Genomic DNA, 71,542 nt, shown 5'->3' on the forward strand with positions numbered 1-71,542 from the left:
AAAAGCTGTTGAGTATCAGCCGGGCTGCCCCTGTTGCCAGGATACTCCCAGTCAATGTCCAGCCCATCAAAGCCGTACTTTCGCAGGAAGGAGATAGCAGACTGAATAAAGGTCTGGCGATTTTGAGCAGAAGAAACCATGTTAGAAAACCTGCAAAATAAAGCAAAGTGAGATGATCCGTTTAATTTCACATGTACGTTTGGGGCCATATCCATAACAAGACTAATGGTGCCCACTTTTGATATCAATATATATGATACAAATCTTTTAGCATACATGCTACAAATCTATCTTTGAGACTAATTAGCATTGAAATGCATAGAAAAGAGAATGCAACTCTTCCAAGTATTGTTATTTATTATATTGGAGGAGAGGAAGCAGAGGCAAGTGATCAGTTTCCAGATGCTGAATAAAAAACACATCTTCACATGACAATTTACACTCCTCTTCAAATGTGTGTGGAAACTTGCATATATGAAAGCAACCTTTAGTTTCTCAAATCTTGATGTATGTTGGACCCATTTAGGATATGGTTGAAAGAAAAACTGTTTCGCTGATGAACATGGCTAAGGGCCAAGGGAATATCACTGTGAATGTTCCATGCGGTTGCCAATTACGAAAGCAGCTGTTCAGAATGCACACGGAGGAACTTACTTTTGGGTTCCAAAGTTCCAGCCTCCAACTGACAGCAAGGTTTTCAGGTCAGGATTGCTGTGAACAAATTATCTGGATGTCACTAAAATGTTTAACCCGCTGCAAACAATTACAAGTTGGTCATTTCTTTCAATGAAATGTCTACAAATGCCATAAAGATGGGTTGCCAGAATAATCCTATAACCTTTCAGAACTGTATAGAAATGGACAGTCTTGCTAGAAGATTTTTAATATTCAAATGCAACACTGAGGAACATCCCCACCTGTAGACATTTTCTCTTCTGTGCAACCCTTATGTCTACCTGAGCCTTCTAAGTTGGACCCAAAACTGCACATTTTACAACATGCTGTTAATGTACGATAGAAAGTAGAAAACAAATATATTAAAACTGAGCTTGGTGCTTTAATAGGGTATGTGTATATGTAAACATTGCATCATCTTACTAGCTTTTGAGTCCATTAATGCCACCGTAGAGAGCCACATCATTCCACTCAATGGTCTGGATCTGGTTGTTAGCCATGCCAGCAAAAGCATAGATAACATGAGTACATAGGCAAGGGTCAAGATCTTCAGGCATATAACGCGCAATTCCAGGTCTGTATTGGGACCAGTTGGTGAAATAACAGACAATATTGGTGGATGCGCCTACATTTTAGAAAATAAAGATCAATCAACACATGCTAGGTATTAACATTCAGAAACGACAACTTTCCCACATTAATTTTAGGGAAATATAATAAAAAGGTAATGGGCTGAAACTCACCCAGCTGCAGCTGCAGCAAAAAAGCCAGACCTGTTAAAGGAAAGGTTTGGTTGTGAGTGGAGCACAGCAGTGAGGCCTGTGTTTTTCTTCTAAACGTTTCTTCTAAAGTTTCTAAAATTGCTCTCTAATTCTATATTTAGAAAATCTTTAAAAAGTATGTGGTCAAGTAGAATATATGTGTACATATGAAATTAAGTAAGGTCAGAGCAGAACAGAAAATCTGTGGAGGCAGACAGAGATCAAAACAGAGAGACTGGAAATCCAAGACTGTTGTTCTTTTGCTGACTTCATAATTCATTCCCCCATACTCACCAGTCAGAAGGAGTAGTTTGCCCATTTTGATACCTGTGTACTAGCTTGTTGGACCATTTACTTTCCTTTTATAACATACATACCGCTCCCCCATACACACATGTGACTTCAGATATCTTCATCCGCCAAATAAATTAGAAGGTTAATATGTAACAGGTGGTTGACAAAATGAAAATAGGCAACTGGCAGCCATCTTCACCTTGAAATAGTTATCCTGAATCTTCTGGAGTTTGGGATAACAGCATTGAAAGAGGAGGGTGGTGTTTACACCCCAGTCCCTAAACCAATGTTACAGCCATTCACTGGAAAGGTACCAAAAGTACTGGCTATTAGATAAAGAAGACAAATATATGCATATCAGTAAGGAGTTTGCTTATGTTATTATATGTGTGAAAATGTATCATAATATTATTGTTACAAGAGAAATGACATTGGTAGCAAACAGTCTACTCATCGGGTCAGGTCAAATTGATTTTTCTTTCTCCTTTCTGACTTGCGTTTTAATGTGAGATGTATTTCTTGCAGTCAATTTGAAGAGTTAAAGGAATACTTTGGAGCAAATTATGGACACCTAGTTCCCAATGTGAGTTTATAAATATCTAACATCTTTGCTCTTCGAGGGTATGCACAAGGGTATAGCTTCTAGCCTTTATTCATTCATCCATAACCAGCCACTCTCTACTGTAAAACACTGGTTCATAACTAGATTTAAATTAAAAGAAGACCTGTGTCTCATTATTTGGTGACACTACTCTCCAAATCTCTGGGTGATCTCTGCCAGCAGTTATTAAGGTTATTAAGGTTAAAGAGATGGGGGGGGGGCTAAGAGGTTACCTTGAATATCCCATTCATCATATATGTAGAAAGTAAGTATAGATTTTTCTATAATGAAAAACAAAGTCTAAATGATAAGATTTCAGTTGGAACATATGTTCAAAGCACACATGCCAACATTTTATTTTAACTTTCCTTATGCTAGTTTGGCCTAATCATGTTTTCTTTCCCCTCCTGAAATCTAAATAGGAGTTAGATCCCAGTGTTATAAGCACCAGTTATTTCTTCCAGCATACAGAGGTAATTTTCACCTGTTCATCCTTGCGTGCTATTCCAGAGAGTCCCCTGTTCTCAGGAGGAACATTTCAAGAAGCTCTCGGTGTGCTACATCAAGTGAGAAAACTGACCAGCGTGGTATAGTGGTTAAGAGCGGTGGTTTGGAGCGATGGATTCTGATCTGGAGTTTGATTCCCCACTCCTCCACATGAGCAGCGGAGGCTAATCTGGTGAACTGTATTTGTTTCCTCACTCCTACACATGAAGACAGCTGGGTGACCTTGGGCTAGTCACAGCTCTCTTAGAGCTCTCTCAGCCTCACCTACCTCACAGGGTGTCTATTGTGGGGAAGGGAAGGTGATTGTAATTCAGTTTGATTCTTCCTTAAGTGGTAGAGAAAGTTGGCATATATAAAAACCAACTTTTCTTCTTCTTTTTCAAATATCATCTTGCCTTGGCTGATAGAAGCAACTCACACCTGTGGAAACCAATCTTTAGATCAGAGCTAGCATCAGCAGTGGGTGAGGTGGGGCAGATGCCAAGGCCCAAAGTATTCCCAGAGACCTACTCATAGGCAATCATAAGCCACTTTGGGAATCCTAAATTGGGTGCAAAGGTGGCATTTCATATTTTAAAAAATAAACAACAATGCTCCTACTGTGAAATAAGTTTTTCATTTATAGAATAGTGGCAAAAAGGTTTTTTTTTTTTGCAGTAATGAGTGTAGTGAATTCATGTTTGAAGATTTTCTCTTTGACTTAAATATATTTGTTAATTTTAGATAATTTGTGTGTCTTTATGGGTTGTATCTAGACTCAGTTGCCATATCTACTGATTTCCCTTTCCCATAGTAGATCCCCCTGAGGTAGGGTTGCCAGGTCCCTCTTCGCCACCGGCGGGAGGTTTTGGGGGTGGAGCCTGTGAAGGGCGGGGTTTAGAGAGGCAGGGACTTCCATGCCATAGAGTCCAATTGCCAAAGTGGCAATTTTCTCCAGGGGAACTGATCTCTGTCACCTGGAGATCAGTTGTAGTAGTGGGAGATCTCCAGCCACCACCGGGAGATTGGCAACCCTACCCTGCAGTCATTGCTGTCTGCCCCACCAGTACAAAATTCAATATGCTGTTTTGGTTGGCTGGAGCTGCTGGAGCACTTACTGGCTGTTACCACACTAGGTATTCCCAGCGATGTATTAAGAGTTTGAAACTGTTATAAAAAATACTGTTGGCACTTTGTTTGGCTCCTTTAGCTGTGAAGACGTCTTCCAACCATTTTTTAGCCGTGACATCCAACAACCCTGTTAAAGCGATGTTTTTTATAACATTTCCAAACTCTTGATACATTGCTGGGAATACCTAGTGCAGTAACAGCCACTGTGTGCCAGCTATGGGGAGGAGAACAGAATGTAGGCATTTCCTTGCAGCAGGGCAGAGAACCATGCTGTCTCTATAGGGATGTAATGCTCTGCGGTACAACTGGGAATAATAGTATAAAGAATAATGAACTAGAATGGCAGAAGTATTTGCAATCTTTCCTGTAGTTAAACAAATTTGGCTGTGTGATAATCCCACTCATGGCAAACAAATGTAGCTGCAGAGTATGGGCAATCCTTCCTGCATTGTCTTGACCTGCCTCTGAATGTACAATCACTTTCAAATACTTTCCATCATGAAAAGCACCTCTTACTAATTGAGTCTCTTGAATTATTTTTACCCATTATTTTCAAATTCACATTTCCTACTCAGAGGAAATTCAGCAAGTTCAAATTCAATTTTTTTCTGCCAACCACCCTTTCCACAATCTGAGAAGTATATTTTGGGAATGCTCTAAGGCCAAAGATAGGCCCAAAGTGAACTGAAATTACAATACCTTCCAAAAAGAGTGCTGGACTGGGTCAATAAAATAGATGATTTAGCAAGGGAGATGTATCAAAAGAAAGGTGTAGCACTGGAGGGGGAAAAATCTAGATAAATCTTGTGCATGGTGCCTGTGGAATTATCTGATCTTTGGTCTTAAAAGAAGAGAGTAAAATGAATTGACCAGGTCCTCTAATGGAACCAAACAGTAGAAAACAAACCTCCTTGATATCTTTGTCCTTGGAAATCTCCCATCAAGCATTTTATTGCAAAGTAAGATAAGATATAATATCAAAGGCCTTGTGGTTACAGGAGCAGTGCTAAAGAAACCCCCATTTACAGAGAGAACATGAAGCTTATCTAGAGATAATAATAATGGCATTGGACAAATTATAGTGAAAATTGCTTTGGCCATTTAATGACCTGCTGAATACAAAGCTGGACATTCATAACTCATTTGTATTTGATTACCAAGGAAAGCAATGGGTCTTCTTTCCAGTGTTACTTGTTAAAGTGAAAAGCTTTTTGAATATTTTCCACAAGGCAGAGCACATCCTGTGGTATAACAGGTGAAGTGTGGGGTTGAAGGGCTTTCAGGTTCTGGACAAGGATAAATCAAGGGAAAATTCCAAAAAAGCTTACTATCTAATGCTAGACAAGAAGGGGAAACTGAGAAGAGGCAAGCATACAATAGAGCTGAGATCAAACTTTAAATTGCCCCTACTCTTTGCCTAGTTACTTTATGGAGTAAGGGAAGGAGATAAATGAATTTTGAGGAGGGATTTGTACATTGAGGGAAATGAAAAAGCAGATGTCCCTGGAAAGAAGGGAAGTTCCAAGCCTTGGGGAGGGGGCAGCATAAGATAATAGATTATTTTAAGTGAGCAACAGAAGATATGGAGGGTAGCTCCTATTCAGTGATGTGTCACTGAAGATGTTACTGCCATTGAGGCATATGGGTGCAAACTCCCATGAATAGTAGCACACCTTATCCACATATTTTAAGAAGAAAAAGATATGAAAAGCAACACTGCTAGTTTCCTGCAGCAAAGCATCCCACATAACTTGGCTTGGGACAGAATGGCCATTTATGCATGGGAGGTTTTACCTTGGAATTGCCTCTCTCTAGATGCACATTTTCCCCATCCAAAATTCTCAAAACTCAACAATAATCCCCCCATGCAGAGTTTTGAGAATTCTGATGGGGAAAATGTGCATTTAGAGAGTGGCAAATCCAAGGCAAAACCTCCCATGCATAAATGGCCAGAATTATACTACACTATTGGTACTGAACTGGGGCAGTACATTTGAGACTGGTGTTGCATGATTGTGTGGAAATGCTTCGGCCGCATTTTGGAGATCATAATGCTGGCATGCAGATACTGCATATGTATGGACCAGTGTAAGCAGTGTAAGCAAAACTTGCAAGGAAGACTGCAACCAAAAATTTAAGAGAAAAGGAAATGGAGTGGTTTGTACAGTACTTTTAAGCTAACCAGAGGAGGAGAGCAGATGTATCATATTGCCTTTAATTATATCTTGATATATTCATTCTGTGCTTCAGCTCTTTTATTCAGCTCTTCTTTCACAGCTCCAGTGAGGGGATAATTTCCTTGGTGACAGGCAGAACCTGAAAAATCATCTAAGTCAATTGCCCAAATCACGATACCCCCCAAATTGTTTTCCTTCATATATTGAACCTGAAGGAGAGAGAGAGAAAGGGGAACAAAATTAAACAGTCATAACAAATATGAAACTACCCCCCCCCCCACCGCCCGGATGTTTATCAGTCTGCACTGTGGTTGGATCCAGTGCAAAACGTCTTCTGAGTTCTTGTGCAAGGAGAAAGACAAGAAAAAGCCCACATTATCCATTTGCCCTAAATCAAGCTTATTTTACCCCTACTTGCATTTCCGGTTGTACAAAATCTTGTACAATGAATTCCTGGGCACTAAAACTTATAGAGAGGAAAGTGCTCAGAATTGCATAAGGTCTTGCACAAGTGGAACTACACTAAGTCTGTTCATGTTTCCACTTGCACATCGCAGGATCCAAGCACCAGACGTCCAAAGTGCGTTACCATTTCTGCTATTTTTTTCTCAGATATTCACTCTTCTGTTATAGTGTCAGGAGGACCAACATAGGCATGCACAGTCCTAATAATACACCCCAAAGATGGGGTCAGACATCTCCATGTATCCTTATATTAATGGGTAGCTCTTCATATGGTGGAAAAATGCCCATCTTCTCACTTTATAGTGCTCATCATTGATATTACAGATACTACATTAAAGTACAATACAACTGCCTCTATATAATGCTTTAGTTTACAATAAATATTTAGCCTATCTCATTTTCCTGCTTCTCATAGGCTGTTCTCCTGAGCTGCTTTTAATGTTTTCCCTTTAGCAGAGCTAACTGGTAGATTTAGGTTATGTCCCTGTGGAGCTCAGGTTGTTGAATCTATTATAGATGTTCTCTTTTCTTATAAGGTGTATCCTGAGAAAAGAACAAATATCTTAGCTCTGCTTATGGCTACCTTCCCACCCCTCTGTTGATTGCCATCTGTTACATCTTTTGGGGGATTCTAACAAGAGGACTATGGAAACAGTGGCAAAATTTATCTCATGGGCATGAAAACACCATGACCAAGTCCTTGACTGATTGGGTTCTGAGGCCTTTGATCTAATTCTTATTCTGATATTTTAGCAAACTTTTAAAATGTATTAGATCCATCCTTTTATTATGTGAACGTTTAGATTCTGAATTGCGTTTATATGTGGATTGCATGTTACTGAACACTTATACTGAGCCTAGCCTGAGTAAGTCCAACAAGCCATTGTGCTTTATGAACTATTTAACCGAGAATAAACTGGGAATAAAACTATTAATTTTTTTGGGAAAGTTTACAATAGGGGTCCCCAATCTTGTTGACCTTGTGGGCAAATTTGGAATTTCAAAGATGGGGAGTGGGCATCTCCACAAAATGACTGCCACCACATGAAATCACAGAATGGCCATGATATGGTGCTACAGCCAATCACAAAATATTGGGAGTTTGCAAGACTAGCATGTTCCTGTGATGAAAGCAGCGGTTTCTGAATAGGTCCTCCCTGTAGAGAGACAGGTAATGCCTTCTGGTTTCTTTTTAACCATCTTTTACTCTGAAGAGGTAAAGGATAAGTATGACCATCTACTTGCTCTGGGGATAAGGTTGCCAACCTCCAGGCAATAGCTGGAGATCTCCTGCTATTACAACTGATCTCCAGCCAGTTTAGATCAGTTCACCCGGAGAAAATGGCCGCTTTGGCAATTGGACTCTATGGCATTGAAGTCCCTCCCCTCCCCAAACCCTGCCCTTCTCAGGCTCTGCCCCAAAAACCTCTCGCCAGTGGTGAGGAGGGACCTGGCAACCCTATCTGGGGAGGAAATACTTTGTCAGACAAACAAACGGGCATAAGGAAGTTAATTGTTAGGTGCCATCATGCCCAGAGGTTCCATGTTGGGGATCATTGGTATATAGTATGTATACCATGACAACTTTTGCACATGTGCTCACAGCAAAAATGGCTCTGCTGGGATGGCTTGTTGCATTCTCTGATGCTAGAAATCTGCTAAGAGAACAGAATTCTAACCAGGCCTGTGTAATTCTGGGCTGTTTCCAATCCTTGATAGAAATTCATACCTCTGCAAACAGCAGTTTATAGCTTTGGTGAATAGCCCATATCATATTTGCAAGTATCATGGCAATATGGAAAGTTATACAGGATTTAGGTTAACAAGCAAATCTTTATTAAAACATGGATTGCATTTGCTAACTAAATTTTAGATGATGTTGCTTGCTTGCCTTTAACTCTTATCCTACTACACATCTTTGATGAAGAACAAATTTAATGCTCCAAATAAAATATTGAGCACCATGGTATTTTTTTACCCAATTTATGACTTGCCTTTAAAAATGTAAGGAGTAGTTCTACTGACATGCAACACTTTCAAGCATTCTACAAGTCATATCACTTAAGGAAAAAACTCTTTGTCAATACTTGCCTTGGCCTGAACACTTGTTACATCTTCATATCCTACCCATTGGGTCCCTTTGTACGAGTAGGGGACTGCCTGCTCCTCAATTCTTTCCTTCTTGGCACCATTATTAAATTGACAGATCTGGCAGGAATATTAAAAAGTATACATGTAATACTGTAATTCGTGTTTTACTCATTTTGTGTGTTGTACAATTCTTACTGCATTGATTTTAGTTGCAATTTGCCTTGAGCATCTCAATGAGAATGGTTGTAAAGATAGTCCCCTGTGCAAACACCATGCTGGGCCATGCTGGGACCCATAGTGGAGACCAGAAGTAGGGTTACAAGGTCCTACCTGGCCTCCAGTGGGAGCTTCATGTCCTTGTCGAAGAGGGGCAGTGATCCATGCGTGCATGTAAGCAGAATTCCCTCACTTCCGGGTTTACCCTGGAAGTTCCGTGTGTGACGCTCTAGCAATCCCCCTCTGAAAACTCTATGGAAATCATAGAGTTCGGGGAAAGATTGCTAGAGTTTCACCAACAATTCTGGGGTTACTCAGAAGTGCTGATATGGCTCACACGGATCGCTATCCTCCCCAGCTGGCCTACTTCCACCCACTGGCCACTTGAGGGGCAGCGGGTAGCCCAGTGAGTTGCCTGGCAATTGCCCACCCTCACCAGGCACTTGGGAACCCTAACCGGGAAGCCAGGATCCATGCTGCAGTAAATTGGCTGGGCCCCTGGGCGAGCAGGCAGGGAACTACCGAAGAGGCTGGGTGAGCAGCAGGCAGAGCAGCCAAGGTGGCCAAACTGGGGTAGGGGGAGGCACTGAAAAGGCCAAGGGAGAAGCTGGCAGAGCTGCTGAGGTGGCAAAGGTGGTGGTGGGGGGCAGACGAACTGCCACTGTGGAAGAGAGTGTGATGGTGAGGCAGAAAGAGAGAGAAAGAGTGACAGGGTGGCTAGGTACACAGAGAGAGTGCTGCACTGCCCATTTGATAATGACATCTGACATCTATAGCTCCAGTTTTGTCAACTGAACCAGGAAGACCTGAACAATTTTATGCCGCCTTTCTTCTTGCTGACTCTTCCCAGGAGATAACTTATAAAGTTGCTAAATTTTGCCCATGTGCAAGCGGGGTGTAAAAGCAGTTGATTAAGTCTCAGTAACTGCCTGTTTAAAGGAGGAGGGCTTTATTTTTCTTTGTCTCCATTTGTATGTTACATTATATGTGTATAAATGTGAGCTCTTGACCCAAAGAACCAGAAATCACCACAGAGACATTTAGAATCCAAGCAGATGGCTTTTACTGGTCAAATAGGCAATACAGTGCACAGAAGATAAAATGACAGCTATGAGTGTCTTGCTAGCTAGTTGGCAATATAAGGCTTGAAAACAGCGGGAGATTACAAAGCATCACCAAAGCCTAAACAGAGCACACTTTCCCAGGCTTTGGTATGTGGAGCTGTCCTTGAGGTCTGGACGGTTCAGCAAAGGAACAGAGGCAACATAGAAACTGAGATAACAGCCTGACATCCTGCTCCCCTTAAGGCCCCCTCCCATTCTGCAAGGGGGCTGGTCTGTCTGGGTAGGCAATGTGAAAGGCGTTGACGAGTTTGGGGGCGGAGACATCCCGTGCGCGAACCCATTCGTCATAGGCAGGGGGGAAGTGTTTCCAGCGGACCAAGTATTGCAAGACTCCATGGTGTATGCGGGAATCCAGGATTTTAGAGACTTCGAAATGTTCTCCCCCCCCCACCATTATGGGCTGTTTAGGAGGCGGCTCCGGGTGCCATTGCGGGGAAGCAACATGGGGCTTTAGAAGGCTGATATGGAAAACGGGGTGCACACGCCTCAGGGTTTTGGGGAGAGACAGTTCCACCGTGACAGGATTTATGATGCGAACGATGGGAAATGGGCCAATGTACTTAGCATTGAGCTTATGGCACGGACGGGTGGAACGCAGGTTCTTGGTGGAAAGGTATACCAGGTTACCCACTTGCGGGTCCCCCCCGGGGGAACGATGCTTGTCGGCCTGCGCCTTGTATTTGCGTTTGGCTCGGTCAAGGTTGCTAACCAGCCAGGGCCATGTGGTACGGAGGGTGTGTGCCCAAGAGGCAATGTCGGCATCCCCCTCCCCCTCCAAACCTTCTATCGGGGTGATAGGACCGAAGTCCTGTCCATACACCGCATAAAACGGGCTGAAGCCTGTGGACTGATGTACAGCATTATTGTAAGCATATTCTGCAAAAGGCAACAGTTCTAACCAGTCATCTTGGTGGTAGTTGGCATAACAGCGCAAATAACATTCAAGTACAGCATTGACACGTTCGGTTTGACCATCCGTTTGGGGATGGTATGCACTAGACAACCCCTGTTCCACCCCCACCAATTTGAGAAAAGCTTTCCAAAACTTAGCAACGAAACTACTTCCGCGGTCGCAGATTATTTTGCGCGGAAACGAATGTAGTCTAAAGACATGTGACACGAAGAGGCGGGCCAACTTCTGAGCGGAGGGGATCCCCGCACATGGAACCAAATGTATTTGCTTAGAAAATAAGTCAGTGATAACCCATAATACAGTTTTTCCCCCGCTGAGAGGGAGATCCGTCATAAAATCCATAGCAATCACTTCCCAGGGTCTGTTGGGTATTTCAAGTGGTTGCAGTAGGCCTGGGGGCTTGCCTTGAGAACGTTTCACTGTGGCGCAAACAGGACAGCTGCGAATAAAAGAGTCAATGTCAGAACGCATTCCCCCCCACCAGAATTGTCTGCGCAACAGGTGAAGGGTTTTCAGGAACCCAAAGTGTCCAGCTGTCTTTACTCCATGAGCCAAGTGTAAAACGTCTTTTCAGAGCGCTTTGGGCACATACAATTTTGAGTCTTTGTACCAAGAGCCTCCTTGTTCGATTACACCAGGAGGCAGGGTTTGATCTGAGCGTTCCATAAGGCATTGTTCCCGAAGGGACTTTAAGAAGGATTCGGAGATGGGGGCCCCCCCCCCCTTGGTCATAGTGGCATCAGGAGCAGTCATGGGGGTTGACGAGGGGGAAGCGCTTACTTGCGGTGGTGTGCAGACTGCAGGCGGCAGGGCGGCCGGTAGAGCTGGAGGAGCGGGAGCGCCGGCCATCATGAGTTTCGGTTGCGGAGGCGGCTGGGCAGCCGGTAGGGCTGGAGGAGCTTGCGCTCCGGTTATTGCGTGCTTCCGTTGCGGCAGCGTCTGGGATCGAGTTTGTACAGCTAGTACAGGCAGGGCTTCTCTTTGTGCGGGTGTAAATAAAGAGTTTGTTGGCCGATCGAGTTTCGCCGGGTATTGAGGTAACCGGGAGAGAGCATCTGCGAGAAGTTTTGTTTCCCAGGGACATGCTTCAGGACGAAACGAAACTGAGCAAAGAATTCTGCCCAACGCTGCTGTTTTGCGGACAATTTATGGGACCCCGTGAGGGCAGCTAGATTTTTGTGATCGGTCCAAACTTCAAAGGGGACTTTAGACCCCTCCAGGAATTGTCGCCATAGAGTAAGTGCATGGTGAACGGCCGATGCCTCTTTCTCCCAAATGGGCCAGTTCAATTGGGAGTGCGCAAACTTCTTCGAGAAGTAAGCGCAAGGGTGAAGGAGACCATCCGGTCCTTTTTGAAGAAGAGCCCCTCCCATAGCCACGTCGGAGGCATCGACTTGCACAATGAACATTCGATTCGGGTCTGGGTGCCGTAGCACGGGTTCCGAAGTGAAGAGGCGTTTGAGGGCTACAAAAGCGGTTTGGCATTTATCAGTCCACAGTATTTTAGCGGAGGGTAAAGTAGCCGAGTTTTCTTTACCCTTGGTTTTCAGCAGGTCGGTAATGGGTAGCGCCACTTGGGCGAAGTTAGGGATGAACCCGCGATAGAAATTAGCAAAACCTAGAAACTGTTGCACTTGTTTGCGGTTGGTAGGAGGGGTCCAATCGAGAACGGATTGGACCTTGGTAGGGTCCATGCTAAGGCCATGGTGGGAGATTATGTATCCTAAGAACGTTATTTTGCTCTGATGAAATTCGCATTTAGCCAACTTTGCAAAGAGTTGGTGATTGCGCAGGCGCTGCAGAACTTCTCGGACCAGAACTACATGCTCATCCATGGTTTTTGAATAAATAAGAATGTCATCCAAATAAACCACCACCCCGCGATACAGCAAATCGTGGAGGATTTCGTTGATGAGTTGCATGAAGACCCCCGGGGCCCCTTTCAACCCGAAAGGCATCACGAGGAATTCAAACATTCCAAAACAGCTAGAGAAGGCAGTGAGGGGCTCGTCTCCTTCGCGGATGCGGACCCGGTAGTAGGCTTCTACTAAGTCCAACTTGGAGAATATACGACCCTCCTGCAACTGCCCCAAAATATCTGATATTAGTGGTATAGGATAGGCGTTGGCTTGAGTAACTGCATTGAGTTTTCTGAAGTCAATGAATAGGCGAAGGTCGCCCTCCTTTTTTCGGACGAAAAATGCAGGGGCTGAGTTTGGGGCATTCGATGGGCGAATGAACCCTCTGGCAAGGTTTTTGTCCAAAAAGTCTCGTAGTACAGTGTGCTCGGAAGCGCTCATAGGGTAAATTTTACTCTTGGTTAGTGTGCAGTCCTTTACCACTTCAATTGCACAGTCAGTGGCCCGGTGGGGGGGTAAGGCATCACATTCTTTAATGTTGAAGACATCAGCAAAGTCCTGGTATACATCAGGGAGGGATGGCGGTGATGGGACTTCGGAGATTAATGCCGAAGCGGGTGGAGACAGCACCGCAACTTGCTGTCGGTGCTGGTCGCATTTGGGGTTGGCAAAGGAGATCGTGTTCGTGTCCCAGTCTATACTGGGACTATGACCTTTAATCCAGTTAATTCCCAGGACCACTTCAAATCGGATAGGGGCTATGGTAAAGTCTATTTGCTCCCAGTGGGAGCCAATTCCCATCGCCACCCCTATAGTGCGATGATCAACTGGGCCCCCTTTGAAATGGCTCCCATCCATTTGGGCAAAATGGACGGGGGCTGGTAAAGCCTCGGACTTGACTTTGAGTGCTGCAAATGTGGCTTCATTGATGAGAGTGCGAGCGCAACCGGAGTCAATAAGTGCTTTGACAGGCAGTTGGGGACCCTTTTTATAGTGTTGTAACACTGCGTCCACATACACCGTACTTTCTACTTCTTTCACCTTCGTCGGTTTCGTAGGTTTTACAGGAGAAACTGCGGGGGTCTGCGGGGACGTTCCATTCACCGCAGACTGTGACCGGTTACTAGACAGGTCAAGAGGCGAGTCCAGGTTTAGCACTGGGGTATCCTGGAGATGATCCCTGTCCGAAGATGGAGAATTGTCCCCCACTGGGGCACTTATAATCCGAGACCCGGAGGGGTCTGTAGAAACAGGAAGATCGGGAGAGTCTCTGAACAGAAGTGCAGAGGGTGTGAACCGACCTGGCGTTGTACTGCGGGCGGTCGCAGCGCCTCCGCGTTGAGACCTTCCCCGGTTTTGTGAAAGGTCAGGAAGCGAGTCCAGGGTTAACGCTGGGGTATCCCAGGAAAGATCCCTGTCCGAAGACGAAGAATTGTCCCCCACTGGGGCACTTGTAATCCAGGACCCGGAGGGGTCTGCGGAAGTAGAAAGTGCAGAGGGTGTGGGCCAACCCGGTGCTGTACTGCGGGTGGCCGCAGTGCCTCTGCGTTGAGGTCGTCCCCGACCTGGCGTTATACTGCGGACGGCCGCGGCGCCTCCGCGTTGAGACCTTCCCCGGTTTTGTGAAAGGTCAGGAAGCGAGTCCAGGGTTAACGCTGGGGTATCCCAGGAAAGATCCCTGTCCGAAGACGGAGAATTGTCCCCCAATGGGGCACTTGTAATCCAGGACCCGGAGGGGTCTGCAGAAGTAGGAAGTGCAGAGGGTGTGGGCCGTCCCGGTGCTGTACTGCGGGTGGCCGCGGTGCCTCTGCGTTGAGGTCGTCCCCGAGCTCGGGGCAATGCATTCGGTCGAGGGAGTTCCAGGCGTTGAGGACATGCTGAAACAAAGTGGTTCATCGCGCCGCAAACGAGGCAAGCTCCCCTTTGGAATCGGGATTCGCGATCTCGAGGGGGCCGTGCTGATCTCTGCGGGCAGGGAACGGAGACTTCGGGGGGAGGCTTTTGGTCTCCCCTCACCTTGGGTCGCTGACAAGGTAGTATCTCTGCCGAGTCGGCAAAAGAGATCTTCAGTTTGGGTGGTCTCCATGGAACTGGAGGTAGTACGGGTGCTGGTGTAGATCCAAGCAACGGGACCCCTGGACTTCCTGGGGGTGGCAGGACGGGAGCTCTGGGGTCCCCTGGCGCCACAGGCACTGCTAGAGTTACTGGCAACATGGGCGTTCCGCCCAGAGGTGCCGCAGGTTGCTGCGGTTGAGCCTGATCCGGAGACCCTGGTTGTGGAGCTGGGGCCGAGCCATCCGGGTCGGCTTGTATCTGCTGCAAGCAGTCGTTGTCGTGAAGCAAAACGTGCATTTGACCCTGCAAGTGGGCCACCCGGTCTATGTGTTCCCGATTGTGCTGTCGGAGCAAAAACATATCCTTGCCCGCATCACCTAAGCGACGGGGCTGGCTGATTCGGAAGTTTGCAGTCCCGAGAGTTTCCTCATAGTGCAAGTCCTCTTTGGTTCCCTTACGATCCGCTAAAACTTGATCCGTTTCAAGTTTGGTGGTCAGGGTCGTGGTCACTAGTGGCAGAACTTCCTGCTCCCATGCCGACATAGAGCCGGCTTGATCCGGAAGATCCAGTTGCGGCAGGACCTGAACCGCTAAGGTCGCTGCGTTGACGCCAAAGACGGGGGTTGACAGCTTAGCAATCCCGGCCATTGAAGCGGTGGTCTAGGTCACTCCGTGGAGGAGCGCAACCATCCGTTTTGCCAGTACTTTTAACCCGGCTCCGCAGAACCGGGCCAGTTGAGCATCCTCCACTAGACAATCTGACACTAGGAGGTCGTGGCGGGCGCTGGCCTCCACGCTACGCCCTTACAAGTCCAGTCAGGCGGCTACGTTCCACTTCTGCCCGATGAACGTAGTCTAGGGCTTCCCCAAAGGAAGGTATCAAGGAGGAGACCCTTCCAGAGCTCCTGCTCCGGGGAACAGATCCACCGGGAACGGGCTCACTCGGAGAGCTCTGTAGTAGCTCCCATCCGAGCGGCAGGCGAGCCACACGGGGCTCCAGGCACGGTAAACTCACTCGGAGAGCTTTGTCTTAGCTCCCTTCCGAGTGGCAGGCGAACCCTCCTGGGCTCCAGCCTGACTGATGAAAAGGGTGATGAAGGAGATAGCTGTCATAATGTGAGCTCTTGACCCAAAGAACCAGAAATCACCACAGAGACATTTAGAATCCAAGCAGATGGCTTTTACTGGTCAAATAGGCAATACAGTGCACAGAAGATAAAATGACAGCTATGAGTGTCTTGCTAGCTAGTTGGCAATATAAGGCTTGAAAACAGCGGGAGATTACAAAGCATCACCAAAGCCTAAACAGAGCACACTTTCCCAGGCTTTGGTATGTGGAGCTGTCCTTGAGGTCTGGACGGTTCAGCAAAGGAACAGAGGCAACATAGAAACTGAGATAACAGCCTGACAATAATAAGAAAATAAGAGAGTGGGGAGGAGGAGTGAAAGAGAGAGACACCGAGAAAAGTGGTGGGAGAATGGAACAATCAATGGGTGGGGGAATGGGATGGCTGCTCCCACAAGTTTCTTGCAGGTTCCCACTTGTTGCTAACTAAATTTAAAGCCTTTGTTAAAACATCTTCTTAAGTTGACATTTCTTCAGGACTGAGTGCACATGATCTGTGTTTGTGTGCTTATAAGGAGAGGAGTAGATTAAACTTAAAGGGTTGTATGCAAGATATAGATCATGTGACATTCAATAAGATACAGGTTGCGTATCCCTTATCTAAACATCCGATATCCAGACTGATCTGAAAACTGGACGTTAATGAAGGCATTACTCACAGGCCCTCAGCAGCGCCATTGATGGTTCAATATAGTAGAAGAAGAAGAGTTGGTTTTTATATGCCGACTTTCTCTACCACTTAAGGAAGAATCAAACTGGCTTACAATCACCTTTTCCCTTCCCCTCCCCACAACAGACAACCTGTGAGGTAGGTGGGGCTGAGAGAGCTCTAAGACAGCTGTGACTAGCCCAAGGACACCCAGTTGGCTTCATGTGGAGGAGTGGGGAAACCAACCTGGTTCACCAGATTAGCCTCCGCTGCTCACGTGGAGGAGTGGGGAATCGAACCTGGTTTTCCAGATCAGAGCCTACCATTTCAAACCACCGCTCTTAACCACTACACCACGCTGGCTCTCAAAATTACACAAAATGTACACAAAATTATTTAAAATATTGTTTAAAATTACATCCAGGCTATCTGTATAAAGTATATATAAAACATAAATAAATTTCATGTTTAGACGGGCCCCATCACCAAGATATTTCATTAAGTATTTGCAAAAATTCCAAAATATTCCAAAATATGGAAAGATCTGAAATACAGACCACTTCTGGTCCCAGGTAGTTGGGATAAGGGATACTCAACCTGTATAGTGGAAACAAAGAACTTTAAACTGCCAGCTTCTATGTTCTCATTTATTTATGTAAGGAGCCCTCTTATTTGGTTCTTTCAATCCTTATTTTGGTATGACTCCATCTCTGTGAGATTTATGAGGAGGGGAGGTAGTTTGGGAAAGATTAAAAAGGAATGCAAATGTAACCATTTGTACCTCATAATAGGAGAGTATTCCTGCTTCCTGTGTGAAAGGACCAGGTGTTCCAGCACCAGAGATCGCGGCTCCAACCCCAGTCTGTTGGGAAGCAAGTGTGAAAGTCCTCCCAAAGGTCGGGATGCCCATCATAATCTTCTCAGCAGGGGCACCTTTTGTCTTCAAATATTTCACAGAATAGTCCTGGAGAAAAAGGAGAATAGCCACTGTGCATTGGGTGGGAACCAACTGTCACCATTGCATACAGCCCCTCAGCTGTGGGACATGGAGAAAGACTGAGTCTTTATGATTGATTTAGAGATGATTTAGGGATGATTAACATGCTTGATCTGATGCAGGCTTCAGCTTGATCTGAAGCTATCACCTATTGCCATTTTGGGGCATGGTGATAAATCTTGTTAATCTATTGGCCTATTTCAAGAGAGCAACTCACTGGAACAGTATCAGTCTTCAGAATTCAGTGTCAGGATGATATGAACTCCATTCCGTGCATGTGTTGGAGTACTCATTACAGTGCCACAATGATAATGAGAATCCATCCTCAGTCTAGTGTGATGAATTACTGGGCATTTGGGTACACCATACCTAAAGTGGTTCTTCCTTCAATGAGATTTGTAAAGCAATTGTTAATCTCAATTCTTTAGTACTGTGTGATGCTGCCTTATCTTGTGGTGGTGGTCTCTCCCTGGCCACCCACCAGTCACACCCTGGAGGTAGGGGCTTTCCTTCACCCTGTTCCTCCTCTCCATGGGCACTTCTGCTGCTGCCACGAGGTGTCCTACCTCTTACTCCTTGGCCTGACTTCCTCCCCAGCTGCCTTCATAGGCCTGGTCAGTAGGGTTGCCAACCTCCAGGTACTAGCTGGAGATCTCCTGCTATTACAACTGATCTCCATCCAACGGAGATCAGTTCACCTGGAGAAAATGGCCGCTTTGGTAATTGGACTCTATGGCATTGAAGTCCATCCCCTCCCCAAACCCCACCTTTCTCAGGCTCTGCCCCCAAAACCTCCCACAGGTAGTGAAGAGGGACCTGGCAACCCTACTGGACAGTGGATGTGGCCTCTAGCAGGAATCCCCATCCTCACAAGAGGTCCAAACAACCCAAAGTTGCCCGAGGTGTGACCAGGTCCTTCCTCTTTTGGCTCCACCCTCTCCAAACCAAGAGAACATTTATCCCTGCTTCTGCTCTTTGCACTGAGGAAACAACTGAGGAGCAGGCAGTCTTGCCACCAAACTAGATGTCAGTTTCAGCCATGCCTTTGAATGCCTGTATGGGCTCTGTTAAGGAAAGATGTAAGGCCAGAAATGTCAGCAGGCTGGGATGTAGACAAGTGCCAACATGACAGAATTGTGATACAAGCCTAGGCCTGAAGAAATAATGTAGATCTTAAAGCACTATACAAAACAACAAATGCTACTAACATTCCTAAATTTAGCATTTGCTTGTAAATATACACTTCCCATTTGAAATCTGAATTTTAAAGTGATATCTATAAATAAGGTTGAATGAAGTTCAGTAAGCTTGTCATGAACAATAAAGACATTTTTTTGAATTCAAGTACTATAAAAATCCTGACAACATTCATCAGATTTCAGATCTTATGTAAAATGACATTGCTGCTTCAGTAGTAGTGCACTCCTATTTTCCAGAGCAGTCATCTATGAATAGCCAGACTATTTATTGTGGTGGCAGCAACAAACCTTCAAGTACCCTCTTCTAACAAGACTGGTAATAGGTTCTGTGCGCAGATCACATTCTGGTATGTGCAGGAGGCTTCTACCTGTCTGTAAGCCCTGATTAATATGCTACCTGAAGCCTTGATGTGATGGAAGAAGGGTATATTCCTTCCCACCCCATGCAAATATTAGTGTCGGGGTGAATGTCCCTTCACACAATTTATTGTCCAGTTTTGGGGAGAAGAACAGGGTTTCTGCATGACTGTCTTTGTGAGTTGCAACCATAGTTCATACATTATACCAGGGGTCCCCGACGTGGTGCCTGTCTTTGTGAGTTGCAACCCCAGTTCATACATTATACCAGGGGTCCCTGACGTGGTGCCTATGGCACCCACCAACACCTTTTCTGGCACCCGCCAAATGTTTTTAGGAAGTGGGTGGGGCCAAGTAGGGCTTTTGCCCAGCAAGGCTTCTGATTGGCTGTGCAGATTTTGTAAAATGGTGCTTTGGCAGCAGCAGCCACCACAGCACAAGGATCTATACTATGCTACTGAAGTTAAGCTGTGGCAATCATTTTGTGGCTGGCTCCACCTCCTGCGGCAGCCATTTTGTTGCTGTGCCCACCATGTAGGGTTGCCAGGTCCCTCTTCACCACCGGTGGGAGGTTTTTGGGGTGGAACCTGAAGAGGGCGGGGTTTGGGGAGGGGAGGGACTTCAGTGCCATAGAGTCCAACTGCCAAAGTGGCCATTTTATCCAGGGAAACTGATCTCTATTGGCTGGAGATCAGTTGTAATAGCGGGAGATCTCCAGCTAGTACCTGGAGGTTGGCAACCCTACCACAATGCCATGTCAGAATTCCGAATGTGCCCGCCTGCTCAAAAGGTTGGGGACCCCTGCGTTATACTATTTTTGTGATGGAGAGGAGGAGGGGTAAACTTTTCCCTTCACCAAATGAAGGTTTCAGATGAAACAGAAGATGTGCTTCAGAAATCACTCTGTATTGAACATTTAAAGCAGGAGAGGCACAATTTGTTAGATATGGATTACTAGTTCAATGGGCCAGGTAGCGGGCGAATCAGGTTTCCATTTGTATTCCTGGATCAGAGCCTTGCCAGGCTTCCTTGAGTATAGCTCGAGAGAGAAACATGTAGTCTTTTAAGACATCTGGAAAAGCCCTCAGAAACATCTGTCATAGTTCTTGGATTCACAACTTACAACATTATAATAGGATGAAGATCCAAGGTCATCTTTGCCCTTGTAAAGAGGGCTTCCGTGGCCAGTTACTCCATCCCAGGAACCATGAAAATCATAGGTTAGGAAATTAATGAAATCTGCATATCTACAGGAAGAGAACGAGAAGTGAGTAGTGGCACAAGGTACTTTGGTTACATTTATACGCAGAGTCTGTAAGGTAAAAGTATCTTTCAGTGACCCACAGTAGATTTCAAGAAAAATTTGGATCTGTGGGACTGTTTTTTGGTAGCAGTGGGATGGGATTCTGTTCATTTGTAGGTTGAACTAGTCATAATATAGTGTTGAAGGAGGTCACCTGATTCATCTTGCAATGTATTTGATTTTTCCAAGTTTTTTAAAGAGAATTTTTGGGAAAGCCTTGGGATTTTTCAAGCTCTTTCTGAGAAGGTGGTGGTGGGGAACAAAGGGGGGGATTGCCCCCAAGCTTCCTTGACAGCTCCTGCCCTTTTGAAGAAAAAAAACAAACCTTTGTGAATTCAGGGAGATAACAGCAGGCATTGTATGTGGGGAAGAGTGGAGGCCCAGTAGATCTTTTCTTAAATAGCCTGCATGTTTCTGAACATGTTCAGACATGCCAGTTCCAAACAACATTTATGGAAAGGCTGTCAATGATGATGAATCACGTCATAAACTAAGCCTGAACTCAGAATAGTTTGGGCCTGACCTATAATGAGATTTACTCCACCACCCGCTTCTGAAATTTGCTTCCATTGCTAATTATAACAAGAGAACTATTATATGTTGAGGATTTTAAAAAGACTGTGCAAATGAACCCTATATCCTTGATATATCTTTTCTTCTGTGAAGACTTCTGAACCATTATTGAAGTGAAATTTTCAAACTGGAATTCTAAAGTCAGTACATCAGCTCAGAATTTGACATGTCAGTATAGAAATGTGACATCAAAATGTGAAATGGGACTATTTTACTTGGCTGAATGAAATAAATTGCTAAATGTTGTTGCAAATCATGCATAAGTTATTGTCAAATCCTGACTGCAGCAGTAAAATCTTTGGTGATTAAGAATGTTTGTTTAGCCAGAGAATACGTAGAAAATATTCAGCATCAAACTTTACAAAGGAGAATTTGGAGAGGGAAACTAGTTTCATCTCTGTTTTTATATGTTAGATCATAATACAGACAATCCTTATGGGAAAGGATTACTTGTTGATGCTATAGTAGCCCCTGCTGAAGAATCTGTTGCTGATGTCTGATCAATATTCAGGCCTTGATCCGCCAAGTTTTGCATCAGTATATATGAATGTGCAGTACTAGAAAATGAAGATTTCCCCTGTCAATATACTGTTCATTGTATAAATCCATTCTTGAATTTATTACCTGAGTGTTGCTGACTATACTTACTCTGAGATTGCCCTTACATCATAGCCTTTATTAAGCTTTTCCTTTCCAGCTTGTACCGCCACACTCAGTATGAGTTTTTCATTCTTTTTTTTCACAGCCTCTCTTTTGAACTGTATAGACAGATCCTGAAAAAAAAAAGAGACATTATTTTGCCTCAAGGAATTTCTGGGTGAGTCAGTTTTCAGGTTCTCAGCCAGTATAGAATAGCTGTTACAATTTGTACCTTCGTATATATTGGAAAAGAGGAAGACCCAACAAGAGATGGATTGACTCAATAAAGGAAGCCACAGCCTTCAATTTGCAAGATCTGAGTAAGGCTGTCAAAGATAGGGCATTTTGGAGGACTTTCATTCATAGGGTTGCCATGAGTCGGAAGCAACTTGACGGCACTTAACACACACACATATATTGGCAACATTCAACTTCTTCCCCAGTGGCTTGGCTTATGCAGTTGTACACTTCCTAACTCCTGATCTTGCATCCCCCAGCATGCCCCAAAGTAGGGTTGCCAACCTCCAGGTACTAGCTGGAGATCTCCCGCTATTACAACTGATCTCCAGCCGATACAGATCAGTTCACCTGGAGAAAATGGCCACTTTGGCAATTGGACTCTATGGCATTGAAGTCCCCTCCCCAAATTCAACCCTCCTCAGGCTCTGCCCCCAAAACCTCCCACCCGTGGTGAAGGACCTGGCAACACTACCCCAAAGGAAGGAAAAAATCTCGTCCTGAAGGCCCACAAAGTAGAAATCCTTTTTACCACAAATGTATCCACAATGTTACATAAAGAGCATTGCCATTTTAATGTACCTTAACCAGGTAAACCAAACGATTTTTATCTCTTTCTTCTGGAGAGACCCAGTCAAGATCAAAGCCATCAAAATGGTTTTCCTGAAGGTAACGCACCACCGAATTAACAAAGTTTGAGCGTCTGACAGGAGATGCAGCCATCTTGCTAAAGCTGTTAACAGATAAGAGATGCAGAATGGAAGGTTTTTTTAATTACATTTTTATTGTTCATAGAAATTGATGCATTTTAGCCAGATAGATAAATTGTTCCATGGAATATGGAAAATATTCCTACCACCCAAGCAATATTCAAAGGACAAGGCTATATTGTAATCTATAACAGAACCCAACACTGCACACTTAATCCCCCCCGCCCGCAAGTTATTACTTCTTTTTGTTGTTTGAGCTAATCTTATTTTAAAATGAAACGCTTTTGAGATAGTAAGCTGATTATATGATGTCTTTTGTATACTTGGGTTTTACACTGGAAAACTAGACATTAATATAGGAGCCGAGACATTCCTTTATCAGACGATAAGCATGGCCCTATATACACTGTGTGTGTGTGTGTATGCGCGCACATGTGTGGTTCAAACACACCACTGTTAAGAAAATGTCTGCAATTCTTAAGCAAGAAGTTTATATATTATAAGATCATATAAAAGGAGGAAATTAAGGATGGGAAGTCCTTAGTTGTGAAAATTCCACAAAATTAATTTTATTAAATTTCTACCCCCCCCCCTTTCTCAACACAAACCAGGCTCAGGGCCTCTACTCTTACATACGGTAACTATGAAAACCTTTCAAATTTTAAATTAACTAAAATGGCACGGCAACAATGATTCCCTTATTATCCCAAGTTAAAAATAGGAGAATCATTCTTTAATAGGGTGAAATTTGTCCTAGGGAATAATAGCGGAAGACCTATTAAACAACAAGAGAGGCATAGAATCTGTCAATCTGATACACTAGGGTCCAGCAGGGATAGGGAGGAGAAAGGAAAATAAGGGAGGAAAAAAGGAAGAGGAAGGAAAGGGAGGCCAGCTGCCGTAAAACTATAGGTACTGTGGAACTGAGCCAGGTCCTGCAAGGCCCGGGTCTAGGGTTGCCAGGTCCCTCTTCACCACCGCTGGGAGGTTTTTGGGATGGAACCTGAAGAGGGTGAGGTTTGGGGATGGGAGGGACATCAATGGGTTATAATGTCACAGACTTAGGGTTGCCAACCTCCAAGTACTAGCTGGAGATCTGCTATTACAACTGATCTCCAGCCGATAGAGATCAGTTCACCTGGAGAAAATGGCCGCTTTGGTAATTGGACTCTATGGCATTGAAGTCCCTCCCCTCCCCAAACCCCGCCCTCCTCAGGCTCTGGCCCCAAAACCTCCCGCCAGTGGCAAAGAGGGACCTGGCAATCCTACACAGACTCTACATTCCAAAGTGGCCATTTTCTCCAGGGGAGCCAATCTCAGGGCGAAAACGCACGGTCGCTTTATCCTCCTTTAATCCGTTTCAGGCAGGATTCAGCCAGGATCGAGCGCATGCGTTTCGCCTAATGTGCGTTCGATCCTGGCTAAAACAGGGATTAAAGGAGGATAAAGCGACCATGCGTTTTCGCCCTTGGTCTCCTGGAGATCAGTTGTAATAGTGGGAGATCTCTAGCCACCACCTGGAGGTTGGCAGCCCTAGTCATTCAACAGAACTAAGATAACATGATGGAGGATCAGTAGAGTAGCCAGGTCTCTCTTCGCCACCAGCGAAAGGTTTTTGGGGCGGAGCCTTAGGAGGGCAGGGTTTGGGGAGGGACTTCAATGCCATAGAGTCCAATTGCCAAAGCCGCCCTTTTCTCCAGGAGAACAGATCTCTATTGGCTGGAGATCAGTTGTAATAGCAGGAGATCTCCAGCTAGTACCTGGAGGTTGGTCAAACAAGACAGTAGTAGGCACAAATAAACGAACAATAAACAAGGATAGCATTTAATGTAGACAGCAAAGCTATCACTGTATTACAATGATTGCAACAAAATTAAGCAAACAAAGCTAAGCAACCGAGGTTACAAAGCGAAATAGCAAAAACAATGTGGCAGAAGCTAATAATAAATATACAAAAGTTCATATAGGGCATAGAGTAGGGTTCTAGTCAATTTCAATTCCTTCAGGCAACGGAGATATAGGTGGTAACGTGGCTCCGGAAGTATTCCAGCGTTTTCACTACAAAAAGTAGCTTCATCAGCCACAAGGGCTTAATTGTACAATTCGTATAGTAAGTTTGGAGCTCCCAAACCGGGCCGCTATCAGAAGAGTTCATACGTGGAAATACGTATTGTACAATTAAGCCCTTGTGGCTGATGAAGCTACTTTTTGTAGTGAAAACGCTGGAATACTTCTGGAGCCGTGTTACCACCTATATCTCCGTTTGCCTGAAGGAATTGAAATTGACTAGAACCCTACTCTATGCCCTATATGAACTTTTGAATATTTATTATTAGCTTCTGCCACATTGTTTTTGCTATTTAACTTTGTAACCTCGGTTGCTTAGCTTTGTTTGCTTAATTTTGTTGAAATCACTGTAATACAGTGATAGCTTTGCTGTCTACATTAACTGCTATCCTTGTTTATTGTTCGTTTATTTGTGCCTACTACTGTCTTGTTTGACCAACACTATTTACAGTAGAGTGAGTTACTCGCAGTACCTGGAGGTTGGCAACCCTAAGGAACAGCATGAGGCCCTCCCCTTCACCATTCAGATAATCTGTGATTCAGGGACTCACATGAATGTCCAATTGTGCATGACCCCCCCCCCCGCCACACCTTTTAAAAGTGATTAATTCCAAGAATAGAATGTTCCCTTGATCAGTTATTTGCCTGGTGGAGAGGGAGGGGCTGCTATCCCAGTAAACATATGAATGGAAAAATTGAGGAGAAGCATAAAATCCACCAAAACAGTGTTTTTTAATGGTTTGGGTTTTTCAAATGTCACAACATCATAATATGCCACATTGAGCAAGAAATATGCCTCCTACCAGCAGCTGCTTGTTTTTAAACTTTATCTTCCACATAGAAGACTTCTGGATAAAGTTCCTCTTTCCAAAGCAGTAGAAAGTGATTTGCAGTTGTTCTTTCCCCCCAAACTACAACTGCAGATTGTGTGGCCATACATTTTTGGTAACCTGTAGCTCTGTTTTTATATGGCTTGTCACATTTTGTGTTTCTTGGGAAAAACAGAAGTAATATCAAAAAGATCTTACGGTTTGGAGCCTGCTGTAAATCCACCAACGGAGAGAAGGATCTTCAAGTGGGGATTTCTAAAGAAGGAAGGTATGAAGAAAATAAGAATTAAAAGAATTTTATTCTGAAATGACTCCAGAATAGCTGTGGACTTCGCTTGCTACAGACAAAGGAAAATGTGCAAAATTAAATATTTCAAGTTTAATTGATTTCAATGGGACCTAAGCACATTTAACATTCTCTGGATTTTGCAGTAGGTGAAGAGAGAAGTGAGAGTGGGTAAGGGATTCCGAGCTCTATGGAATAATCCTATAAAGTAGTGTTTGACATATTCAAAACACATTTATTGCTATGTTCTGTTTAGCGCACAAAATAGCCTATTATTATTTTATATACGCCACACCCAACCAGTTCTGTATTTTTCCCTCCACATCATCTGCCTAATTAGACTAGTCTTACTTTTGTAATAATTAAAAAAAATAGCAACTGCTTATCATGTCTTACGCCTTTGCTTTTGTTCAAAGCTGGGAGGATGTGTGTAAAGTGTGACAAATTTGACCTGTCTCAAAGGATCAAACTACATTTTAAGCAAAATTCAGTGATTGTTTCTTCTGCTTTTTTTTTTTTTTTAAGTGTAGGACTGTAAAAAGGCAGGCTGTTAGGAATTGCTTCTTTTCTCTCTGATCTTTTTCCATCTCAACTTTACTCTTTTTAAGCTGATTTTTCACCTGCAGAGAGAAAGGTATGAAGATTGTTTCTTGCCCCTGTCCTGCTCCACTGGGAATTGAAAAAGCATCTTGAGGAGGGTGATTTTAAATTGAAAAATAACTGGAGGGGAAAGGGTTAAGCAGGGTTTGTGCATATGCCTTTCTGCTCAGATATAATGGTTTCAGGCTACTTTGTTTAAAAGGATCTGGAGGAAAGACTCACAGAACTCTTTGTAATGTGTGGTTTGAGCCTCATACCTATCAATTAGTGTTAGTTTCCTAAGAGAAACTGCTACTTCCAATCCACAGCACTCTAGTCACTGACATTACTGATTCTGCATTGCATAAAGGAAACTGCAGCAGCTTACACTGTGGAACCTGCAGAACCTAATGTAGCATTGATGCCTAGCAAGAGTAGGACTGCAAACTCAGGGCTGAGAAATTCCTGGAGATTTGGGGGGTGGGGAGCCTGGGGAGGGAGGGGTTTGGGGTAAGAGGAACCTCAGCAGGGTATAAGGTTATTGAATACACCCTCCAAAGCTGGCATTTTTCCCAGGGGAACTGATCTGTAGTCTGGACATCAGTTGAAATTCAGGGAGATTTCCAGGCCCCACCGAGAGGTTGACAACCCTAATCAAAAGGTGCAGTCTGATTCTGCTTCCTACAAGAGGAAGCCCAATTCTGTATGGGTTCCAGGAATGCAAATCCCTTGTTGTGATGTTTGGAATGTCTCACGAGCCTTGCTAGCATACTTACATGGTTTTGAGATGATTGAGGGTCTCATAAGTAGAGTCATCATTCCATTCGGCATGATTTACCTGGTCGTTACTTACGTTGGCAAAAGCATAAATGATGTGGGTGCAGAGATTGGCGTCAATGGCTTCAGGAACAAAACGCCCACCCTGTGGTCGGTATTGGGACCAGTTGGTGTAGTAACAAACCAGTTTATAGGTAGAAACTGTTGAGATAATTAAGGGAGAATATCAAAGAAGGAGTTAGCTGAAAACGTTGGGCCTAGGCCACTGGAATTTGCAGAACCAGCACCATTAATATCGTTGCCTGTTTTGCTGGCAGTGCTTCTGCCCTTTTAACAGATGCATAATGTAGACATTCAGCAGTAAATTTCTGGCATGAACAGTTACCATGAGCAGAGCACTGCACCTGTTGAATTCCTGCCTGTTGTAGACAATTGCAAAGAAAATGACCTCTGGGGGGGACCCTAGATATTAAAAGGAACTTGGCCTTCTTTTGGCTGCAGCTCCAAAACAGCAATCCCTCCCAATCATGGACCCTAGGAGAGGAAAAGAGAGGGTTGGAGTCCTCACTGACTAATCAGGGGAAAATAAAGGGAAAAGACTGGAGCAAAAGGCTGTTTGGTAAAGGAGGAGAGACAGTTGAAGTCTTTTTTTCTAGGACACAGCAGTTGACTGAAGTGCCTTGCAAACTGTGTCTTGGGAGCAGAGCTTAGCTGAGGAAGGAGAAGCTGAGGAGAAGATGAAAGAGGGACGGAAGACTGAGATGGGAGATGATGAGCCCAGAGCTTCTAGCTCTTTCATGTGGCTGGATCTTGTGGGTGATGAAAGCTGTACACCAGAGCAACAAGTTATTTCCAGTTATAGGACTGTTTTAGTGCCATTAGTTGTTTATCCTGTGGTGACCTGTTTTGAGAACAAATATTTGTAATAAATAAAATACACCAGCGGACCTACAAACAAGGCAGAGGTTTCTACTTAATTGGGGAACTTCCCAGGCATGTTGAAAAGCATGACTTTGTAAGTTAACCGAAAGAAAAAACATCCTGACATAATACTGCTGCCTAAATGCCAAGAAATATGGAATGTCAAGAGCTGTTGAGAGCCAGTTAAAGCGGGAAGGGAAATATGGCCTGTTGAAGTCCTTGAACAGTTTCGGGGAATAAAAGATTTCCAAATTCCCTGTTCCTGCATTTCCTTGTGGCCATTCTACACGTACCCTGTAACAGAAAAAGTGCTTCCTGGCTAGGGTTGCCAGGTCCCTCTATGCAACCGGCGGGAGATTTTTGGGGCGGAGCCTGAAAAGTGTGGGGTTTGTGGAGGGGAGGGACTTCAATGCCATAGAGTTCAATTGCCAAATTGCCAAATTTTTCTCCAGGTGATCTGATCTGTATCGGATGGAGGTCCGTTGAATTACCAGGAGATCTCCTGCTACTACCTGGCAGTTACAATACAAAATAGGCACCTCCGTGCCAATACCAATGGTTAGAAAATCTGCAACGGAGTCTCCAGTACAAAAGTAGCAAAAAATTCTTATTGGTGCTTACACATATGACATCAACAATACAAGAGTGAAAGATACATATAAGAACAATCAAAGTTATATACAGTATGTACAATCTAAGTAAGGTGCAGTCTCAGTGCACCAATTGCCATGTTCTTTCAAGTAAATGTTGTATTTTCTTCAAAAAGTCCAATAGTAGGTACTATCCCAAAAGCACACTTTTTGGGAAAAGGTGGGAGACGGCCGTTTCAAATCTTTTCTTCAGCCCCAAACAGTAAACATATCCAAATCGTACCCAATAGTAAAATCTTCCACTCTGTTCTCAGTTCCCCGAGGAAGCCTCGGGGCTGAAGAAAAGATTTGAAACGGCCGTCCCCCACCTTTTCCCAAAAAGTGTGCTTTTGGGATAGTACCTACTATTGGACTTTTTGAAGAAAATACATTTACTTGAAAGAACATGGCAATTGGTGCACTGAGACTGCACCTTACTTAGATTGTACATACTGTATATAACTTTGATTGTTCTTATATGTATCTTTCACTCTTGTATTGTTGATGTCATATGTGTAAGCACCAATAAGAATTTTTTACTACCTGGCAGTTGGGAACCCTATTCCTGGCCCTGTGCAGATACTGAAAGTAGCATTCTTGGGTTAGGCCAGTGGTTGGCAAACCGCGGCTCCCGAGCCGCATGCGGCTTTTTGGCCCCTTGAATGCGGCTCCCCGTCCCCCCATCCCCCCGCCCCCCGTCCCACCGTCCTTCGGCTGAGCTCTGCCCCGCCCCTCCACCTCGGATGGGGGAGGCTGTGGTGGTTTTTCTCTCTGGCCTCTTATCCTCTCAGCCCGAGAGGTCCCTCCCCCACCCCCGCCCTCAATCTCCCTCCCGGAAATTCCCCAATTGGCTGGGAGGCGGAAGCCTCCATCTCCTCCTCGCCCCGTGGCGGCGTGCGTGCAGCACTGTAATTCCAGCCCCAGGCCCGCCCGCCCATCAGCTGTTGGGCGGGGTGGATGTCTTCCATTAGCTCAAGGTGGCTAATGCTAAATGTATGGAAAAAATATAATGTGACTCTGTTCTTTCCACAAGTTATATATCTTTGATTCTAAACTCTCTGAGGAAGAGTAGTGAGTCACTTTTGGAAGTTGACTCCTGTTCCATGTACCAAAGGCTGCCATGGAAAATGTTCCTTACATTTCTCCCTGGCATAGCTGAAATGAGGAAAAGTAAATACGAGAGCTTTTGTGGTATGGGAGTTTTGTGGTATGGTGCAGTTGGACTACAACTGGGGAGAGGTGGGTTGAAATCCTCACTGGGTGACCTAGGGCCAGTCACTCTCTTTCAGCCTAACCTACCTCACAGGGATTTGTTGTGAGAAGATTATGGGGGAGAAAAGTGGCGTGGGTGCTGCCCTGACTTACTTGGAGGATAAAAACACAATAGACATATTAGAACTAAGAAGATATTAAAAAATAATGATTTTTTTAAAAAGGAATTAAATTGTAACTCACCACTTTGAAGAAATATCAGTGAAGCCAAACCTAATGCCAAAAACATTAAAACCAATCAAGAGGTGAAATTATGTTGTTATTAAAAAGGTAAAGGTAAAGGTCCCCTGTGCAAGCACCGGGTCATTCCTGACCCGTGGGGTGACGTCACATCCCGACGTTTACTAGGCAGACTGTTTGCGGGGTGGTTTGCCAGTGCCTTCCCCAGTCATCTTCCCTTTACCCCAAGCAAGCTGGGTACTCATTTTACCAACCTCGGAAGGATGCAGTACTGACAAGAACCCCATGGAACTATCATTTTTCCCTTTAGACCCCTAGATTTTTCAGGGCAGTGCCCTTTTTAACAGGTTTAGTAAGAACAATTCAAATGAAAGCAATGGACATTGGGTTTTCCACTGCTGGAGCAGGGAGTCTCCTTTGACCATCCAAAAGGCTGTGCTGGGGATAATGGGACCTGTATGGATAACAGCCATGTGGGACATGGGCTGCAGAAAGAAAGAGAATTGGGCAAGAATGAGTGAAAAAGCTGGATGGATCCACCCCATTATTATACAAAGCAAGGGATTCTTCAAACCTGCTTAGCTTAGCTGTACGGGGTCTTTTTCAGGGCCCATGGAATTTCAAACTTCCATTACTATGTACTTTGAAAACATAAATCCTCTCCCCTCCCTCCCGCATTGTTCATAATTAGCAACATCATCAGCACAAAATAGCTGTGGTCTCATGTGATTTGCCAAAACAAGCCTTTTTGTTGAAAACCCACAACAGTTTCAAAACCCAACCTTAAACTGCATTACTTACCTGCCCACATGAATGCCTGGCCCATCCTGGTTCCAAGCGGTCTCTACCACGAAAGAAGCTCTATTTGCTTTTCGACTATGTGCCTTTACTGTTGCTCACAATCTCCTTTATAAAGTTAGCCGGGTGGAAGTGTTTTTGCCTTTCAGAGAGGACAGATTTCTCATTCCTGGAAAGATGGTGCAATTGCGTTTCTGCAAAGTGTTGCAATCGCTGCTGAGTTTCTTTGGTTTAAAGTTGAGTGGTTCCAGGATGGAAAAATACAGGAAAAAGAAGCACATTTCCTTATCTGTTTCAGACACCCCTTAATAATTAGGGTTGCAAGGTCCCTCTTCCCCACCAGCAGGAGGTTTGTGGGGTGGAGCCTGAGGAGGGCGGGGTTTGGAGAGGGGAGGGACTTCAGTTCCATAGAGTCCAATTGCCAAAACATGCCATTTTCTCCAGGTGAACTGATCTCTAAAGGCTGGAGATCAGTTGTAATAGTGGGAGATCTCCAGCCGCTACCTGGAGGTTGGTAATACTGGTACTACAAGCTCAGCTTTGACTTTGATGTACAAACCAATCAAGTCCAAGCACCTACTTTTAAGCTGATTTTGGTGTACATGGTAATTGTGAGTTTGGCACTAAACTGGATGAAACAGATACACTTAAAAGGCTGGAACCATGTTTGTGGGCTCAAAGCATGGCCCATGCTATGAAGACTGTATCATGCATACTGGGCCCATAGTTGAGGTCACCTTGATTATGAATAAATGTACATGTCTACTGACATAGGGGCAGGTGTAGAGCAACCTAGATGAGAGACTGGCATCTGGCACAACTGCATCTTCCTTCTCCTAGTATAAGGGGTAGATTCGCTTGTCTACCCAAACAACAGCTAAAACAGCAAGATTCTTTGTTGCCTATTCTGCCAGTAAATACTGTATTCTTTCTCTGAAGCATCAAACACTGATGGTGTATTTATATTTTCAAATCATTTTTTTTACATTATCACTGACTCACAGCAATTTTGTACAGAAAGATCTCATCCGTTTAAGAATAAGGAAGGTTAAAATCCAGACCAAGCCCTATGATTTATGGGCAAATGTCGCTAAGGGAAAACAGAGAAACTGTATATATTCAAGAGAGGTAAAATAAACATTGATAAAAAAAATCAATAAAAATGATTTCAACCTGAGGGGTTAGTGAACAGATGAAGAATGGGCTGAAGGAATGCTGATTCACACAATCATTTTTTATATAGTAAGGCCAAATCCATGTATCTGGATTTGAGACAATAGTTTCCAGCCTGGGGTTATCCCCCAACACAGGTTAAAATTTGTGTTATCAAAAGTGTCTTTCAACAAAGGGTGCTTGCATGTTTAGGGACTATTTGGACAGAGGTGTCTAGCTCTTTTCCTACATTTTTAGCAGAATACACTCCTGTTTTGGATGTCAGGGCAAGTCATAACCAAGCAGGAAGTGAAGATAACTAATACACTTGAAGATAAGATATGGGTGTGATGTACCTGGGTTTCATCTTCTACAACAATACATAATAATAATAAAGAAAAGGAAGACAGTCATTAACACCATATTGCTCAGCAGCGATTTTCCAGTTTATTACTTCATAATTTATTAATAGCATATTTGGGAAAAGCAGTTCTAGGCATGACGTTTCAACATATTAATTTACTCACAAGGGGATTAATATAGTAAGAGGCTTAATTGATGTTTAGTTGCCTAACTTTGGAATCGTGGTGCCTTATTAGTACTAGAGCCAGTTGTAAAAGGATTATCATACCAGGAATTTTTATGATCATTCAGTTTTTCAAATATTTCTAAGACTGTAATAGAGGAAAGTGACAATTATGTTCACTAACAGTGCATTCCTAAGGAGAGTTACTCCAGTCTAAGTCCACTAAAATGAATGGGCTTAGACTGGAGAAACTCTCCTTAGGAATGCACTGTTAAGTCTTAGAAGTCCAGCTGTCCCACAAACTGAATTTCACTTCTCAGCAAAAGAGTTCCTTTCATACAATCACTGAAAAATCTTACAGAATTTAAATAATGGCTGTTACCGCACTAGGTATTCCTAGCGATGTATCAAGAGTTTGGAGATGTTATAAAAAACATCGCTTTAAAAGGGTTTTTGGATGCCACGGCTAAAAAATGGTTGGAAAACGTCTTCACAGCTAAAGGGGCCAAACAAAGTGCGAACAGTATTTTTTATAACAGTTTCAAACTCTTAATACATCGGTGGGGATACATAGAAAGTGCGAACAGTATTTTTTATAGCATTTTCAAACTCTTAATACATCGCTGGGAATACCTAGTGCGGTAACAGCCACTGTCAGTTTTCTATTGGTTCTTTTAATCATACTGTGGAACATCCTGGTATTAAGCTGCAGGTAGCTGCATTGATCCAAAGCAAAATTCCGAAACAGCCATGTGATACCATTTATTATGATGACTGAGCAAAATAACACAAAACAGTTCTTTTACATTTTAAAGGGCCATTGTTTTCTATGAGAGTAGACCTGGCTTCTGAAGTTCTGGAGGGCAGGTCTACTCTCATAGAAGCTAAAAATCCTTTAAAATGTAAAAGGACATGACACCACTAAATAGCTGAGCACCCCCACCCCCCGCACACACACACACACACACACCAAATCGCTTTAAAGTTTAAAATGAAAGAAAGGACTGAATTGGCCTTGGAGTTCCCTGGCTGGCATTTGTCCTTCTTCCCAGTTATAATCCCAGCAGATCATAACCTGACAGCCAGAAAATGGAGGGTGGGCTGGTGGACGGGCTTCTGGACTCCTGCAAGGCTTAGCTACCTTGTGGGAATCTCCTATGGATTGTAGGCCTGGTCTACCCATAAGAAATAATGGCCCTTTGCAATTTTGGCCACATACAATAAATGCTACCTACAATTTAAAAGGACCAGACATCACCCAACAGCTGTTTGCTAGGCCGGCTTCCTCTTTCTCCCTTCCAGTTCCTGGAGTCCCCAAAATCTGAAACACTCCTGAAATTCCAGGAAAGAAATGTTCATTTCCCCAGAATTTTGAAAGTGTTGGGTCATTTCAAAAACAGTGATTTTGGATAATGTTTTGGCTCAGGTATAGCCAGTTACACAAACCTAATTTTAAGGGTTTAGTGCCCCCTTGCTAGCATTCATCACCTTTGTAGTATGGGGCTTTTATTATCTGCAGGGGGTTTCAGAATTAGGTAAAATGACAAGTGGGGGAACTGCAAGAACTGAAGCTTGTTCATTTGAATACAGTCATTGTTTCTGAAGAAGAACTTAATAAGAAGGCATTCCAGGCTTCATTCTTGAGGAAAATGGCAACACTTGCACTCATTGTAGAAGAACTGGCCATCAGGGCAAGATAAATGATATGCAACTTTATTGTCTGAACAGAGATAATATTTTGTGTGATCCTTCAGATCACTGTGGAAGCCATTACGCTTATTCTGGCAAAAGTTTTTCTTTTGTTCTTGAGTAGAAGTAAAATCTGAAAACAAAAAGATCACATAAAGTAGGTGATGATAAAAGAAAAATAGGCATGAAAGGAAAACTTTCAAAACAGATCCTTAAAGCACAACATGTTTCTTAGGCCTAATGTGGATTTCCTGTTATGTGTAAAATGCTACTCATTGTATGGATCTGAGGGGCTCAATACTGACTGTGCATCTTCCCATGATCTCTTTCCCTGTCATATTTTTCCATCAACTGAAAATCCCAGCCAATACTACCTGCCTTCAGAAAGTCAACTGTTGTAGCCATTTTGTTTGCTGAGGCATAATCAGATGCAAGCTCTTATTTGCTTCTACAGCTTTGTCAGTAGGGTTGCCAGGTCTCTCTTTGCTACCGGCAGCAGGTTTGGGGGGTAGAGCCTGAGGAGGGCAGAGTTTGGAGAGGGGAGGGACTTCAATTCCATAGATTCCAATTGCCAAAACATGCCATTTTCTCCAGGTGAACTGATCTCTATTGGCTGGAGATCAGTTGTAATAGCAGGAGATCTCCAGCTAGTACCTGGAGGTTGGCAACCCTATATGTCAGAAAAATCTTATTAGCTCTTCTTTTGCAGCTTGATCAAGCCTTGCTTTGAGTCTGCTACATTACTTGAGCTTCCTCTGTCTATCTTTGGCAATCCTACGTCTAGTTTTTTGATCAGATCCCACTTCATCCTATGTGGTGTTCTAGCCAATCTTTTCAAAGATTGGCATTTAAAACTCCTTGGTCTTCTGACTTTTCCTCTGAACTCTGACATGGAACCATTGGCTGCTAACTTTGGCTTTGACATTTGATTTAGGACTAACCACAATTCTTAGTGGGATATCAACTCACTGAAGATTCAGTAGCTTTCTTCCCTAATTCAGCCATGTTGTTGTTTGAAACCTTTTTGTTCTATTAGCAGTTACATTGCTCTCAAGTGTCATACTGTATCTACATTTTACATGCATTTTCAACAGGGCAATATAAATCTCTCTTTTTCCACTCTCTACAGTATCTTAGTCCCACCACAAGTTTATGGTAAATCAGAAGAAAATTCATATTCACATGTTCAGTGTTGACTATCCCAGAAAAGGTTTACAGATCAACAAAAATTCAGAAATGTACTGCTGAATGCCAAGAGCCACTGAAAGCCACTGGTTATATGTTCCAAAAGCAGAGAAAGATATGGCTTGGATCACTGCTGTAGATAGAAGGGCTGTTTGGCAGTGGTCCAATGAAGCTTCCTCACCTCCCCCCCCACATTGCATCCCAAGCACCCCCTGAAATGCTGCTTGTAGGGGATAGTTGACCTCCAAGAACAGCGGGGGGGGGGGGACGAATTGGAGATCCAACCCTGTATATCTTTCTGATCCAACCCTGTATCTCTTTCTGATCATTCACAAAATTAATTGCAGCTGGCTCAGCAGAGGTGGCTACTCACACTGGCCCTGTCCAGGGCTTGGTCAGATGACTCCACAGCGATGGTCACTCATGTATGCCTTGTCTTGGGCTTGAGCAGGTGGGCTGCCCCTTACTTGGCTATGGTGGTGGGCCCCAACAGGGTGGTGGCGGCAGTGATTGTAGGGCCCCATCCTAGACTTTTGTCGAGGGCCCTAGAATGACTAAGACCCACCTTTGAATGGCCCACTATTGTGTGATGTACACTGGTTGGTGGGCAGGGGGTTGTGTTTTCACAGCTGCATCTGGGTGAACACATGAAGCTGCCTTATACTGAATCAAACCCTTGGTCCATCAAAGTCAGTATTGTCTACTCTGACCGGCAGCGGCTCTCCAGGGTCTCAGGCAGAGGTCTTTCACATCATCTACTTGATGATTTACTCTTAATAGACTGTGTGGGTTCTGAATTTATTTACCTGGCCCACAAGACAACCATTTCAGTTACTTAGCCTAGCCTACCTAAGAGGATTATTGTGTGGATAAAATGGAGGAGGGAAAAACCATGTATGTTGTCCTAGCTTCACAGAGAAAGAGCAGGGTGAAAGTCTAAAAGATAACAGAATAGATACAAAACTGGACAATCATCAAACCACTTTAACTATGAATTATAATACAGACATTGATATGGTTCTTACCACACAGAAGAAGGATAAACATGGCTAAACCTGGGGAAAATAAAAAAAAGAAGATAACTGTTAGTGAATGGCATTTCTGTAATTACGGTAAGTAACAACTATGAGTCCAGAGCTGAATAAATGCAATGAATAAGATGAATGACCACCTAAGGCTTCCCCTTTCAGCCTCTTGATTGCCTCCCCTTTGGTTGCCACTGGCAATGCTTGTGAAGAACTTGTTGTCAAAGACAGGGGTTTCCAACCCACCACATCCTTGCAAGGAGGATTTCCTCACCGTGTCCCCAAACCTGGGATCCTGGAATAAATCTTCTTCTGATAGTTTGACTGAGTCTGGCTTCAGACACTTACACATGCAGTATAACACACCAATAAAAGCAACAGGCTTTAGTGAAAAGATTAAAGAAGAGATTCAGGTGTAAGAGCAGGACAAGAATAAGCAGATGCCATAAAACAACAAAACTAATTTCCTAATGTACACTTATGGACGTGAAGGTAGGCAGGTAACAACAACTTTAAATCAATGTAAGTAACAGTTTGGCCCTGACCTGGATGGCCCAGGCTAGCCTGATCTCGTCAGATCTCAGAAGCTAAGCAGGGTCAGCCCTGGTTAGTATTTGGATGGGAGACCACCAAGGAATGCCAGGGTTGCTGTGCAGAGGAAGGCACTGGCAAACCACCTCTGTTAGTCTCTTGCCATGAAAACCCCTAAAGGGGTCGCCATAAGTCGGCTGCGACTTGACGGCACTTGTGCTGGCCCACTAGGGCGGGGTGCTCCTGTAGCAGCACGGTGCTCTGAAGAGGCCTGCAGCAGGCGGGGCAACAGGCTGGGGTTTCTGAAGCCGAGGCTTCTACAGCTGGCAGCTGTATTAATTGGGAATGGGAGTAATAACGCAGTCCAGTAACAGTCCAAGGTCAGTCAGGGTGAAAGGCAATCTGTCAGAGCGAAAGGCAGAGTCAAGGTCGGTCCGGTCCAAGGTCAGGCAGGGAGTCCAGAAGAATTCAGGGTCGAGAAAGCAGTCCGAGTCGATACAGCGTCAGCCAGAGTGGAGTGCCGCAGGTTCGCCACGCGTTGCTTCCACAGCTTCTGCTGGCTCAGCCTTCCTAAATACTTGCAGCTGTCTGGGGGAGGCAGCTTCTGTAAAGACTCACTCACTATCTTCATGGCTGTCTCGGTTCCTTCTTTGTTGTTCCAACCTGGCTGAACGACGGCGTTGTTCTGCCAGGACCCGGCCCATTTTCCTTCGACGAGTCCCAGGAGACATCTGTTCCTCATGGTCTCCCGGCTCCCTGGGCAGCTTCCTTGATGTTCCTGGGTCGGCCGGCGTCTGGTCTTCTTTAGGCTGCTCTGTAGCCGGTGACTTTAAGGTATGTCTTGGCAATACATCGTCATCAGCTGTTTTCTCTGTGTGGGTGGGGAAGGAGGACTTTGTCCCTGGATCTGGTCTCCGTCAGAGTCTGAATCTGTTGTCAGGCAGCCTCTGACAGCACTTTACATACATACATAAGTAACAGTTCAGCAGGTAGGAGATGCAACAAGATGGTCCCTGGCCCATCACTGGTCTTGATGGTATTAGTGGGCCATGCTTGGAAACTAGGCTAACTTCTGTAGGAAACTGGACTACTGACCCCCTGACCAGTATAAACCAATCAAGAATGTGATCCAAAAGATTATTCTAAAGAGGAGCTTGATTCCCCCCTCCCATCTGACATCACTGAGAGCAGTTAAGTCAGATCGCTTTGAAAGGCAAAGGTGTGATCTCAAGCTTTTCATCGTAGCTTGGGAACAGTGGAAGAGTGAACACATGAACACATGCAGCTGCCTTATAGGGCTGTGCATTCGGTAAAACCCAGACCGAAACCCCCCCAGAAAAATGTCATTTTGGCTTTTCCGTGTTCGGGTTTTACTGGATGCAAAAAAGGAGGGAAAATAGCCTAGCCGAAATGGGCGATACTTGGATATGCCGAAAATATATTAGACTACCTTAGCCATTTTGTAGCAGAGTTGCTCTACATGGATGCTTTCTTGTCTTTATACTTATTGTTATACTTACTCATATTTATTATATTCTTTTTCATTCCCATTTGTTCCAAAGGAAAGTACTGCACTTTCTCTTACTGTGCTGCTAGTGCTGCCAACTGCCATGGCACCTCTTCTTGGGACCAGGTTTGGGCAGTGGTGGCAACTAACCAGGAAGGAGGAAACCCTCTTTTTCTCTGGTTTTCTGGGTACCTGAGAGGCTTTTTTGGTGGCCTCCAACGTTCTACCAATTAATGCACCTTGGGAAACGTAGCCCTCAGGGTGTCAGACATCTTAACAATTGCACACCGTATATCAGGGAAAGGCATCAGGAGTGACAGATTCTTTGCTTGCCCATCAGCTGGCTCACTTCCTGATTGCCTGGCACTGCAGGTTGGCACATGGGCTAATGCTACCAGTCTGGTGATGCTATTGTGTAGCAACAGCTGGCCACAACACAGTACATGTAATGGGGGGGGGGAGGAACAGGAGGGGGAAAGAGGGGGGGTCTCTCTCACTCTCTTTGAACTCTTCGAACTCTCTGCCAAGATCCAGGGAAACTAGTGGCATTTGCTGTTTTTGCCAATGGGTTTTTGCTCTCCAGATGAATTAAATACTCATTTGGTTCATTATTTCAATTGTTTGGAAATCAATGCTCATTCCTAGCACCTGGCTTTCTGAAATTCTTCTGGGAGGATTCTGAGTATAAATGTACTTCTGTACTTCTGCAATCACAAAACTAAGCTTTGGGCCATATATCCATCACTTTTATGTATCCGAATAAAAGGCAGTCATTATGAGCAGAAGAATGGTTCAAAGATTTAGAGTATGTTATGCAAAAATGATTTACAGCTATTACTTTTACAACCTTTTCACTTGTAAAAAGTTCTTTTCACATCAGTTACTGAGTTCTAATATACCTCAATTTACAATGCTTTCCTAAGCAGAGTTACAGCCTTCGAAGTTTACTGGGTTTAGGAGGTGTAACCCTGCTTAGGATTGCAGAATCACCCATAATTGCAGAAGAACCGTTTGGCAATGCCCCCAATTAATGTAACAATTATATGGTTGTATTTAGGATTATCTGCTGGGCTGCACAAGTTGATCTCTGGGGATCTGCTGTCTGCTGTTGGAGTAGTTGTTTTGTGGGGAGGGAGTAGTTTCAATAAACTATGACAATATATTGGTAAATAAAAACAAAATTACAGTGATACAGCTCTTCAACACTCTTTTATCTGGAGGAAACTCAATCCTATAGTGTAGCCTTTGGAACTGCTCACCACTTGGAAGTGGGGAACACTTAAAGCTACAGTGTTTTGCAGGTCTGGTACAACTGAAAGTATCTGGGAGCATTTGCTATTGCTTGTTTCAGTCCTATAAGTAGGCAGGTTAATCACTTTGAACTCTATGGGATGGTACAACCCTAAGCATGAAAGGTTCCCAGCCTTTGAAAGAGGTGTCTGAATACTAGAGTATGATGTTATAATCAGTTTCATTAGCCCTTGATTTGGTCAAATGGTTGTAAATGAAAGATTGATTCATTCATTAGTCCAAGTCTGTCTGACCATCCCCATCCATAGAGAGCAATCCTAAGCGGGTCTAGTCCAAATCCTACTCAGGGCTATTCAGTGGGGCTTACTCCCCAGAAAGTATATTTTGGGTTGCACAAATAATAGCAAAAGAACCCCCAAACCAGGGGGTTTGTCACACCCTATATCATAAGTCTCGCTTCCTGTATCAAGTGGAAAAAGCCAGTTTCAGATTTTGGTTCAGCTTCAGTAGCATTTTAAACTTACCAGCAGAGATGGCTGCTTGCTTCATGATGGTTTTGGAAACAAGAATCGGCCAGGTCATGCAAGATAGAAGGCCAATCTTTTGTGGTTCTCCCAACTCAAGGTTACTGTCCAGCATTTCCTAGGGCTCTGCACATATTTTATATGTGAGCAGTCGCCACACCTGCCCTTGTATTTGAGACTGCTGAGGACAATGGAATGTAGAGGAACCGGAAGACTTTTTGCACAGGAAACCTCACACGTAATTCATACCTTCTTGGCTGGACCAGGGTCATATTTGGCTGTCAGTTAAACTAGTAAAAGTGTGAATCTATACTGACTCCTCCGCAGCCAGTGTAACATACTAGTTTAGCATTGTGTAAATTAGGGTGATTTACATATTACTTATCAATATATCTAATTCTCAACATGGCCAAACCTGTGGATATTTACATCCAGAGACTGGAGCCATGAACAAACAAGACATATTTTTCTACAAACCTGAAAAAAGCACCAGGTTTGTAGAAAAATTGGAAATCTAAATATATATATTGGGGATCAAATCTGCCCAAAATAATAGAAGCAGCACCTGGAGCTTTAAGAAATTATTGCCCTTAACAGCCATTGACAGGCAACCACAACAGTTAAAAGGTAGATTGCTTGGTGGGTGAGAAAAAAAGGAAGCAGAGAAAATTGAGGATATGGGAGTTGCCAACCTCCAGAGGGTGGCTGGAGATCGTCCGCTATTACCATTGATCTCCAGGCAGCAGAGATCAGTTCACCTGGAGAAAATGGCTGCTTTGGAAGGTGGACTCTACGGCATTATACTCTATTGAAGTCCCCCCTTTCCCCAAATCCCACCCTCCTCAGGCTCCACCCCCAAAATCTCCAGGTATTTCCCAACCTAGAGCTGGCAACCCTAGTTGTCAGCAAAAGGGAAAGAAGAAATATGTGGGGAGAGGGATGCAGGGGAATGTGAGGTGCCTCACTGCAAGTTCTTCCATGATTCCCCATGACACAATGTGCAACTGGACTTCAGTTTTACTGGAGGCAGCCAGGGGGAGAGAAGGAAGGAAAGCTGAAGACAGGGGGCAGATAGGGTAGGTTGGACTGTAAGTAGGAAGGAGAGAAGGAAGCAGAAAATGTGATGATGGGGTTGCTAAGAGGAGGGAAAGAAAAAACAGTGTGGGGAGGGAATACAGGGGAAAGTGAGGTATACCCTCTGCAAGGCCTTGCGGGTTCCCCACCGCACAGCTGGCCCATAGTTTTCCCAGGGAGAGGCTGCCGGGGGAGAGAAGGCAGAAAAGCTGAAGATGGCAAGGAGGAGATAAGGGTAGATTGGCTGGTGGGATGGGAAGACAAGAAGGAAGAGGAAAAGTGGAGAGTCTATGGGGGCTTTCAGGGATGGGAAAGAGGAAATAGTGGGGGAGGGGAAAACAAGATGTCCCCCACAAGGCTTTGCGGGTTTCCTGCCTGTTTACATCTAATATGCATCTCCTAAGCCACAGTGGCAGAAGTTTTCGGTAGCTATGCTGCTTGACATTTCTACATGTTTCCTGTGGCCCATGTCAGGGTGGGGTAGAACAACCAGGCACTGGTTCCTGGGAAAGGCTACATGGGGGCCCAGTGGTCACAGGCTCAGCTGCCTTAAGCCAGGAAAACAGTAGATTCTTCACAGTGAGGGCGGAGAGGACCAAAAAGGTCACATTAAAAGGGCTTCTAGGAAATGCACGGCTTGTGTGCAGTAGCTGTGCAGTGGTGTCTGAATTGTCGATTCTTCGTTCAAAACTCAAAAAAAGCCGCGGGGCACTTCAGCCTGGAAAGCACTGCTAATTACCAAGCAAAAATGGCCTTAAAAGGTAAAGGTCCCCTGTGCAAGCACCAGGGCATTCCTGACCCATGGGGTGACATCACATCCCTACATTTACTAGGCAGACTTTGTTTTACGGGGTGGTTTGCCTTCCCCAGTCATCTTCCCTTTACCCCCAGCAAGCTCATTCCCTTGACCCCTCATTTTACCGACCTCGGAAGGATGGAAGGCTGAGTCAACCTTGAGCTGGCTACCTGAAATCTTAGAGTACAACAACTCTTTTTGGCTACAGCTTTTGTCACCTTTTATGTCTCCCCACATTTGCACATGAAAAAAACCTGTGTGTAGCAGCAGTGTACCACAGAAGCCTATAGAGAATCATATTGTCTCAAACACTCTGTTATCATCACACCATAATGCAATGCTAGCCACATTAAAGAGGGTATTGAATAGCAAACAAATGCGTTTTGTAATGTCATCCTACTAATATAATGACAGTACATATTTAATGGGTAAAATATATTGTTGTCTTGGTATGAAAGTGACAGTTCCAAAAACATGCCCAATAGGAGCCACTTTTTGGTTGACAATGCTAATTTGACAGGATATTAGGATGAACATGGTTATGTCTAGAAGGCAAAAGTAATGGAAAGTTCAAGAAAAGAGCAAAGGATTTTTCTCTTTTAAAACACTATATCTGATTTGTAAACCTTCCTCTTCAAAGCCCTAATCCTAAAAATGCAAAAAAGAACTATTTAATACTTGCCAAGCATGAGGAAATGTGTCCTATTACCTTATTTTAGCTTAATCAAGAGTGGTAACCATGTTAAATATGCTGCAGCCAGATTAACAAAAAACCTTGTGACAACTTGAAACCTGATGATAGCTCACTCTATCAAATGCATCTGCCACCTTTTAAAGCTGAATTTGGTTCTATTTTAGAGTTGTGAGCAGAGTATTCTTAACAGAAGTTGGTTCTAAACTGAAGTTGGTTTTATCTCTTTTTGTAAATTCAACTGTGTGTGTGTAAAGTGATGTCAAGTCACAGCTGATTTATGGTGACCCCAGCAAGGAGCTTTCAAGGCAAGTGAGAAGCGGAGATAGTTTGCCATTGCCTTGCTCTGCAGTCTTCCTGGGTAGCGACCTTCCTTAGCTTCTGAGATCTGATGAGATTGGGCTATACCATTCTGCCTTCCCTCCCATAAATTCAACTACCAGAGGGATAAGTAATTCATGCAAGATGCTATCCTCACTTATGAACCAAGAGGATGGCACAATATTTTAAGCAATTGTCCATTATTAATGCACAGTTTGAAATATTCAGCTATATAAGTGATCCAGAATCAACTGAGAGAGTTCTATTAGGTCAACACCTTCAGAATGACCTCCACAAGGCATGTGTCTATTTCATCCACAGATGAAATGTATCCTTGCAAAACATAAACCCTATTTTTAAGGAAGTTCATTTTATCTTGGTATACAGAACATTTCTGTCAACAGATGATGCAACTGATTTCAACACTAAAAATGGGAAATATGGCTTATGATCTAGAACCTAATTGCCCTCGCACCTTGGACAGATAATTAGATAACTAATGGTATAGCCATGAAAAAAAAAATTAATCAAATAAGAATAACCAGAGGAATTTCATTATAAAACTTAAGCATCTAGCACAATAGACAAGAGAGGGGCAGAAGGTCACTCAGGAGTGACCAGTCACTTTCCGAGGGATTAAAAGTAACTCTTTACTGCTCCTCCACTGCTCATTCTTCCCCACAAAGCTGCCACAGCAGCAGCAGCTTTCCTCTTCCTTTTTCTTGGAAAAGGGAAGAAATCACACAAATGTACCTTTGCTCTGGATGGGAAAATAACAGCACCAGCAGCCTTTCCCATCCATTGGCAAAGGTGTTAGACAAGGATGTATTTGATCTCCCTCTCTCTTCAATCTATATGCAGAACATATAATTAGGAAAACTGAATTAGATTTAGATGAAGGTGGAGTGAAAATTGGAGGGAGGAACATTAACAATTTGAGATATGTCGATGATACTACTGGCAGAAAATAGCAAAGATTTGCTGAAAGTTAAAAGAGAAAGTGCCAAAGCAGGACTACAGCTGAACATCAAGAAGTCAAAAGTACTGATTACAGGAGAATTAACTCAACTTTAAGGTTGACAATGAGGAAATTGAAATTGTTCAAGACTTTCTATTCTTTGGCTCCGTCATCAACCAAAAGGGAAACTGCAGCCAAGAAATCAGAAGGAGATTGAGACTGGGAAGGGCAGCCATGAAGGAGTTAGAAAAGATTGTGAAGTGTAAGGATGTGCCACTGGCCACCAAGATTAAGTTAATTCATGCCATCGTATTCCCTATTACTGTGTATGGGTGTGAAAGCTGGACATTGAAGAAAGCTGATAGGAAGAAAGTAGATTCCTTTGAAATGTGGTGTTGGAGGAGAGTGTTATGGATACCGTGGACTGCCAAAAAAACAAATCAGTGGGTTATAGATCAAATCAAGCCTGAACTGACCCTAGAAGCTAAAATGACTAAACTGAGGTTATCATATTTTGGTCACATTATGAGAAGACAAGAATCACTGGAAAAACAGTCATGCTAGGAAAAGTCGAGGGCAGCAGGAAAAGAGGAAGACCCAACAAGAGATGGATTGACTCAATAAAGGAAGCCACAGCCCTCAATTTGCAAGATCTGAGCAAGGCTGTCAAAGATAGGACATTTTGGAGGACTTTAATTCATAGGGTCGCCATGAGTCGGAAGCTACTTGACAGCACTTAACACACTCACACAAAATACCTTAGTGGAGAAGCAATATATTTAAAATCAAATTGAATATGCACTGATAAATGTCCCTTGAGTGATAATGGCAGGAGCATTTTAGCAAAAATCCATAATTCTATAGAAAGTCACCTTCTTTCATTATCTGAAGCCCTGTTCACATATTACAGTGAACACACATATATCCTGCATGTACATGCATAAATCTGTTTGTCAGAAAGACACAACACATGTTCATTTTACAACTGAAACTGTAGACCACTACCTGAATAAATGTGGTCATAAGATCAGCTGTACATGTGTTGAATTATTCAATATATAAAAATCAAGTGTACACTGTACATGGACTGTACATCCATTCATTGTGTGACTTGTCTGTAGGACTTGAGTTGTTCCTCACTATAGATGGAGGCTGCAATCTAGTGTTCATTTTCTTGGGAATATGCTTGTTCCCAAATAAGTGTGCATAGGATTGCAGCCTGTTTTCATAGGACTGGGATTGTGGCTTTCCCAAGAAAGCATGCCAGTTAGCTGATCACAGCACCTTTAGATCTGTCCATTTGTCTGTTCACAAGCCCATGAAGACCTCAGCAGCTCCAACAGAATCTATTGTTCTCTGACCTTTCATTCTCATCAAAGAACAGTACTTACTGTAACTTGCTGGCTTTTTAAAACAAAGGAAGACCTTCTGATCAATGCTCAAATACTTGAACAAAACACAAATGCTTTCCTTACTTGATCTGTTTTATATATTTATAGGGGGGGAGAGCGAGAGAGAGAGCCCCACTAGGGTGTTTAATTGACAGAAGGATGCAAAACTTCTAAGGGTTGCTTTGGTCTTTCATGCCAATACTCATCTTGATTGCACAGGAAAAAGGGACCAGCTTTTGGCAAAGCCAGAACTGCTGAGACCTGCCTGTTCAGGCATCAGTGGTCACGAACAATGGGCCAGTGGGTGACTGCACTTGTATAAAGGATTGCATGGTTTGTAAGGAGAGATGAAATGGAACTGATCCAGACCATCCATGGCAATCCTCCATCACCCTTAAATATATTCAAAATCTATTTTCAAGAGCGCATTTATTTAATAGATTTCCCTTCTGGATAACTAGCTTTTTTTTTTTTTTTGCCTTCAACAGCTTCCTGACATGCAGAAATCCAACAGGTATTGTTCCCACATCACTCTACACTAAGAAAAGCTGCCTGGCATGCAACTTTTAAAGGCACAGAGCCACTAGAAGGTGATAACCTGCTCTAAGCAATGTATTTGCACATAGGTTCCTTTGAACTCAAAATAGTTCAAATTATTTGAGATAAGGATCTTTAGTGCTGGTCATTGGCAAAGCTGCTAGTATTTCATTGTGATCTCTGCTGGAATGAATATTAATATCCTTTAAAATGCTTTGTACAGACATTGGAGACATTATTGGGCTTGATGTGATATTGGGCTGTTATTTGTGAAAATGAGGAGCTGCAGCTAAGTATGCAACACTGGGTAAAAGGCTTTGCAGATGACACATAGTGTCTTGATTACCCCAGCATAGCTGCCCATAGCCACCAACCTGCAAGGCTTTAAAAGGGGAGTGGATAAATCCATGGAGAATAGGGCTTATGATAACACATAGCTGGAATGTGTTATCGGCCATAGACTACTAGTCATGATGGCTACTAGCCATGATGGATATCTACTCCTTCTAGTTCCAGAGGCAATGCGCCTCTTTAAATCAGTTTTTGGGGAGCATTGGCAGGAGGGTCCTGTTGCAGTCATCTTGCATATGGGCTTCCTAGAGGCAGCTGGTTGGCCACTATGTGAACAGAATGTTGGATCTGATGGGCCTTTGGTCTCTGATCCAGCAGGGCTCTTCTTATGTTCTTAGCATCCATGCAGGACAGGATTTCTGAGGATTCTGAGAAGTGTGGCTACTACCACACTGTAGTAGTACAATGGACAGGAAAGCACTTGCAATCCCCCCTTACACATGAAAGTATTAAAGGGTTAAAGAGCAAGCATGGTGTAGTGGTTGGAGTGTTGGACTAGGGTTTGTAAGATCCAGGTTTAAATCCCTACTCTGCCATGAATCTTGCTGCATGAACTCAGGCCAGTCTCTCTCTCTTTCAGTCTAATCTACCTCACAGGGTCATTGTGCGGGTTAAAATGGAGGAATAGAGTAGGGCTTCCAAGTTCACCAACTTGAAGAAAAAGTAATTTGCCCCCTTAAGAGAGGCTTAATGTGTGAAAATGGGCAGTTGATGCTTTTCATGGCACAGAGGTAAATAACATCACCTTGTAGTTGCATTAAGCCTCTGTTAATGGGGCAGGAGGACATTGTTCCTCTGGCTGTTGGCAACCCTAGAGAACAGACCCTGAGCTCCTTGGAGAATGGGCAAGATAAAGATGTACTAAAATAAAGAAATACAGGAGTTTGCCCCATATGGAGTTGAGCTGCCCCTATGTAGCAGCTGTGACCTTCAGTTACCATTCAGGCAGAACAAAAGAATAGAACTGTGTGTTTGGTTAGTAGAATAAGATTTTTTTTAAAGAAAGAAAGAAAGAAAGAAAGAAAGAAAGAAAGAAAGAAAGAAAGAAAGAAAGAAGAGAAGAAAGAAAGAAAGAAAGGAAGGAAGGAAGGAAGGAAGGAAGGAAGGAAGGAAGGAAGGAAGGAAGGAAGGAAGGCACACCAGAGGCATGGGACAAGTGGGCATGGGTCCAATGAGTTCAGTCAAATGGAATATGGGTTGTTATCTGGGTATGGAATATTTGGGGAATGGTGAGGAGCTTCTTCTTCAGGTAGGGGTGCCAGCCTCCAGGTGGGACCTGGGGATCCCCTTTAATTACAGCTCATCTCCAGACTACAGAGATCAGTTCCCCTGGAGAAATGGATTGCTTTGCAGGGTGGCTTTATGACATTGTACCCCACTGAGATACCTGTCCTTCCAGGCTCTGTCCCCAAATCTCTAGGAGTTTCCCAGCCTGGATCTGGCTACACCACCCCTTCATCCCCTGCTGGTGGCCAGGGGGGACCTGGCAACCCTATATTCAGGTGCAAATTGACATTTTGAGAAAGCAGGATCAGATCTACAATTGATAGATAAGATAAATTCAGAAGTCTTTCTTTCTGGGTGGTTTTGTCTTTCAATGTGTATAGAAAGAAGAAAGCTGCTTTCAAAACAATATAGTATGCTTCAGTTCACAAGAACTACTTTTCCTGGCACTGTAGTGAGACATTTTTATTTGCAGTGTGCCAGCTACATGGATTTTATGTGGGTGGTACGAGGAGCATTTTCTTTATCCTTTGGAACAGCCAGTTTAGTGTAGTGAACTCGAGTCTCGCTGGGTGATCTTGGCCAGTCACTCTCTGGAGTCCTAACGTTCCTCACGTGGTCATTGGGAGGAAGAAACTGACATCAGTCCATGGCATGATAATTCGAGCTCCTTGGTGGAAGGATGGGATAGGAATATGAGGAATGATTGAATGATGACTGAAGGGGAAAACAACATTTAAGTACTGATTGCATTTATTTAGGACATTAGTTGGACTTATTAACAAAACATTAACAAATCTTACAGGCTGATCTAGTAATGTTTACTCAGAAATAAATACCAATATACCAGACCAGTATATCATTATATACCAGTATATCATTATATAAGGAGCCCTGTGGCACAGAGTGGTAAGCTGCAGTACTGCAGTCAAAGCTCTGCTCACGACCTAAGTTCGATCCCAACGGAAGTTGGTTTCAGGTGGCTGGCTCAAAGTTGACTCAGCCTTCCATCCTTCCGAGGTCGGTAAAATGAGTACCCAGCTTGCTGGGGGTAAAGGGAAGATGACTGGGGAAGGCACTGGCAAACCACCCCATAAACAAAGTCTGCCTAGTAAACGTTGGGATGTGACATCACCCCATGGGTCAGGGGACCTTTACCTTTTACCTTTATATCATTATATGGAAGCGTTAAAATACACTTGTTAATGGGAAGAAATCCTACTGTTTCTAATAATATCATCTGTTAATTTCATAGAATCTTAAAACTGTAGGACTGGATTCATCTAGTTCTGTGTTGCCCTTATGCATATTCCCTTCACATGTATTATAAAGTGTACATTGTGTAAGTAACCTCACTTTGTAAATTACCTTTCCTTTGCTGCTAAAGAGTTGTGTGTAAATTGCAAACATCCATATGCTATCTTTCATCCGTACTCTAATGGTCAAATTAGATGTCGTGTGGGAGGATTATACACAGGTCCATCCTCTCACATCTATAGCATAGGGGGACCCAGTTTTTTATGCCACACAGAGAGAGAGACAAAGAGGGAGAAACCCTAAGTCCTCCTCCATCATACCTCTCCATGATTCAAAAGTTTCAGCATTTTCCTTCCAACCCAGCTCACTTGCTGCCTTGGACCTGGGCTAGAAGTAAAATTCTTAAAAGTGACAGAACAAAGTGAGGAAAGGAAGAACGAAGGGACCCAGTCTAGGCGCTCTCTCTCTCTCTCTCTCTCTCTCTCTCTCTCTCTCTCTCTCTCTCTCATGCCTTCTTTTTCTTGCTATTAAAATGCCCACTTTCACTTTTTGGATGTGAATAGTTGTGATGTGTATATTGATTCTCTCTGCTGCATCTAACCCTAAGAGCAGTATGGGAAGGGCCCCAACTTTGTGGTTGAGCATATGTTGAACGTTCCAGAATTCCTGTTGAAAGGATCTCAGATAGCAAAATTAGGAAAGATTTATTCTGGAGAGTTTAGCAAGCTAATCATGGTACTGGGCTGGATGGACTAAAGTGTAACTCAGTATATGGCAGGTTCACATGAATGTTACTGTCATGCATTTTTTCATTTTAGGGGGTTAACGTAGCAGCTGGCATGTCTAATCAGAAAGATTCAACTATTTTTTTACTAAAGGCCTATATGATGCAAGGGACCTGTGATTTCTCTCTCTCTCTCTCTCTTTTAATGAAATGTCTCCTCAGGTTCCTTCATACAGTATGGGGAGCAATAACAGAGGCAGCCTGCAGATAAAGCATTAAGCACAAACACACACACACACAGAGTGATCAAACTGTAACAAAAATTTCCAACCCCACAAGTAGGGTTGCCAGGTCCCTCTTCGCCAGGAGGAGGGCAGCGTTTGGGGAGGGGAGGGACTTCAATGCCATAGAGTCCAATTGCCAAAGCAGCCATTTTCTCTAGGTGAACTGATCTCTGTTGGCTGGAGATCAGTTGTAATAGCAGGAGATCTCCAGCTACTACCTGGAGGTTGGCAACCCTACCCACCAGGGTCTGTTTCATTTTAAAAAATCAGCTAGAGGTTTCCCCTATGAATTTGGCTTTGCAATAGAACATACTTCCAGTGCAATCCTAAGACTCCAATGGACTCTGCTTAGGACTGCACTCTTAATAACTGCGGGCCACAGAAGTAACACAAATAGCCAGAACACTGTTGAACTATTCAGATCAAAGGAATAATCACCCGATAAAGCACAGTAGGAAGAAAAGTGTAGAGCACCATCTATTGGTAGAGATGCTACGCACTGAATAATTATATAATATATTAAACCAGTATTCATCTTAGCAGAGCCAACAACAGTAAGTTACTACAAGCTAAGTTACATAAGATGTCAATGTTTTGTATCATGGACTTGATTTTAAATGCCTACTTAACTAACCTACAGTTTGAAAGACAATTTTAGCATGAGTCATTCCTGTTTTAAAAAGCGAGCTCTTAAGGCTGGTGATTTATGTTGGATACACAAGAAGTGAAGAGCAACTTTCAATGTAATTGAGTTTATTTCTGATCAATTTTAGCAAAAAGAAATAGGAAGCAAAAATTAGAGTATGAACACATATGGCACAAGCAGCATGATGCAAAGGACAAATGTTCTGATTCCTGTGTTCTTTTGGCTCAAAGTTGATTTGTGGATCATATCACTTAGAGAAATGTGCAGATGAAGATATAGATTGTTTAAAATATATGTAGGCAATAAAGCATTAGTTGCCTGTGATTATAAAGGAATGTAGCCACTATTGGATCTATACTTATTGGAAGCACTTCACTAAGGCCAATCACAGCATTTGCATTCATCTTTAAAAATTAGCTTTGCTGGACAATCCTTGATGAAGGTAGTGCTGTGAGCACAGTGGTAGAATTTCCTAGGATCTTGTACATTAGCATAGGTTCCATCTGCTTTGTCAAGACAAAATGGATTTGCTGTATCTGGACCAGGTCTTAGAGATTCATCTTGTGTGGGTGGTTCAGGTCTTAGAGATTCATCTTGTGTGGGTGGTTCAGGTCTTAGAGATTCATCTTGTGTGGGTGGTTCAGCATTTGGCTCCTGGTCTGCAAAAATAATAATATGAATCGTTTGAAGATAATTCAGGTTATGATGTCAAAACTCATACCCACCTTGAAAATTGTTTCTATTGAAAAGTGCAATATAAAAAAACATTTTAAAATGGAAATGTCTAGGGCTGATTTTCACAATTGTCTCTAGTCTGGCAGTACATTTTGACCTCCAGCCTCTGCTATCACATGCAGAGGGAATTGTGTACCACCCAGTGTGTGCACTGACTTTTAGAAGGCTAATGCAAGTTTAAGTCTCTAGTGGTAATATGCCTTCATCCTATTTTTTTTAAATCAATAGGGCATTGCATCAGTCATAACAAACTTGCCATATTTATTTCAGTGGAAAAGGGACTGGGAAAAGGAGTGAGAGAAGTAGCACTCAAGAATGGGCAAAGAAGCACCATAGTTCCAAACTGCCAAAGTTGCCATTAGAGTTGTATTATACAAATAGCATTTTAGTGCTGAACTTCTAGCCTCTGAAGAAACTGAACCCAGGAAGTTTTTCTCCTTGAATCCTAAATCAAATTGAGCATTTGAGGGATCACAAGAAAGAAAGAAAAGGACACTTTGGATATACTTTTGTATTGTGGCCTAGGTCTACAAATGAAGAAAGATTTGCAGAGCAAGCCTTTTGACCCTGGCTCAAATTCAGCTCTGATCGATTAGGTAGTATTGGGATGCCATCACAATCAATATGTGCTCCCTGCATGGCTGGGATCACTCTAGGAAGAGTTTTCTTTCTTAAGAAAAAGTGGCACTGAAGCATTAATAGAGAAAGGAAATGGCAATGAAGAGTTCTGACAGAAACAACTGAATATTCGTATGATTAAAGTTATTTTAGGAAATACATTTTTCTCCTTTTGGTGTGACCCTTCAAACTCAAACCATTCTCTAGAATCTTTGCTGTATAATATAAACTAAGAACTGAGGGCTTGTTGCTCACAAATCTCTCTTTTTTACTGCTCCAATAACTGTAATATACATTTATGTGATGCCACAAAAACCTTCATATACCCTGACTGCTGGAGACAATATTTTGACATGCAGGATGTTTACTGTGAAGAAAGCAGAAGTGAGAGTTGGCTGACAGCAATACAAAACTAGAGGAAATGTTGATATAAAGAAAGTTGAGGGCTGTAGAGCTTGCAAAAAAGGAGAGCCAAGAGATCTGGGGGATTCAGGGAGAGCTAAAGAGATCCCCAAGCCACACATTGATACAAAGTAGTTAACATACAGTGCCATCCTAGGTAGAGTTACTCTCTTCTAAATCAGTTGAAGCCAGTGGGCTTAGAGGGGTATAGCTCTGCTGTGGATTGGACTGTAAACTTGGCAAAGCCAGTTCATCTATAGGTAATAGGGTTGCAAGCACCAGGCTGGCAACAGGTAGGAGGAGGAGGAAGGGACCTCACTAGCAACATTACATCGCTGGTGATGCCCTGATGCCACTTCTGGTCACGGTGGAAGTGACATCAGCACATTGGGATGCTGGAATCACCTCCAATTTTACCCCCATTTTTCTCCCACCATCCAAACAAACAGCTGCAGGAAGGGTTGGGGGATGGAGATCACCCCAGCAGGGGCATGGCAACCCTAATTGGTAGTTATGGGGGGGGGGGAAATCTGTGGCTCAAAAAGTTGCTCTTTGACAGATTTCATCACATTTTCTATTGGGTTCTCAAGAGCTTTGAAGTAAACTTCACCCCTCCTCAACATAAAACACAGGAAGGTCACGTCACTGAAGGAGTTTATATTTTATTCCTTCTGTTTATAAACACATCTCATTACTGAGCAAGAGGCCGGATTTCATTGCTCCTTCTCCCTTATGACCCACTTTTTAGGGTCCCGATCCACAGCTGGAGACTATTAAACTCTTTATTTACTGGATATGAAGCTGGGAGAAGATCTTGAGAACAGTTAGGAGAAAGTTTCACAAATATATTGGGAACTGTTTCTGTTCATATTCACTGGGTAGGTAGATCCATAGCTCTGCATGGAGTTATGTACAAAATATTTCTCTTGTTTCAAAAATCAGGGGACTTCTGCACTGAAACTATACTTAATACTATACCTGGGCTTGGAATGAACAGTGCAGTCATCTACACTGCATAGTTGCTTTGGGGTGCTTATTCGTGGTGTACCAATCTGGCACAACAAGTGTCAATTTCAAAGTATGGCTTATTTATTTGAAAAACCATTTGGTTGTAGTTCAGTCCCCTACCACTAAACTTGGTGAATCTTGTGTGTGTGTGTGTGTGTGTGTGTGTGAAGTGCCGTCAAGTCGCAGCCGACTTATGGCGACCCCTTTTTGGGGTTTTCAAGACAAGAGACTAACAGAGGCGGTTTGCCAGTGCCTTCCTCTGCACAGCAACCCTGGTATTCCTTGGTGGTCTCCCATCCAAATACTAACCAGGGCTGACCCTGCTTAGCTTCTGAGATCTGATGAGATCAGGCTAGCCTGGGCCATCCAGGTCAGGGCTGGTGAATCTTACTTGCGAGAAAAAAATTTCAGGACTGAGATTTTTTTTTTAAAAAAAAAATACCCTGACAGAAACAAAATCCTGCCTTGACCATCATGCCCTAGTACGCAACAAAAAGAGAAGAAGAGAGATGACAGTGGGCAAATACAAGAACACATGAATCAAACCCTTGGTCCATCAAGGTCAGTATCATCTACTCAGACTGGCAGCAGCTCTCCAGGGTCTCGGGCAGACATCTTTCACATCACCTACCACCTCTTCCTCTTAACTGGTGGTATTGAAGATTAAACCAAGGACCTTCTTCGTGTTAAGCAGAGGCTCTGTTACTGAGCCACAGCCCCTCCCTAATGAGCTGAACCAATGAATCAGATTTCAAATGCAGAAATAAAGATCCTTTTAAAGGTTCCCCTTCCTCATTCACAGGTTCCTTATTTTCCTTACATTTTTCATGCAATGGCAAGTTTTGACATCTCTACGAAAGGGGAAACGCTAAGGAATTTAGAGTGTTGGGTAAATATTTGATTTACCACACCTCCTGTGACCAAGTAATAACATCAAAGAAACCCAGTATAATAACATAAGATTAACCTTCGGAACCCAGCTCTCTCTTCAGAGTTTGCAGAAGTGGGTATGCTCCTTGGTTGCAAAAAGAGCCGCTAAAGTCATCCAGATCCATGGCCCAAACCATGCCACCTGCAAGGTTATTCTGCTTCAAGTATTTGACCTGAGTATAAAAGAAAACACGAATGCAAATGCTTATAGGAGTAATCATGATAGCAGGAGCCATATTGTGCGTGTAAAGTGCTGTCAAGTCACAGCTGATTTATGGCAACCCAGTAGGGTTTTCAAGGCAAGACACTAATGGAGGTGGTTTGCACTTGTCTTCCTCTGCATAATGACCCTGGTATTCCTTGGTGATCTTCCATCCAGGTATTAACCAGGGTCAACCCTGCTTAGCTTCTGAGATCTGACGAGATTAGGCTAGCTTGGGCCATCCAGGTCAGGGCAGAACCACATTAGAAGATGACTAATCATGGTTCTAGCCTAGCTCTGTGACTAGGCTTTATTCAAGCCACATGTGACTTTGACAAAAAGCCAGATTTTATCTTATATGACTGTATCACTTTTCAGAAGAACGATTTCCCCCCCTGCCTTTTGAAAGGACTTACTGTGTAGAGACAGGAGAAGGATTTTTAAAAAGAAAACAGCATCAAGGGAGCAGCTGATTAAGGCTGCAAACATTAGCAAAGGTGTGCAAATGAGGCAGCTGTTTCTTGTAGGTCCAACAGACATTTCAATTCTCTTTGAAAAGCCCTCTTTCATGCTTAAAATGGTCACAAATGAACTTCTGACACAGCCCTAGTGGGAAAAACCATTTATGAAATTATCATTACATATAGGAGTTGCATTTATTCCTATATGGAAGTGCTTTCTGTTTCAGAATTCACAACATAAAAAGCAGCTCTCAAGTAGCCCTTGTTATTCTGATGTCTGCCTTTTTGGGATGTCTAAGTATAAAGTTTGTTGAGCTCCACTAGAATGTTCTTAAAGGAACATTTAGTCTGTATGCTTACCTTAGTTTTGATGCTGTCCACATCATCGTACCCTACCCACTGGTTTCCCTTGAAGGAATATGGGACCTTCTGCTCCGTAATCACTTCTGTGGTGGCGCCTTGTTTAAAAGTACAGACCTACAACAAAGCAAATTAGGCTATGGATAAAGTTGCCAGATGTTTGGGCTTGGGACAGACAGGGTTTGAGTTCTTTTTCTTCATTGTGGGGGGTGAAGGGGGTCAGAGACTGTTGCAATAGCCAAGGAGCTTAAAAGTAGGAAGTAGACAGGATTGGGTGCCATTTTGGAATAGAAAATAACCTTTTATATAAAAAAAAATGTTGCCCGAGAAAGCTCTATGAAGAAATCATGTAACGGGAAAGGGTAAAAGCATGTTAATTAAAAGGAATAGGAACATTTAACTTGAACTGCTAAAAGTACAAAGAACCCCCGGCTACCTCATAATAAGCCATGAATCCAGCCTCTCGTGTGAAAGTACCAGGTGTTCCAGGCCCTGAGGCTGGTGCGTTGGGTCCGGTCTGTGAGGAAGAAAGGGTGAAGGTTCTCCCATAGAGGGGTATTCCCAGGACAATCTTTTCAGCTGGTGCGCCCTTGCTCTTCCAATATTGTACAGCAGCATCCTTGAGGGAGAAAGTACGGTAATAAGCATTGTTTCAGTATGCATTACACAGTTTCTGACATTCAAAGCATTCTGATTTATTGCTCCAGACCACAGATCTGCAGTTTTCCAGCAGCTTTTGTTATACTGGGTGGGATCTGAAAAGCCTCAAGCACAAATGGAAGGCACTTGTCTTCCTATGGAAAGGAGTTATCAATTTTCTTTTCCATTTGCAGCCTTTCACACTGAATTGAATCTTGAGAGGTTTCTACACAGGGGCAATTCTGGGTGTTTCTCTCACTGCTGCCATTCACACTGGCAATGGAATATCTGAACACATACAGTTTTCCTTGCACTTTCCTTGCCTCAGCCTTCCCAAAACCACCAATTCCCTGAGCTGCTTTTCAAATTGGTAGACAGATCACTGTTCCCACTGTTCGCCATGATGTTCCTGTAATAAAGATGCTGTACCTGGACTCAGTCCCTCTCTCTTTGTGCATCGCCCGCGCGACATAAAAGAAGTGGGCAAGAATGAGCAGGTACTGTTGAAGTTCAGGATTAATATCCTTAGGCCAGGGTCTATCTCGGTTCATGGAGTGGTGGTTATGCTGATCTATACTGTGCCTGAGACAGCTCTGGGGCACTAGAAAAACCTTGAGCTTAAAGTAGCAGCAAAACATGATGGGAATTTTGAATATACACAATTTCCTTTTTATTATTGTCCTGTTGCAAGCCAGTTCAGCACCATTTTAAGAATCAACATTAATGTTACAATGTTCAAGTGCTAGATTATCAGCTACAAACTCCCAAATTTTGTTCCTAGGGGAAAGCAGACCCTCAGGAAAACATAAAAAAAAGTAAACTGTGCCTTATCTTTAAGGCTCAGGGTGGATTACAGCAAGGGTTACCAACAACCCAGAGGAAAAAACATTCTGTTTTCTTAAAAGAAGCTTAATTTATTCCCATTCCATTAAAAGCTTCAGCTGCCTGTTTCCACTCATTAAGCCTCTATGAAGGAGGCAGCACATTTTTTCTCAAGGTTGTTGTCAATTGTATATACCATATTTTTTTTAAAAAATGAAAGCATACATATATGTTTGAAAAATATCCCATCTAAAACAGCTTTGACTTTGAGATGCTCACAAAGATATTTTTCTCTTGCCAAAATACTGTTTTGTTTTACCGTAGATAACCAATAGGTAATATGCTTTCACCTCTCTAGTCGATAGCACAAACTCATTGATACTGTTCTGTCACTCCTCAAGAGCATCTTTGCATATTTCAAATGTCTGTAAAGTCCTAAGATTTGGTAGATTCATTATATGTACTGGCTTTCTAACTATACTGCATTCAGTCTCTGAGACCAATGTACATACCAGCCCAATGCCTCTATAATGAATTAGACTGTAATTTTAGTGATTTGCCACAATGAGTTTGATACAGGTATGTGGGCCATGTTATGTAGAAGGATGAACTAACATCAGCTTTTCCAGCAAAGATAACTGCAATAAACAAAGTACCTTATAGGTGGGGTTGCCAACCTCCAGGTACTAATAACTAATTGTTTGCAGTCCCAGTTTATTTATTTTCTAAACCTCCAGGTACTAGCTGGAGATCTCCTGCTGTTACAACTGATCTCCAGCCGATAGAGACCAGTTCACCTGGAGAAAATGGCTGTTTTGGCAATTGCACTCTATGGCATTGAAGTCCCTCCCCTCCTCAAACCCCTCCCCAAACCCCGCCCTCCTCAGGTGGCGAAGAGGGACCTGGAAAACCTACTTATAGGAAATATGAGAATGAGGAAGTACCTCACAGAAGAAAGAATCTACTATTATGAAGGTTTGGTGTTTCTGTAACTAGTCTTGCACTATGGCTGTTGTACCAGCATGAGCTTGCTAGTATGCTTACACTAGCAGTGATCATCCCAGGAATAATCACAGTCAGTCTCTGGGCTGGTAATGTCCAGCATATAAGCCTGCTGGTCATTCGCAAAAGAAAAGAACTGTCTATCACTGCTGGAGAAAGACAATGGCTTGTATTCAATACGATCTGTTTGCAGAGTGGAGCCTGTGGAGCGACACTTTTCTGCTTCTCACTGCAGCCCACTGAGCCCCCAAATTTTCTTCTGAGGGGACAGGAGGCCTTCAGGAACAGCACGGGGAAAGGTGGGGAAAGAGGGGCGGGGGGAATCAACAGAAATTGCTGCTCCCTTTCCCATAGATTAAAGTGACATTAAATCTGCTGAAGACGTACTGTGTGGTTGGATGCAGCATCTAGAAGCACCTTAAACTGCCATGGAAAGTCTTCCAGTTTTAATTAATTTGCTGGCTAAATAATATCTTTTAACAGGGCACTGACACCATCTTAAACTGTGTAAGACTGTCTGCTGATTTTTTTTTTTTACTGCAAAGATAGATATAAGCTCTCTTGCAATTTAATTGAGTTGTACAGGAAGGTTTATCACTTACAGTGTCAGGGTATAGAGGGCTGACATGGCCTGTGACCTTTTCCCAGGATCCATGAAAATCATATGTCATGAGGTTAATGAAATCCAGACACCTATGAGGAGAGAGCGAGAAAAACGTCAAATATTCTCCCGCCACACACACAGTCAGGGTAAGAATTCACGATGGCTATACAGCATTATGGGTAATTATGTGGCAATAGGTATAGGGTTGCCAACCTCCAAGTATTGGCTGGAGATCTCCTGCTATTACAGCTGATCTCCAGCCGATAGAGATCAGTTCACCTGGAGAAAATGGCTGCTTTGGCAATTGGACTCTATGGCATTGAAGTCCCTCCCCTCCCCAAACCCTGCGCTCCTCAGGCTATGCCCCAAAAACCTCCCGCTGGTGGTGAAGAGGGACCTGGCAACCCTAGATAGGTAACACCCGTCAGTCTCTGATATTGGAGTTAACTGACTCAACTTTTTTGTGACTTGGCTTTGTGCCTCCTCCCCTCCCCACCACCACCTTAGCGAAGATTTGCCTGACCACACTCACTGTGAGAGTTTGGAAATTTCATAGGCTTTGTCACTGGTTGCCTTCCCAGCGGCCACAGCAGCAGTCAGCAGCAGCTTTTCCCTTCTTGTCCGCTGGGCTTCTGCCTGAAATTCTTCAGCCAATTCCTGATTAAAATGGTCGAGCAGACAACATTAGCTTTGCTTTTGCCCATCTTGTTAAAAAACAAATGAAGAAGAGGCATTCTACACCTGGGCAGGTCTGCACTGACCTTGTGGCTCACCTAGCATTGTCCCCCAAAGTAGTAAAAGTCCAAGATGGTGGTTTCTCCTTTTTTCCATTATGGTTTTGCTGAACCACTGCATACTGTTGGAAGGGAGCTATTTTGTGGACTCGTTCTAAAGAGGCAGTGCCAGGGTGAAAGCAGAACCTCTTGTGGGGATTTGAACTCAGCACAGCCTAGAGTCCTTGTAAAAGCATCCAGTTTAGCTGGTACCAGCCTCCCTTGAGCTACATCTGATGCAGAAAAATAAGGCTGGGGGTGGGGAATTTGAAGCTCCAATCCAGAGCATAGCTACAAGAGACTGTCAATGAACTCATATAGACTGCTAACTCTACAAAGGCTCTTTGTTTTACTGCACCGTGGTGTCTGCTTGAAGGGCCGTTTTGAAAGGCTCCAGTGCTGTACTGACAGGCCTAAAAGCAAAAAAGAACCAGTGTTTGCTAATGGATTATCTGAATTTTCAACCTTAGGCCAAAGTAAACAGCCTGGGCTAAAGTAAACAGCCAGCTACCACACTGACCTACACCAGCTGTTACAACCAGATCCATAAAAGGTGGACTTTCAGTTCCAAGCAGAGATGCAAATAAATTAAAGAACAGACCAACAGAATAGACAAAAGTCAGTCATCATCTTCAGGTTGTCATTCCCCAAACCAAAACCAATAACGGAGCTTGTGGCTGGATAGTTTCTTTAAACGTAATTGCTTTCATTATGCCTTTTCAGCCTAATTTTGTGTAAAGATTTAATGCGTAAACCTGTTAAAATTGAAATCTTAAGTGTGGCTAATTCTTGAAAAGCAGGAACGAAACTGTGTGCAAATCCATCCATGTAAACAGAAAATGCAGGAGACGAGCACAGTTCCTGTTTAGCTTGCAACACCCCCGCCCTTGGTGATTGGTCATTTCCCGGGGCAGGGAAGGCCCTCATTGGTCAATTTGAAATGAACAATCACCAAGGGCATGGGGTGTGTGCCAAACTAAACAGGAACTACATGTCTCCCATATTTTCTGTTTACCTGGGGCTCATTTCTGCTCTGTGGCTCCCAACTACTTTGCTTTTAGATTCCATTATTCTAGCCCTTGCTCCTCATTGATCATCTGTCTGAATTGTGGCCTTGATTTTTTAAAATATAAACCCCTTTATTGGCTTGCACATTGAAATCTAGTGACTGATTCTATCTTACCTCCAGTCTGGAAGTTGGGAAGGGTATACAAATTTTTGCTTGATTTTATGCTTTCACTGAGAAAACAGCATTCAGATCTTACCTCATGTCCTCTAATATCCCTATCCGTTGGCACATCCATAGAATGTACAGCTGGAATAGATTTCTGCAGCCACAAACTTGAGATCTTGGCTTGCATTCTGAGTTCATGTACTGTGTTGTATCATACCTGAACCAAAGAAGTGAAGTGTTGTTTATCTTCTACAGGGCTGCCTCTGTCTGCAGGGTACTCCCAATCTAGGTCTAGGCCATCGAAACCATACTTTCGCAGGAATGAAACCACAGAGTGAATAAATGTTTGTCGATTGGCAGGAGTAGCCACCATGGCTGAGAATCTAGCATCAGAAATGACGTATTAATAAGGTAATGGTTGCTTTGCTTTATATCCTTGGACCACTTAAAATATTGGTGTTCACTTGGGAGAGATGATTTTACCCACCCTAGGTGATGTCGGGCTAAATCTGGCAACCTTGTATAGAGTTTAGGGGCTTTATTTGATTCTGTGCTGTTACCAGAAGGTCAGGTTAATGAAGGGGCAAAGAATGGCTTGGATTCACCAGAGTGTTTCCATGGATGGAAGTCTTTGCACCCACAGAGTGTGACTTTATCATGCAGAAGCAGCTTTTGGAGGGCATTAGAGTCTGCAGTGCGAAGGAGGATGTGAGAAAGTTACACTTTGCAGGTGGAAATGCTTCTGTCTGCAGAAATGTTCCAGTGGATCCAAGACAATGCATTCTTTCAGTGGGATTTGATATAAATCCTGATAATCTAGTCACACTGATCGATGCTTCTGTAACTTTTGAGGGAGTATGCTCTATAAAGAGCTGCCCTTGAAAATTCAGAGGCTGCAACAGGTACAGAATAACATGGTTTGCCTATTGGTTAGGGCTTGCTGATGAGTGCACATCACTCTCATCCTATGATAGCTTCACTGGTCACCTTTATGGCAATTCAAGGTACTGGTTTTTCTTTTTAAAACCCTACACAACCTGGTGCCAGCCTACACGAAAGACTGTTTCTCCCATTATGAGCTTGTATACCATATGAGATCACAGAATCATAGAGTTGGAAGGGACCACTAGGGCAGTGGGGGGGTTAGAGGGGTGGCCGCCACAGCAGCCTGCCAGCCAGCCACCGCGGGGTAGGACTGGACGGGGCATACGGGCGCTTCTCCCCAGCTGGTGGCCTCGAAGGGCTCCCTGGGGCGGGGGCCCCTCAGCCAGGGGCATTCCAGCCCCCCCGCCCCATCGAGCGCCCTTTCTGAGCGGTGGCGATGAGCATCTCCCGTGGCCTCCATCCCAGGATGACCTGCTGCCCTCCCGCCCGGGCTGAGTGTGCCCTTCCTCGCCCCGGCAGGCCGACCTGTCGGGCACGTGGCAGAACAACCTGGGCTCCCGTATGGTCATCCAGCCCCCCGACACCGCCAGCGCCTTCCGCAGCACCTACACCACCGCCGTGGCTGCCTCCCAGGCGCCCATCCGCCAGTCGCACCTCTACGGCACCCAGCACCTGGACGGCACCCACCAGCAGCCCACCTTCGGCTTCACCGTCAACGGGAGCTTCTCAGGTAGGTACCAGGCCGCCGCCGCCACCGCTCCCCCCCCGAAAGACAAAGACGCCGCCTCCCCACCCCACCCTGAGGTTGCGATCTAAGTTGCTAACCAGGGATGAGAAGCAGCCGTGGCCAAGACTGACAAATAAGTGGGGGGTTAGAAGCAGGGAGAGAGAACTGAAGGCATCTCACGGAGGAGGAGAACAGAATGAAGGAAGAAGAGTGTAGTAGACAATGATACTCTTGCATTAATCAAGTTCATTCATACCCCCTTTCTCCCCAGTGGGGATCCCCAGCAGAACTGGCCATGTTTGATTCATGCACATTTTCCCCATCCAGATTCTCAAAATTCTGCATGGGGGGTTATTGGCCATTTATGAATGGGAGGTTTTGCCTTGGATTTGCCACTCAGATGCACATTTTCCCCATCCAGATTCTCAAAACTCTGCATGGGGGGTTATTGGCCATTTATGAATGGGAGGTTTTGCCTTGGATTTGCCACTCAGATGCACAACTCAACAATAAGCCCCCCTGCAGAGTTTTGAGAATGCAGATGGGGAAAATTTACAGTGTTTGTCAGTCATTGTCATGGTTTAATTTTATAGATACCTTACTTTTTTCCCTCCTCAGAGGCCATATCTATCAACTGGCTTTCTTGTAGGTAGACCTGTACTCCGAGGAGGGGAAAAAGTCCCCCTTCAGAGGCCAGGTCTACCAGTTGGCTTCTATGGGCCTCCGGAGGCCACGTCTACTGCCAAGAAAGCCAATGGATAGACCTGGCTTCCCAATGGGACTCAGCCAGAGGCCAGGTCTACCAACAGGCTTTTATGGTGGTAGACCAGGCCTCCAGACGAGGACTCCGGACGGGGAGGGGGAAATGGCAGGGACTTACAATTTAATTTTTATCAATAAATAAGATCACTATTAAGTATGATATCAAGTTTTATTCAGTGTACCTATAGTTTAATTAAGACTTAAAACTTTAATTAAAGTTTATTAAGTTAATAAACAGCGTATCTACCTATATAGTTTAAGTTTAAGAAATTTGGCTCTCAAAAGAAATCTCAATCGTTGTCCTGTTGATATTTGGCTCTTTTGACTAATGAGTTTGCCGACCCCTGCACTAGAGTCATCTAGTCCAACCCCCTGCACAATGCAGGAAATTCACAACTACCTCCCCCCCACCCCCAGTGACCCCTATTCCATGCCTAGAAGATGGCCTCCCTCTCATCATCTGCTTAAGGTTATAGAATCAGCACAGCTGACAGACGGCCATCTAACCTCTTCTTAAAAACCTCCAGGGAAGGAGAGCTTACCACCTCCCGAGGAAGCCTGTTCTACCTAGAAACCACTCTGTTAGAAAATTCTTCCTAATGTCTAGATGGACATCCCTCACCCTCCAGCTTTCCCTCCCAGTACAGCCCTGCCTTAAAGCTGTTTGGCCACTGCCCAGAATCATTCTTTCTCTGCAGTGGCCTCAGGCCTTTGGAATGTCCTCCCAGAAAATGTGAGGATACTTCCCTACACTAGCCTGCCTCCATAAGCAATGGAAGTCTTACAGTGCATTCCTAAGAAGAGTTACTCTGAACTAAGCCCATTCATTTCAATGGGCGTAGACTAGAGTAACTATCCTTAGGAATATACTGCATAGGTTCAAATATGCCCTGGGGGACTGGGGTGGTTTATTTACTTGATGATATTGTCTGTTGAATCTGGATTTTTTTAGTGTTTGGATGTGAGGCAGGCCTTTGTATGCTGCCTTGAGCCACCATGGTAAGTGGGAAAGTCAGGCTATGAGCATTTTAATAAATAATAGTAATCCAGCATGTGTTTGCTCTGAAAATAATAGTCTCCAGCATTAATAATCCAGCTTTCATGAATTTGCTAAGTGAATTTGAGGATTGACATAAGTGAATGACATTTTGGGCAATATATCTGGAGGTGAAAGAGCTGAGCTAATTTGCATATTTTGTTTGCATTTAATTAACAATCTCAGTGGTTATGTGCAGAAAACTGAGGCATAAGAGCTGAAAATCCTAAAACAATATTGGCATTTTAAAATCTGGCATTTCCATCCTAATCTTTAAACATCCTTTTTTCTCCTTTTAAAATCTATCTTCATCAATGAGAATTAGAAACTTAACTTTAAATAACAAAGAAAGTTGGGATTCTTTAGGATTCTAGTAGGAACCACCAGATGGAGCAAAAATTGTGGTGTGTATAATGAGGCTATGTGAGGAATCCCCTCATTTAGAAATCCTGCCCCTATATCTTACTTTGCAGAACCAAAGTTCCATCCGCCAATGGCTAAAAGCGTCTTCAGTCTTGGATTCCTAGATGGGAGAGGGAAAATAGCACTGAGAAGAGCTGTTTTACAACTGTTTTACAATCTGTTACATTGTTGACAATATCTTACAATTTCCTCTAAAGTCATTTTGCCAAATGCAGGTCAGGGTGCAACATATGTAATGCGAAGCCAGCTTTTCCTTGCATATCCCTAGCTGGATGAGAAACCATGTGCACAAACTGGTCCTGTGCACGTGGTTCTTTTCCTATTCAACTCCTGGCACTGTGTCCATAGACCCTTTTCAAAAAGGTGAACATTAAGCCGCTCTGTTATTTAGGAGGGGAAGTTGAGAGCTGGATTGGTTTTCTTTTGCTTCCCCTTCTCTGAAAAAGAGTTGATTGGAAGCACCCTTTGTGCACAGCTGTTGTTATTCAATAGACGCTGCTTTGAATTGGGGCAACTGTATGGATTACAGAAATTAAATCAAAGGAAAGGTCTGCACTGTGCAGAGGGCAAAAGTGCCCATTAATCTGTGCCAGTTCAGGCAGTTCAGAATTTGAAGTTATCGTAGAGTTGTTATTCTGAAATTACAACTTTTGCATACATGAACAAGGATAGCTGGATATTTTTCAGCTGCACTTTGCCATTGACCATCTGGGGTAACTGTGTATCTCTATGGAACAGTGAACCACAGCTCCCCAGCATATTCATCTGACTGGGAAAGACCAACAGTTGGATATCCTTAGGGTTGCCGGGTCCCCCTTCACCACCAGTGGGAGGTTTTTGGGGCGGAGCCTGAAGAGGGCAGGGTTTGGGGAGGGGAGGGACTTCAATGCCATAGAGTCCAATTGCCAAAGTGGCCATTTTTTCCAGGTGAACTGATCTCTATCAGCTGGAGATCAGTTGTAATCGCAGGAAATCTCCAGCTACTACCTGGAGGTTGGCAACCCTAGATAGCCTATATCGGGGACCCTAATGTGGCACCTCTATGCACCCGCCAAAACCTTTCCTGGCATCTGCACCAGGCATTTTTAGAAAGTAGGTGGAGCCAAGTGAGGTTTTTGCCCAGCAGGGGTTCTGATTGGTCACTGGAGATCTGATTGGCTGTGCAGATTTTAAAAAGCATTGCTTTAACAGCAGCTGCCACCACAGCATAAAGATCTGCACTGTATGACTGAAGGCAACTATGAATATGCAAGAAAATATTTTAAACAATATGTTCATTTAAAACTGCTTCCTGTTAAGCAGAGTTTCTGCCTGTAAGAGAGTTACCACTATAGTTATGCTTAAGCTCACTTCCTGACATCTAGTGGTTAGCCCCGCCTCGTGCGGCAGCCATTTTGCCGCTGCGTCCACCATCCTGTGTCAGAATTCCCAAGGTGCCCTCAGGCTCAGAAAGGCTGGCCACCCTTGAGACTGATGGTGTCGGAGACAAGGGAATGTGAAACTGGAGAGGCAGCAGCTACGAGGAATCCCTTTCTTTAAAATTGTTTTGGACAGGGTGTCTTTTGAAGACAGTAAAGAAGGTACAAATATACAAAACTGGAAAACTCTCCTGAGTGAACAATGCCTGTACAAAGATGGCTCTAGTTTCACTAGAGAAAGAAAAACCGTGTTACGCAGGAACATGAATGAATGAATAGTACGGTAATAGTGTTATTAGTATTGCAGTTAACAAAATGATGCTGATCTATATGTCAGGAGTTATGTGTCAGCACTCTCCTCTCAAATCTGATTAACCTAAGACTACATGGCATTTTATGTCAATTCCATTATTATCAGAAAAGCGAAGTTCTCATTTGGTATAAGATGCCTACTCTAGAAATTTCTCTTTCACCCCAGCCCTCTACTTACCTCTGTTTGAATGCATTGAAGTCCTGGTATAGCTTCTCGTCATTCCATTCCACTGTTGCGATCTGGTTGTCATTCATTCCCGCAAATGCATAAATGAGATGAGTACACAGGTTGGGGTCGATGTTATGGGGAAGGAATCGCCCTGTCTCTGGCCTGTACTGAGCCCAGTTGGTGAAGTAGCAAACCAGTTTGAGAGCTGAGCCTGTGGAAGTGAAATAAGAAAGATAAGCTTGTTGAGGGAGACGATGCTTCTTTCTTTTGTCCTTCTCTCACTGTTTTAGCACTTAGGGTTAATGGAGTGGCAGAAAATAGTTTTCCTAATCCTGTGCCTTTTCTGGTTTTCTGTCCCCTCCCCCCTTTTTTATTCTTCTATTTCTATGAATAAGTCTGGAAGAATTGTGTCTGACAGGATAAAAGGATAACTGGATCTACAGTGATTTACAGTGCAATCCTTAGCCTCATTTCCAAAGGGTTTGGGATGAGGACTAAGCCCTATGCCAGTGTATTTTGAAGATATACTGGTGTTGCTGGAAATATGCCAGTGGCAAGCCCACACTTGCCAGCATCGTGTCCTTTGTAACTCCAGTGCTGACACAGAACTGAGTGGCATCAGAATGGGACTTAGCTTCCTAACCATTTCCAGCCTTGGGTGTGTTCCCAGCACCGGTGCAAAATTAAGCCATTAAAAACCCTGGTTGAACTCTTAAATATCACATAAAGGCCATTTATGCATGGCTGTTTCCTCGTGGTCACCCTGCTGACTATTTCATCGCTTTGATTTGTGTTTAGCCATGCATTTTCCAACTGTCAGAAGTCGCCTTTCTCTTCCCGCATGTTTCCGTACATTTTCCTTGCATTTTCTGGAAGCTGGCTAAACACAAATCCAGAAAACGCGGGCAAAATGCGCGGAAATGTGCAGTGAGAGCAAGGCGACCTTTGATGGTCGGAAAATGCACACATAATCAAAGCAAAGCCCCTGAAGTAGTTGGTGGGGTGACTGCAAGGAAACAGCCATGCATAAATGGCCAAAGGCTCATGCGTTCACCCCCTATCCCACACCCAAGCACTGGTGCAGTTTAGATTACCAACTAAGTCTGCAGTTGATCAAAGCCCCCACAAAGCAGACAATCACACCCCCAGCACTATATAAAACCCAGCCCAGATACCTATAGTTCAGATGATAGGCACATGACATGGGGCTATATCTCTCTGGCCTCATATTACACACTACACACAGCAGAGGGACTTTGGTGATGGGAACCCCACAGAAAATGCACTTTGCACAACAAGGGAGCGCCGAGCACAAGCAGCAAAGAAAGAGAAAGAACATTGTAGCATTTGTCTAATGCTGCCCTGCTCAGAACCTTTACAGGTGCTCATTATTTCACGGAGAAAGACTAACAATAGGATATCCTCTACCAGGGGTCCTGGCCAAAATAGAGCCTCTACTCCCCCAGTGGTGGTGGAAGGACAACGAATCACACACAGGCAATCAAGGTAAGGGGAGTCCCTTCCTCAAACTGGGATTGCAGCAATTGTTTCTCCCTGTCCTCCTGTACCTATTCTATATATCACCTCAGCAAACATGTCTCCTGTTAACAGTTCCTATCAGTAAATATTACAGCTCTGAAAGGGGAGGGGGCTGGCAGATACATTAGCACTACATTACTGTGCTGAAATACAACAGCAGTACTAGGTGACCTTTGGCCACTCCAATATTAAGGCTGCTCTGGAAACTTCAACTGGTCCAGAATGCAGTGGCAGGGATCCTTACAGGGACCCCTTGGAGAGTTCATATTCAACCAGTGCTCTTCCAGCTGCACTGGCTCCAGGTTGAGTACTGGATTAGGTTTAAGGTTCTAGTATTAACCTTTAAAGCTCGAAACAGTCTGGGACCTTCGTACCTATAGGACCATCTCTCCTGATACACCCCTCAAAGAGCATTGTGTTCATCAAATAACAACCTACTGGAGATTCCCAGACTGAGAGATACCTGGCTGTCCTCAACCAGAACCAGAGCCTTCTTGATTCTGGCCCCAGCCTGGTGGAACTCTCTGTTGACTGAGACCTGGGCCATGAGGGACCTAGCTCAGTTCTGCAGGGGCTGTAGGATGGAGATGTTCCACCAGGCCTGTGATTGAGGGCAGTGATGGTTCCATTATGACCATCATGACCGACCTCCTTTCTATTACAACTGCTCTCCAGCCAATAGAGATCAGTTCGCCTGGAGAAAATGCCCTCTTTGGCAATTGAAGTCCCTCCCCTTCCCAAACCCTGCCCTCCTCAGGCTCCACCCCAGAAACCTCCCGCCGGTGGCAAACAGGGACCTGGGAACTCTAATCATTAGACTTTTTAACTTAATTGACGTTATAATGTATTATTGATTTTAGTGTGATTTATTTATTGTATGATGTATTTTAACTGATGTAAGCCACCCTGAGCCCAGCCTTCATTGGGATAGAGCGGGTTAAAATATAATAATCTAAAATAAACTAAACAATATGTGTTGTTTGGTTCTTGTAGGTTATCCGGGCTGTGTAACCGTGGTCTTGTTATTTTCTTTCCTGACGTTTCGCCAGCACCTGTGGCAGGCATCTTCAGAGGAGTAACACTGAAGGACAGTGTCTCTCAGTGTCAAGTGTGTAGGGAGAGTAATATATAAGTATCAAAGGTAATGTGCTAATCATTGTCCTGCAAGTATCAAGATAATATGCTAATTATCTTGATACTTACAGGACAATGATTAGCACATTACCTTTGATACTTTTTGCAGGACAATGATTCAGCTCAAACCCAACCCCTTTCGGATTATATATTACTCTCCCTACACACTTGACACTGAGAGACACTGTCCTTCAGTGTTACTCCTCTGAAGATGCCGGCCACAGCTGCTGGCGAAACGTCAGGAAAGAAAATAACAAGACCACGGTTACACAGCCCGGATAGCCCACAAGAACCAATGAACTCTGACCGTGAAAGCCTTCGACAATATTTTAATATGTGTTGCTGCTGACCAAACACCTGTGATGCCTATTGCTTTTCAGTCCCAATGATACTGCAGACACAGTTCCAATGCAACACCTTATAAAGGATGCATAAGTTTTTTTCTTTGGATTTTCTGCAAGTAGCCAACCCCAACAGGAGAAGAAGCCCCGAAGGACCCCCATCCCCAGTATGATGCCAATAATCTGCTGAGTTTGCAACACAACCAACAGCTGTACTGACTAGTGGGCATCTACCTGCTCTGCTGCAGGGTTTCCAACTGACTTGTTCTAGCCTTGGTTCTGCACCTAGGGTTGCCAACTGCCTGGCTAAACCTACCCAGGTCTTTCAACCTTTCCTCATAAGGCTCAGTTTCCAAAACCCTCACCATCCTGGTCATTCTACTCTTGACTAGGGTTGCCAATTGCCTGGAGAAAAAAAATATCATGTCCCTTTAAAAGAGGCTTCAGGGGATGCTATTTACCATGCCATGAAAAAACTTCACCTGACCATTTCCACACATTAAGTACCTATTAAAAGGACAGGATGTTAGATATGCTTGTATTGCATTTCTCGATTGATTGACATGCAGAAAATCTTGCTTACAACCACTTTTCAACTTTCTTATGCTTTACAGTGCAGCTATAATTTCATCCTTTGCCTCGTTTTCTCTTGACCTCATATTTAGGAAATGTGAACTTTTAAAACTCTTTACTTACTGCATTGAAGAAACACCAAGGTGGCTAAACCTGAAACACAAGGAAACGGAAGACAAATTAGCTGGAGTAGTTGCCACATTGTCCAGTTCCGTGATTCTATGATGACTAAATAAAAACAGTAACATTCTCCTTATTTTTACATGAATTCTAAATAGTTCACAGTATAAAACATGAACACAAAATATCTCAATATCTTGATCATTACGTTTACCGATATCAAATACGTAGAAATTAGAATGTATAGTTTGAATTAACTCTTGAAGAGAGTGTATAAATAGCAATGGGGCTGTTTAAAATGGGAAGAGGAGGACAAGGAAAGCAAAATCAGGTCTTGTGCTCGGGAGGTGAACAGGGTGAATGCAGAAAGCTTGTTTGCTCATTCAGCTGGTACAACTCAGTTCCATTTGCAAGCATGACTATTTGCCATCACCACCAACTGGCTTTTGCCAAGAAAGTGGAGAGAGAAACATTTCTGCACAGAATGAAATGCATGTGACCATTCTTGCTCTTCTGTAGGTACCATATTTCTCCTGCCAACCCCCCCCCCCCCCCGCTACTTTTACTTATATGGCTATCCAGAAACATATTTATAGCATAAAAACACATCTGAATTTCATTGGCACCATCAGTTTAGGGAAAATGGAGCTTTTTAGAATAACAGACCAGGAATCAACCAGGAATAATAGACCAGAATAATAAACCAGGAATCCTTGTATTCTTATCCCAGCTTCATAGATTTTTTGTGGAAAGGACTGGTAAACACAACAACAGTGAAAACTGAACTCACAATGTGCCCTTCGCTATGTTAACATTACTTTAAACATTCCTAATTATACAAATATTGGAATGCTGCATTAGAGCTTTTCAGGTGTTGGGCTGCAGTAGAAGAGCAAGAGCCTAGTAGTACCTTGAAGGACAACAAGATTTCTAGGGTGTACACTTTTGAGAGTCAAAGCTCCCTTCATCAGATATGGTGAAGGGGACTTTGACATTCGAAAGCTTATATCCTGGAAATCTTGTTGATCCATAAGTTGCTACTGGACTTGAATCTTGCTCTGCATTAGAGCAACATCTGTTCTAGCCAATCATAAACATTCAGGTGAAAGCTATGCTTACAAAAAGATCTTTAAAACTGTTTCACCGTCAAATACTATTTATGTGTGTGTGTGTGTGTGTGTGTAAAGTGCTGTCAAGTTGCAGCCAACTTATAGCGACCCCTTTTGGGGTTTTCATGGCAAGAGACCAACAGAGGTGGTTTGCCAGTGCTTTCCTCTGCACAGCAACCCTGGACTTCCTTGGTGGTCTCCCATCCAAATACTAACCAGGGCTGACCCTGCTTAGCTTCGGAGATCTGACAAGATCAGGCTAGCCTGGGCCATCCAGGTCAAGGCAAATACTATTTATGGTAACTCGTTAAAAGCAGTTTCCTGGACAGTGCATTGCATTGCATTCTAAAAAGTTCAAGCTGCTGCTGCTGCAAAAGGGGACATTGAACCTTTTTGCCACCAGCCATGTTTCTGCTGCCAGTCACACCCTCCCAAACTGCTTTTACTTGCGTGGCTTTCCAGAAACATATTTATAGCATAAACACACATCTGAATTTCAAACTCTGAAACCCCATAGGAGGAAAAGAGCTTGGGAAGCAATTTGGAGCAGAAAAAAGGCCAGCAGGGAATATGTTAACACCCCACATCGAGCTGTTTAGAACAGAAAACAGCTGTCTGTGCTTTGTTATAAACTTGCCCCTCA

At 43.7% G+C, this 71,542-nt stretch overlaps 3 protein-coding genes across 3 annotated transcripts in view; all 3 read right to left on the bottom strand.

The window, feature by feature from the left end:
• LOC130474018 (acidic mammalian chitinase-like) overlaps positions 1–1,755 on the bottom strand; it is an 8,278-nt gene extending 6,523 nt beyond the window's left edge. The window contains exons 1-5 of the mRNA XM_056845695.1: positions 1,731–1,755; positions 1,419–1,448; positions 1,099–1,300; positions 655–711; positions 1–150 (exon numbers count right to left, since the gene is read on the bottom strand). The exon at positions 1–150 is cut by the window's left edge and continues 16 nt beyond it. Coding sequence (XP_056701673.1) covers positions 1–150; positions 655–711; positions 1,099–1,300; positions 1,419–1,448; positions 1,731–1,755 — 464 coding nt within the window. The remainder of the gene's footprint in view (positions 151–654; positions 712–1,098; positions 1,301–1,418; positions 1,449–1,730) is intronic.
• A 4,411-nt stretch (positions 1,756–6,166) lies between these two features.
• Positions 6,167–31,005, bottom strand: CHI3L2 (chitinase 3 like 2). The gene is made up of 10 exons (XM_056844825.1): positions 30,981–31,005; positions 30,183–30,212; positions 27,177–27,378; positions 25,734–25,790; positions 22,511–22,661; positions 21,701–21,825; positions 20,300–20,423; positions 17,405–17,587; positions 8,682–8,798; positions 6,167–6,334 (listed from the first exon to the last, which is right to left on the bottom strand). Exons 1-10 carry the CDS (start codon positions 31,003–31,005, stop codon positions 6,167–6,169), a joined length of 1,182 nt encoding a protein of 393 aa, XP_056700803.1.
• Positions 31,006–50,934: 19,929 nt separating this feature from the next.
• The window catches only part of LOC130474019 (chitotriosidase-1-like), a 21,201-nt gene continuing 593 nt past the window's right edge, over positions 50,935–71,542 (bottom strand). Inside the window, exons 2-11 of the mRNA XM_056845696.1 lie at positions 69,794–69,823; positions 66,093–66,294; positions 64,228–64,284; positions 60,569–60,734; positions 58,937–59,061; positions 58,403–58,493; positions 55,774–55,956; positions 55,338–55,454; positions 54,352–54,487; positions 50,935–51,280 (exon numbers count right to left, since the gene is read on the bottom strand). Of these exons, the coding sequence (XP_056701674.1) occupies positions 50,997–51,280; positions 54,352–54,487; positions 55,338–55,454; positions 55,774–55,956; positions 58,403–58,493; positions 58,937–59,061; positions 60,569–60,734; positions 64,228–64,284; positions 66,093–66,294; positions 69,794–69,823 (1,391 nt within the window). The 3' untranslated portion in view covers positions 50,935–50,996. The remainder of the gene's footprint in view (positions 51,281–54,351; positions 54,488–55,337; positions 55,455–55,773; positions 55,957–58,402; positions 58,494–58,936; positions 59,062–60,568; positions 60,735–64,227; positions 64,285–66,092; positions 66,295–69,793; positions 69,824–71,542) is intronic.

This window comes from Euleptes europaea, chromosome 2, assembly GCF_029931775.1.
Source record: "Euleptes europaea isolate rEulEur1 chromosome 2, rEulEur1.hap1, whole genome shotgun sequence".
In the NCBI taxonomy this organism is placed as follows: domain Eukaryota; kingdom Metazoa; phylum Chordata; class Lepidosauria; order Squamata; family Sphaerodactylidae; genus Euleptes; species Euleptes europaea.

What these genes read in the sequence shown, in the direction of transcription:
- CHI3L2 (XM_056844825.1), bottom strand. Translation starts at nt 31,005, where the DNA reads ATGGGCCAGGCATTCATGTGGGCAG. An exon ending in GTTTGGTTTACCTGGTTAAG is followed by an intron (nt 21,826 to 22,510) that starts GTACATTAAAAT and finishes TTTTTTTTTCAG; the next exon opens with GATCTGTCTATACAGTTCAA. An exon ending in GATGTAAGGGCAATCTCAGA is followed by an intron (nt 20,424 to 21,700) that starts GTAAGTATAGTC and finishes CTCTTCCTGTAG; the next exon opens with ATATGCAGATTTCATTAATT.